Genomic DNA, 64352 nt, shown 5'->3' on the forward strand with positions numbered 1-64352 from the left:
TGATATTAAAATATGTGTCTAATTTCATAAGATTATTCATAACAAAATGTAGTACCTACTAGCAATTATCCCAATAGAAAAACTAGCCCATCTCAACACAGACAAAAATATATGTGTATATCATGAATCAAAGCCCAGAAACCATGTGAAAGTATCTCGCTGTATAAACCAATCCTAAAATTAAATTTCATTTCTTTGAGGTAGGGTCTCAATTTAGCTCAGGTTGACCTGAAACTCCATATGTAGTTTAGGCTAGCTTCAAACTCATGGAAATCCACCTGCCTCAGTCTTATGAGGGCTGTGATTATAGACATGAACTGCCACCTAAAATTAATCTTTTTATTTAAGTTTGCTTTGCAAAAACCAGGTTTAAAAAAGAGGCAGAGAGAGAGAGAGAGAGTGGTTGTTCCAGGACCTCTAGCCATTGCAAATAACCTGCAGACACATGCGCCACCTTGTGCATCTGGCTTACGAGAAGCCTACAGACCTAGTTTGATTCCCCCATTACTCTTGTAAGCCAGATGCACAAGGTGGTGCATGTGTCTGCAGGTCATCTCTCCAACCCTAAAAAGTTTTCAATATTTAAAACAAACACATTTTTCATGACTTAATCATCTTTCACATGTAAGACATTCTCTCTTTTTGGTGAGGTTGAATAACATAGCCCTTTTTCTTTCACACACAAAATAAGCTAGCATAGAGCCTCAAAGTTACAGGAGTAGAGAGAGACCTTACCTCGGGGGAAAAAAAAAAAAGTCACTGCTTCTCATTGTGAATAGGAAATTCAACTTAAAGATCTTCATAATAATTTTTTTTATTTATGAGAGAGGTAGAGAATTGGCATGCCAAGGCCTTAGCCACTACAAATGAATTCCAGACCTGTGTGGCACCTTGTATGTGTGACCCAACTGTGCACATGCATCTCTGTGCATCTGGCTCACATAGGTTCTGGGAATCAAACCTGGGTCCTTAGGCTTCACAGGCAAGCACCTTAACCACTAAGCCATCTCTCCAGCCCTGACATAAAGATCTTTGACAAACATACATATTCATCATTTCATAGGTTTCACAGTCTTAATAAAAACTCACATTTATTACTTCCATGCTAAGAATATTCCTGAAGACCAAACCTATAGCAAAAATCCAAGAATAAAGGTTTTATTGTTGTTTTTGGTTTTTCAAGGTAGAGTCTACCTTTAGCCTAGGCTGACCTGGAATTCACCATGTCGTCTCAGGCTGGCCTCGAACTCACAGCGATCCTCCTACCTCTGCCTCCCCAGTGCTGGGATTAAAGGCGTGCGCCACCACACCTAGCTGGAAAGAGAGTTTTAATGCATATTACTTAAGGGCATAATCATTCTAGATGGCATTTTACTTGTTTAAGAATTTTAGCTGTCTCTTGTAAATCCTATAAGTTTTTTCTTCAGCCTCAGTTTCCAGAATTAACATTTGAAAGCAGCAGACTGGAACATTCTACCAGCAAGAAGCTCGTAACTGACTCTGTAATAAGTTAACACTTTAGGTAAGCCTGCCTGATGTAAAGTCCAGTTTTCTTTTCAGTCTCACATTCAAATTCTATAAAGCTTTGCATTTTTACCGACTTCCTTTTCAAAGGAAGAGAAATAAAATGACACAGAAGCAATGGCTCTTACATTGATGTGGCAAAAAATGTATATATATGTCATTTCCCCCAAACATTCATCCTCATGCATATCATTTGTTTGTTTTGTTTGTTTGTTTGTTTTACTTAGAAAAAGAATGAGAATGGGCATGCCAGGGCCTCTAGCCACTGCAAATGAACTTCAGATGCATGTACCACCTTGTGCATCTGGCTATAAGTGGGTCCTTTGACTTTACAGGCAAGTGCCTTAACGATTAAACCATCTCTCCAGCCCTTCATGTACAACTTAAGCAAGACATGCAAAAATAGTTTTTATTGTACAATTACTTTAAAAATGTAAGCATGTTGGGCTGGAGAGATGGCTTAGCAGTTAAGCACTTGCCTGTGAAGCCTAAGGACCCCGGTTCGAGGCTCGGTTCCCCAGGTCCCACGTTAGCCACATGCACAAGGGGGCGCACACGTCTGGAGTTCGTTTGCAGAGGCTGGAAGCCCTGGCACGCCCATTCTCTCTCTCTCCCTCTATCTGTCTTTCTCTCTGTGTCTGTCTCTCTCAAATAAATAAATAAATAAATAAATGTAAGCATGCAATGGCCAGAGGTTTCAGAAGGTCTAGGAGCAGATTTGAGTATCCCCATACTGCCTTAGAAACCACCTTAAGTTTATGAAATACTGTTCTCCTATAATTCTTTTTTTTTAATTTTTAAATTTTTATTAATATTTTCCATGATTATAAAAAAAAAAATCCCATGGTAATTCCCTCTCTCCCCCTGGACAACTTTCCCCTTTGAAATTCCATTCTCCATCATATTACCTCTCCTATAATTCTTTTTTTTTTTAATTTTATTTATTTATTTATTTGAGAGCAACAGACACAGAGAGAGAGAGAGAGAGAGAATGGGCGTGCCAGTCTCCTACAATTCTTATTAGGAGGCATCAAGATAGTGATGACAGTGTTTTTTTTTATTATTATTATTATTTTGTTTTTTCAAGGTAGGGTGTCACTCTGGCTCAGGCTGACCTGGAATTCACTATGTAGTCTCAGGGTAGCCTTGAACTCACAGCGATCCTCCTACCTTTGCCTCCTGAGTGCTGGGATTAAAGGCATACACCACCACACCTGGAAAGACATTATCTTTTATGGTTACAACAGAGATCTTTTTAACAACCTTGTCTCTAGTGGCTTAATAGAAATATAAGGCTCAGAATAAAAGCCACAGATCTGTCATAGGGCAGAAATACAACGAGTTTAAGCCATTCATACCAATGGCATAATATCTCAAAATAGTTTAAAAGACCAGAAATACTGAAACACAAAGCCAGTTGGCAAATGGTAGTCACCAACAATGGCTCAGAAGGAACAGCAAACAGCTCAGAGTAGCCAAACAAACAGGAAGGAAAATCCGGGGCTCATGGTTGGGGAGAAACATGCAAAGGAACAAAGCCAAAAGACTCATTTTTTTGCTTAAAAAAATAAACTCCAGAGGCATCTGACTTTATGTGGGTAATGGGGAATCAAACTCAGTTGGTTAGGCTTTACAGGCACGCACCTTCACCATTGAGCCATCGCTCCACCCCTCTGATGAATTTTTATCGCAGAGATGCTCTCCCCTCTGCCCCCCAGACAGGGGCCTCACTCTGGCCCAGGCTGACCTGGAATACACTATGTAGTCTCAGGGTGGCCTCGAATTGATGGCGATCCTCCACCTCTGCTCCCGGGGGCCAGACTGCAGACAAGCATCAGACTGGCTGGCCCGGGAGCCTCAGACTTTCCCCTCTCTCTCCCATTACCTTGATGTGTGGGAGGTGCATGTGCCACGTTGCATCTGCTCTGTGTGGGTTCTGGGGAGTTGAACCCAGACTGGCTTATAAGCAAGTACCTTAACACATCGAGCCATCTCCCCAACCCGTCTACCAAAGTATCCTTAAAGTATTTTGATTTATGAGTTACCTTTTTCTCTTTCTATAAATACTTCATAAAACTTTTCAGGTTGGAACATGGTATTTAGGGTGACCTAAATCTGTGTTCCTAGGCCATGGTCACTCAGCAGGAACTGTCAGAATGAACTCTCTCTTACTCCCTTTGAGGTGAGAACTGGGCTTTCGTGTCCACCGAGACTTGCAGGAAGAGCGGAAACAAGTAAGTAGCTTGGCATTATCTCTGTTGCTTTGGTCAGTAACAGTCTAAGCATCCTTTCACAATTTCCAGCTCTGAAAGTTAGAAAACAGGTTCCGAGTAGATATTTGTTGAATGACTGTGATCCAAATTGCCCCAGACATAGTGGACTTTATACGTTACTTTAAGTCTACTGCATTCTCAAACTTATTCTTAGTATCTAATTCTCAATCAAAAATAATAAGGACTTTTGGGCTGGAAATGGCCTAGCAGTTAAGGTACTTGCCTGCCAAGCCAAAGGATCTGGGTTTGATTCCCTGGGACCCACGTAAACCAGTTGCACAAGGTGGCACATGCGTCTGGAGTTCATTTGTAGTGGCTCTCTTTTTCTCATCTGCCTGTTTCCCTCTCTCTAAAATAAATAAAAATATTTTTAATTGACTTTCACTTAAAATGTTCAAAGGATCTACACAAATGCAGTAACTGCTGATCTCTGAAAAGGAGTTCAGAGAATAATTTTGGCTATGAAAGTGCTTGCAGGCAAAGCCAAAACACCCAGGCTCACTTTGCCAGGACCCACGTAAACCAGATGCACAAGCGGGCACATGAGTCTGGAGTTTGTTTTCAGTAGCTAGAGGCCCTGGTGTGCCTATTCTTTCTCTCTCTCTCTCCCTTTCTTTTTTCTCTCTCTGCCTTTCTCTCAAATAAATAAATAAAATATTTTTAAAAGAGTAATTTAACATAGTACTTAAAGATAAGCATCTCAAGCCGGGTGTGGTGGCACATGCCTTTAATCTTAGCACTTGTGTTTCAAGGAAGGAACAAAATTAAGTTTTAAGAAAAATAAATGTTTACAGTCATATTTGACCCTAGAGTCACCCCAGGCTCCAAATGTTTCCACAGTCAAACTTAGTCAGAAGTATCACAGGAAGTTTCACTGGTTGCATATCTTCATACCAGAGTTATCCAAAAGGATGTTGTATTTTTGAACAGCTTGCCATTGTCATTTATTTATGTTTAACAGATAGTTGTTACAACAGAAACAGCCATTCTTGTTTTTAAGGTATTGTAAAACACCATTCTCCCCAAATATCCACTTTTATTCATGAATATACTGATTACTGTCAACTAGAAACCATGTTTGGTTTTATAGTATTGTAATGCAGAGGAACAAAATGCCAATGGAAAGCAAGGATCAAAAGCACTGATAATGTCACTTTGTAGTGCACAGGTGTCAGCAAAGATTTAGAGGGAACACAGCCTCCCCGCCTACATAAAGTGCATAGCCCAGGAATATTCTGTACCTTTTTGCCACCGAGGGTCATGTCACACAATTCCCTTGCCCGTGGCTACTTAGGGAGCCTGTAGAGTAGCTTGTCCTCCTTGCCAGAGCCCTTTCCTCTACCGAGAAGCAAGCAGGCATGCAAGGCCATCCCTGCTCCGTGGAGTGGCTGAAAACGGCTTTCATAGCACCTGAAACAGCAGGTGAAGTGGGTCATTCCCTTCAGGCCAGGCAGCGGTGACTTGTGTTAAGGATTCTAAATTCCATCTGAAACTCTTGTTTCCATAGAAACCATTCCAGAGTCCTGCAAACAATGACCTTCCCACACAAGCCTGCTTGAATTATAATGTAACTGAAACTCTTATGTTTTTGCTACTAAAGGTACAATAGTAGAAAAACAGTATACTTAAAAATGTGTATGAGCCAGGCGTAGTGGCTCATGCCTTTAATCCCAGCACTCGGGAGGCAGAGGTAGGAGGATCGCCATGAGTTCGAGGCCACCCTGAGACTACAAAGTGAATGCTGGGTCAGCCTGGGCTAGAGTGCTGGGATTAAAGGCATGCACCAGCACACCTGGCACAGAGAGACAGAATGCGCACCAGGGCCTCTAGCCACTACAGATGAACTCCAGATGCATGCACTGCTTTGTGCATCTGGCTGTATGTGGGTACTGGGGAATAGAACTTGGGTATTAGGCTTTATGGGCAAGTACCTTAATAGCTGAGCCATTTCTTCAGCCCCTAAATTATTTTTATATCAAACACTGGGTCAAAAATAATAAAAATTTTTCATAAGAGTTGGAGAGATGGCTTAGCCGTTAAGGCACTTGCCTGCAAAGCCTAAGGACCCAGGTTCATTTCTGCAGGTCCCATATAAGCCAGATGCACGAGGCGGTGCATGTGTCTGGAGTTTGTTTGCAGTGGCTAGAGGCCCTGGCACACCCATTCTGTCTGTATCTCTCTCTGTGTCCCTCTCTCTGTCTCTAATAAATAAAAATAAATCTTAAAAAAAAATTAATAAGCCAGGCATGGTGGCACACACCTTTAATCCCAGTACTCAGGAGGCAGAGGTAGGAGGATCGCCATGAGTTTGAGGCCCACCTGAGACTACATAGTGAATTCCAGGTTGGCCTGGGCCAGAGTGAGAACCTACCTCAAAAAACAAACAAAAAATTTCATAAAATTTAATTCTAAACTTCTAGCGTCCACATGTAATGTATGTCAGAGAACAAAATTACAGTATTCAAAAGCAGTTTGTTAACACTCCTTACATGATAAGGTTTATCCTCCACATGTTAATTATGTTTCCATACAAAGTTGTTACAGTTGGGTAATTGTGAACATAAGGAGAGCTTTTGAAAGCAAGAAGCAAAGGACAGAGCAGAGAAACAATGGAGCCAAACCTAAATCAGAACGACAAGTGACATCTGCGTTAACTAAGGAGAAAGAAGTGATAAGAAGGGCAAGAGATTCATAAAGGGCGTTCTTGCATTTAGGAGACAAGTTCAAGATCAGAGTCTGATTTAACATCAAGTGCTGCAGATGGTCCAATGGTGCAGTCAGAGATGCCCACAACACATAGGCAGTTTGTTTACATTTGCATATAGCCACTGAGATGCCCTAGATTGTCTTGAAGTTGTATCTTTTTTTTTTTTTTTTTCAAGCTCAGGCTGACCTGGAATTCACTCTGTATTCTCAGGGTGTCCTCGAACTCACGGCAATCCTCCTACCTCTGCCTCCCAAGTGCTGGGATTAAAGGTGTGTGCCACCATGCCCGGCTTGAAGTTGTATCTTTAAATTAGAAAACTCACTTGTTTGAGCTCTTAAAAAATAATCCCCTCAGCTTCTCTTTTCAGTTGGCGATGACCACTGGGATGACCCAAAAGTCAACATAGTGCTGAGAAGTAACAGAGGAGTGTCCAGTACTGAAACATCTCTCTGTCACACCCTTCAAGGTTCAGGGTCCCTTGCAGAAGAGATGGCAGGAAGAATGTAAGAGCCAAAGGAAGGATAGGACTCCTTACAATGCAACTGTCCAGTCAAAATTGGCCTCGATATCCACAACCTCCCACTGCCTAGCAAAACCTTCACGAGACTCTCATAATAGGAGGAAAAGACGATGACATCAAAATAGAAGAGAGACTGATGGAGAGGGGGAGGGGATACGGTGGAGAGTGGAGTTGTGAAGGGGAAAGTGGGGGAAGGGAGGGAATTATCATGGTTTATTCTCTAAGTATGGAAGCTGTCAGTAAAAATTATACATTAAAAATAATAAAGGGGGGCTGGAGAGATGGTTTAGCAGTTAAGTGCTTGCCTGTGAAACCTAAGGACCCTGGTTCGAGGCTTGATTGCTCAGGACCCACACAGGATTTCTTATTCCAATTGTCATTCTTTACTAGGGTTTCTTAGAGCTTCTGGGAAATCCTGTCTCTGCCTCCCATCGTCCCATCAGAGGCAGCATGAGGGGCTGTAGAAACTCACCATAGCTTCTGGCTCTCTGTGCGCGCTGGGGTTGAGCTAGGGTACCGCAGCCTCACTGGCAAGCACTGTATCCCCTGAGCCATCTCTCCAGCCCTTAACTCAGCTTTTTGTTTCTGTTTCTGTATTTTGAAGTAGAGTCTCACTCTGGCCCAGGCTGACCTGGAATTCACTCTGTAGTCTCAGGGTGGCCTCGAACTCACGGCGACCCTCCTACCACTGCCTCCCGAGTGCTGGGATTAAAGGCATGCGCCAGAACTGCAGTCCTGTGTATTAGTCAGACTTTGCATTGCTGTGATAAGTGCCTGAGAAAAACAACATAGAAGGAAGAATTGTTTGAGCTCGCAGTTTCAGAGGTTGGTTGACATCAGGGCAGTAGGAATCCATAGACATTCTTCACGTGGTGACAGACAGGAAGCAGAGCAAAAGGACGGGACCAGCTATAACCTTCAAAGGCACGCCCCCAGGGACGCATTTCCCCTATCCATGTGCCACCCCCTAAAGTTTCCAGAACCTCCTAAAACACCACCACCAGCTGGGCTCTAAGTGTTGAACACGCAAGCCGTTCATTTTCAAACCGTAGCATGCTGGACCCACCTTGTCCTTGTCTTGTCTTCACAGGAGTTTGTTTAGCGATGGGCATCTAGCTCGCATGTGCAGAATACAGTGCATGTGGTGGTGTGTGCCTGTAGTCCTAGCCCTGGGGAGCTGGACCAGGGGGATCAGGAAGTCTGATGCCAGCCTGGCATCTGTATCTTGCTACATGGGAGCTCTACTACTGAGCTATATTCCTAGCCCAACAGGTTTATTTTTTTTTTTCTTGTTTTGTTTTGTGTGTTCAGATGGGAGGGTCTGTCTTATCTCTAAGTAAAGCAACTGAGAGAAAATAAAATGCCTATTTTTGCTTAAAAGTCACTGCAACATTGTTGCTTGTGTGCTCTTGAATACACTGAAACAATTTGCTTCAGCAAAAGTAACATTATAACTAGCTAGACATCTTCCTTGGGCACTATTCTTAATTAGATGTGTATTATTTTTCCTCCGATGCTGCCAAAGTGTTAGATTCTTCAGAGGAAGCTAAGGCCCTGTTAGGGGGAGACCCTCACGTCATTTGGTGACTAGCACCCAAGCCCTAGCACCCCCCGCCCCAGTCCCTGTGCAGCTGGGGTAAATTGAAACTTTTGGCCTGGCTTGTTTGCAAAGGCCCTGGCCAGGGTCAGCACTGGGAGCCTCATCTGCAGCATAGGTGTTGGTGGACCTGCTCCAACAGCTGGTGCTGGCCAGCAGGAGGCCCTGCCCCTTCCATCGCTGCTGTACCAGCCTAGGAGGAAAAAGTGGAAGTAAAGAATCTGAGGAGGGCTGGAGAGATAGATGGCTTAGCGGTTAAGGCACTTGCCTGCAAAGCCTAAGAATGTTCGAATCTCCCGGTCATCTGGAGTTCATTTGCAGTGGCTGAAGGCCCTGGCATGCCCATTCTCTCTCTCTGCCTCTCTCAAAAAATAAAAATAGGGCTGGAGAGATGGCTCAGCGGTTAAGTGCTTGCCTGTGAAGGCTAAGGACCCTGGTTTGAAGCTCGATTACCCAGGACCCATGTTAGCCAGATGCACAAGGGGGTGCACGTGTCTGGAGTTTGTTTGCAGTGGCTGGAGGCCCTGGCCCACCTTGTGCATCTGACTTTACACAGGTACTGGGCAAGCAAGCAAGTGCCTTTAACCACGGAGCCCTCTCTCCGGTCCAGAAATTGCACTTTTGTATCCATATTCAGTAGAGAATTCCTTGTTTCTGACAAGCTCTTCTAGAACCTGGTGCCTAGGTGACACCTGTCTAAGCGTGTCGACTCTGTTCTCCACAGTGATAGACTCACACTTGGTGTGGAAGTCTCACTCCTGTCTCTGCCTGAAGCCTCGGTCTCAAAGCCTCTCTCAAGTGGGTCCATTCCTCTTTTTTAAAAATTTGGTCAAAGCCGGGCATGGTGTCACACACCTTTAATCCCAGCACAGAGGGTAGGAGGATCACCATGAGTTTGAGGCCACCCAGAGACTACATAGTGAGTTCCGGGTCAGCCTGGGCTAGAGTGAAACTCTACCTTGAAAAAAAAACAAAAACAAAAACAAACAAACAAAAAAATTGGTCAATAGTGATGGGTGAATCAGGCTCCATTAGCTTTTTCTATTTTATGTTCAGAGACACCACTATACAAATCATTAGTTGTCCAGCCTAAACAGAGATTCTCTTTTGGTATCCAGGCATGTGCAATTAACAAGGCCAGGTCTTTCCCAAGCATCCGCACTAGTAGCATTATAAACACAGCTTGCTAAGAAAAAGACTTTGAAAATAGAATGGAAACAGTGAAAATGCAAATAGTAAACAGGAGAGCCTCCAGTATATCACAGTCAAGTTCTCCCAGAAACTCACGCCGTAGCTGCACTCTCTCTGGCTCTCGGCCCCCTTGCATTCCTCTACACTGACCCGAAGCCCCAAGCTTTGGAAGCCCCAGCCTAATTTCCCTTCGCTATTGGGTACTTTCCTCATTGCTGTGGCAAAATACCTGAGCGAGAAAAACGACCTGGGGGAGGAAGAGTTTACTTTAGCTTCTGACGTGACAGTACAGTCCAACATGGCAGAGAGCGCTGGGCACTCGACGTCACATACACCGTCAGAAAACAACGTATGGATGAGTGCTTGTACCCTCTGGCCCTCTCCTTTTTCCATTTTGTGTCCCCTCTGCAATCTCAGTTCTTGAGACAATACCAGCCACAGTGAAGGGAGGCCCTTTGTACTCGTTGCAGTCTGGTTCACATTGCCGGCAGAAATCACCCAACCCAGAGCAGCTTGTAGGGAAAAAGAGGTTTATTTTGGCTTACAGGCTCGAGGGGAAGCTCCATGGTGGCAGGGGAAAACGATGGCATGAGCAGAGGGTGGACATCAGCTCCCGTCCAACATCAGGTGGACAATACCAACAGGAGAGTGTACCAAACACTGGCAAGGGGAAGCTGGCTATCACACCCATAAGCCCACTCCCAGCAATACACTCCCTCCAGGAGGCGTTAATTCCCAAATCTCCATCAGCTGGGAACCCAGCATTCAGAACACCTGAGTTTTGGGGGACACCTGAATCAAACCACCACAGTTCCCGTTTAAACCACTCTACCGACACGCCTTGGGCGTGTCTCCTTGGTGATTCCAGCTCAGTCAAGTTGATAATGAAGACGTGTCGCCTTCCGACCCACGCAGGCTCTGCACCCTAGTCGCACAACGCGCTGAAAATAGCAATTAGGGCGGATCTGCCCAAGGGCGAGGGGCGGGTTTTACTTGCACCACGCAGGCTATAGGAAGAGCTTTAAAACAACTGCACTTTGTACAACACCAGGGAAGCCCGTAGCTGTGCTTGAACAGGACCTTGTCTGTGGCGCGGCCGAGGTGGCCGAGGTGTGTCAAAGTACTGACCATCTGCCGTGGTGTGTTGGAATCTACGACGGCTGCAAAACTCTTACTGTTATTAATAAAGACATCTCTTACAGTTGAGAAGCGTAGAACTCTAAGGCACCTGTTTAAACATGTGTATAACTTCTTCCTTTTTTTTTCTGAGATAGGGTCTCATCCTAGCCCAGGTTGGCCTCGAACTCACAGCGCTCCTCCTACCTCTGTCTCCTGTGTGCTGGGATTAAAGGCATGGCTCATGAGTATATCTTATTTTAATTTTTTTTTTAATTTTATTTTAATTATTTATTTTGAGAGAGAGTTAAAGAAGCAGAGAGAGAGAAAGAATGGGCACACCAGGGCCTCTAGCCATTCAATTGAACTCCAGATGCTTATACCACCTTGTGCATCTGGTTTACTTGGGTCCTGGAGAATCAGACCTGGGTCCTTTGGCTTTGCAGGCAACACCTTAACTGCCAAGCCATCTCTCCATCCCTATGTTGATCTTTTCTAAATCAGGTGGCAGTACAAAGAATTCCTTTTATAACATGTATGGAATGTGTTATCATGTTCATATGTGTGTGGGTGCATGTGTATGTGGAGGCCAGAGATCAATGTTATATTGAATTTCCCACCTTGGGATTTTTCTTTGTTTGTTTGCTGCTTGCTTCTTGTTGTTTTTGTTGTTGTTATTTTTTTGTGAGAGTGACAGACAGATAAAGAGACAGAGAGAGAGAGAATGGGCACACCAGGGCCTCCAGTCATTGCTAATGAACTCCAGATGCATGCACCACCCTGTGCATCTGGCTTATGTGGGTCTGGGGAATTGAGCCTCGAACCGTGGTCCTTAGGCTTCACAGGCAAGCGCTTAACTGCTAAGCCATCTCTCCAGCCTCTCCACCTCTTTTTTTTAATTTATTTATTTATTTATTTATTTATTTATTTTGTGTGAGAGAGACAAGCTCTCTCACTGTACCCAGAGTACAGTGATTTAGTGAGACTAGCTGGCCTGGGGCCTGCCTCCACATCCCCAGTGCCAGGATTACAGGTTCACCCCACCACCCGGTGCCTCCCACAGGTGCTGGGCATCTGAACCCAGGTCCTCGTGCCTGCACAGCAAGCACTTTGCTGACTGAGCCATCTCCCCACACCTATTCATGTATGTGTGTGGTTTGTGTCTTCCTGTGTATATGTGTGCTCATATGTTTGTGGTTTGATCTCCAGTACCTCAGAGAAGAAACCCAACTAGTTAATATTTTATGTAACTGTTATAGCTATGTAAAGGCTTTGTTCTTCCAACTTTATACACACACACACACACACACACACACACACATATATTATTTATTTATTTGAGAGAAAGAGAACGGGTGCACCAGGGCCTTTAGCCACTGCAAACAAACTCCAGACTCATGCGCTCCTTCGTGCATCTGCCTTACGTTGGTCCTGGAGAATCAAACCAGGATTCTTTGGCCTTAATTGCTAACCCATCTCTCCAGCCCTCTTTTAACTTTTAAAGAACAAAACAATTTGGGCTCTGGCATGGTGGCACATGCCTTTAATCCCTTTAATGCACTCGGGAGGCAGAGGTAGGAGGATCACCGTGAATTCGCAGCCACCATGAGACTACATAGTGAATTGCAGGTCAGCCTGAACTAGAGTGAGACTCTATCTCAAAAAACCAAAAAACAAAACAAAACAAAACCCAAACAACAACAACAAAAACAAAATATTTTAGGTTGGAGAGATGGTTTAGCAGTTTTAAGGTGCTTGCCTGAAAAGTCAAAGAACTTCAGTTCAATTCCCCAGGACCCATGTAAGCCAAATGCACAAGATGGCACATGCATCTGGAGTTCGTTTGCTGTGGCTAGAAGCCCTGGTGCACCCTCTCTCTCTCTCTCTCTCTTTCTCAAATAAATAAATAATGTGAATTCTTTTTTAAAAAATAATTATTTACATATTTTTTCTTATTTATTTATTGATTCACAAGCAGAGTCAGGTAGAAAAGAGACCGACAGGGACTGGAGAGATAGTTTAGTGGCTAAGGCACTTGCTTGCAAAGCCTAAGGACCCAGATTCTGTTCCCCAATCCCCATGTAAGGCCAGATGCACAAGGTGATGCATATATCTGGAGTTTGTTTGCAGTGACTAGAGGCCCTGGCCCTCCTTCCCTCCCTCTCTCCCTCCCTCCCTCCCTCTCTCTCTCTCTCTCTCTCTCTCTCTCTCAAATAATAAAGAAAGAAATAAAATCTTTTTTATGTCTCCTTTTTAACTTACTGGCCTCTGCTACTAAGTAGAAATAAAATATTTTTTAAAAAAGAATAGAGATAGATAAGAGAGTGGGTGCACCAGGGCCTCCAGCAGCTGCAAAAGAACTCTAGATACATGTGCCACCGTGCTTTACATGGGCACTGGGGAATCAAACTCAGGTCATTAGGTATTGCAAACAAGTGCCTTAACCACTAAGCCATCGGCCCAGCCCTGATTAATTTCTAAGACCCCTTTTATCTCTAAAGTTCTATATGATTCAGGATCAAGATAGGCTTTTGTTTGCTATAATTCTGGTTTTTGCCTTTCTTCTCCTTCTTTTTCTTTTTTTTTCCCTTGTTTTTTAAAAAAAATTTTAAATTTTTTTTTAAATTTTTATTTATTTATTTGAGAGCGACAGACACAGAGAGAAAGACAGATAGAGGGAGAGAGAGAGAGAGAATGGGCGCGCCAGGGCCTCCAGCCTCTGCAAACGAACTCCAGACGCATGCGCCCCCTTGTGCATCTGGCTAACGTGGGACCTGGGGAACCGAGCCTCGAACCGGGGTCCTTAGGCTTCACGGGCAAGCGCTTAACCGCTAAGCCATCTCTCCAACCCAAAAATTTTTTAATTTTTATTAACATTTTCCATGATTATAAAAAAATTCCCATGGTAATTCCCTCCGTCCACCCCCTGACACTTTCCCCTTTGAAATTCCATTCTCCATCATATTACCTCCCCATCTCAATCATTGTACTTACATATATACAATATCAACCTATTAAGTACCCTCCTCCCTTCCTTTCCATATTTATTTTAACTGCATTAAATTATTATACAATAATTATCTTTCTCAAGATCCTATTATCAACACAACATGACAATGAATGTGTGACCTAAAAACCTCATTATAAATTATACTTCATGTACCCTATCAAAAATAAATCAAATAGGGCTGGAGAGATGGCTTAGCGGTTAAGTGCTTGCCTGTGAAGCCTAAGGACCCCGGTTCGAGGCTTGGTTCCCCAGGTCCCACGTTAGCCAGATGCACAAGGGGGCGCACGCGTCTGGAGTTCGTTTGCAGAGGCTGGAAGCCCTGGCGCGCCCATTCTCTCTCTCTACTCTATCTGTCTTTCTCTCTGTGTCTGTCGCTCTCAAATAAATAAATAAATAATTTAAAAAAAAATAAATCAAATACACAACTTCATCAACCAGTCTGGACTCTGTGTCTTAATTGTGGGTAACTTATTAGATCTAATCATCTGTATAGGAAGCTTTCTAGTTCTGTCAGCAGTCAGCAGCAACTCCAGCCTTCCAGCCAAACGCAGCACAGGAATGAACAGGGATGGCATAATTCGCCCAGCTTTTGCCTAGTGCTCCGTCCTCCTGCTCTGCACCCAGGTGCCTTCTGCATGCAGAGCTCTTTAAAGCCAGGGAGCGTCTCATGTGTCGCAAAGCATATGCTTAGGAGTCCACAGGATGCTGGAAAGTACTAGGCTCCTAAAGTCTCTTCATGGGGGGCTCAGCCAACAATGAATCCCTCAATCCTGTAATGCCATGGTTTGTTTTCACATTGAGTTCCCTTGGGTTTTTAAAGATCTACTTCAATTAAAAAAAAAAAAAAGGAACAAAATAAAGGAAAGAAGGCAGGAGGTGGGGGGAAGAACAAGTCAATTATGCAGCTCTCAGCCTCCACAGGGGAACAGCTGTACAAGCCCACAGATCCAGAACTGTCAAGCAGCAGAGCTGTTTGTTTACAAGCGGTTAAATTATGTAACTAGCTAGGTCTCAAGGGAATTCAGGGAGTGCCAAACCTATGGTTTGAATGATCCCAAATGCCTCTGAGACAGTTTTATCCAAATTGCCTTTTCATTTTCAAGGGGTTTATGAATTTAGGCTTTTGTTTCTTTCAGTTTTGTTTGTTTGTCTGTCTGTCTGTCTGTTTTTCGAGGTAGGGTCTCACTCTAGCCCAGGCTGACCTGGAATTCACTATGGAGTCTCAGGCTGGCCCCAAACTCTCGGCGATCCTCCTCCCTCTGCCTCCCAAGTGCTGGGATGAAAGGCTGCTTTCAGTGTGTTGAAGGCTAGGTGTGTCCACGTGTGTGTCCGTGTGTGTGGGCGCAGGCGAACGTGTCAGAGGAGAACTTTCCACCTCCTGCCGGGCGGCTGTCATGTTGCTCAGCACTGTTTTCACCGGGCTAGCTGGTCCCCAGCTTCCATGCGGTTCTTCATCTCTCTCTGCATCTCTCTGGCCCAGAGGCAAGGCTGGCATCCTTACCCACGCCTGCCACAGGGCCTGGGTGCTTACGTGGGTGCTGGGACTCAACTGAGTACTCGCATGCACTGCAACCGCATTGTCCGCTGAGCCGTGTCCTCAGCCTAGGTGGGTTTTATTGCTGCTGTGGTTTGTTTTCTTGCACCAAAAACTCATGTTTGCGTGTTGGCAATGACCCCCTGTTCTTTATTACTAGACACTTTTTTTTGCTTTCTTATCTCAAAAGTTACTAAAGCACTTACATGGAACACCTTTTTAATTTTGTTTTTATTTGTATGCATGTGTGTGTGTGTGTGTGTGTGTGTGTGTGTGTGTGTGTGTGTGTGTGTGATCTGTGTGGTGTATACACTTGATATGGGCCCATGCAGTGTTCCATGTATGTTCCTTTGGTGGCTGGAGGAGAACATCGAGTGTCCCCCTCCAATACTTGCCTGTCTGATTTCTTGAAATGGAGTCTCTTTACTGATTCTCAGAGCTTTGGCATTTTTGTTATTGTTGTTGTTTTGTTCAACACAGGGTCTCTTTACAGCCCCAGGCCGGCCCCGATCTCAGCGCGAACCTCCTACCTCAGTCTCCCAAGTGCTGAGATCGAAGGGTTTGCCACTGTACCTGGCTGGCTCCGGCATTTTGGCAAGGCCCAGCAGTTCTCCAGTCTCTGCTTACCATAGGACTGGGGTGGCCACTATGTGTGACCATGCCCAGCTATTTATGTGGGCACATGGGATTTGAACTCAAGTGGTCTCAGGGTTCCTCCGGTCCTCATGCTTGGGCAGGAAGTGTGCTTATCCACTGAGCCATCTCTCCAGCCTGCCCTGTAAATTTTATTTAAAACTTTTTTATTGACAGTTTCCATAAATATAAACAATGTAGCATGATTATACTCTCCTCCCACCACCTCCCTTTCCCCCTTCTTCCCAACTAGTGTCTCTTCTATCTTGATGTCATTCTTTCCCATATCTTCTTAAAAATTTGTTTGCAAGCAGAGAGAGAGATAACAAATATGTGCAATAGGGCTTCTTGCTACTGCAAACGAACTCCAGATGCATGCACTAGTTTGTGCATCTGGCTTTACATTGGGCACTGGGGAATCAAACCTGGGCCATTAGTCTTTGCAAGTAATTGCCTTAAACTGCCACTCTGTTGCATGCCCCCATAACTTTGTTTTTCTTTTTTAAAAATATTTTCATTTATTTACTTACTTTTGAGAGAGACAGAGACAGAATAGGTATACCAGGTCCTCTAGCCACTGCGAATGAACTCCAAACATATGGGCCACCTTATTTATCTTAGCTTACGTGGGTGGGTACTGGGGAATCAAACCTGGGTCCTTAGGTTTCATGGACAAGCGCCTTAACTGCTAAGCTGTCTTTCCATCCCCACCCCATAAAGTTTTTAAAAATATGTTTATTTATTTATTTGAAAAAGACAGACAAAGAGTCAGAGAGTTGTGGGCACTCCAGGGCCTCTTGCTGCTGCAGACAAACTCCAGATGCATGTGCTACTTTGCGCATCTGGCTTTACAAGGGTCTCAAACCCAGGCTGGTAGGTTTTGTGAACAAGTTCCTTTACTGCTGAGCCATCTGCCCAGCACCCTCACCGTGTTTTATTGGTTGGCTGTTTAACTTTTTAAAGTTTTGGAAATGTATAATATTTATAAAATGAAGAACTTTAAAAATATTTCTATATAAATAAAATCTTTCTAAAACCTGAAAAAGTGTGAAAAATTTAACTCTAAAGAAAGAAGGCTGGAAAAATCAGATAACTCATTATTTGGGCTATCATAAAGTTATAAATAGTTACTCCTAGCAAACCTCATAGGATTTTTATTTTTATTTTTATTTTTTAACACCTACACATATTTAATACTGTCTAAAATGTATTTTACTAAAATTTAAATGGGAATAAGCTGGGTACTGTGGTGCATTTTTTAACCTCAGTACTCAGGAGGCGGAGTAGGAGGATCATTGTGAGTTTGATGCCAGCCTGGGACTACAGAGTGAATTCCAGGTCAGCCTGGGCTAGAGTGAGACCCTATCTTGAAAAGACAACAACAATAACAAAATAGAAATGAATTTGAAGGGTTATAATTAATACTAACTCATTTTCTTTCCTTTTTAGTACTAGATATTGGACCTAGAGCCTCATTCATGCTGAGCAAGGGTTTTAGCACTGTACCATATCTTAACCTATTGTCTTCTAAAAGCAGGGTCTCACACCAACCCACACTAACCAGGAACTCACTCTGCAGCCCAGGCAGGCCCGGAACTCACACTGATCCTCCTTAACCCATTGTTCCTTTCTTTCTTCCTTTCTTCTTTCCTTCCTTCTTTCTTTCTTCTTTCTTTTACATTTTATTTTGAGACTTGTCTCATTAAATTAATTAATTAATACAGTAGGCCTGACTGAATCAATCAACTTCTGATAGCCAACTAAATCCAGAATGAGGCTGCTGAGTGAGTAACTTTATGGAACTTTTTTTTTTCTTTGTTGTCTTGTTAACTTGTTTTTTCAATTGGGTCAGTTTAGTGCTCTATGTTCTTCCCCAGGGGGCAGTCCTAAGGGAATTGCTGGAGAATTAATATGTTTTGCACAAGGCAGACAAAAGTACTGAATCTATTCCCTTAGGGTGTTGTCTGCTTATGGTCCCGGAGCACTGTGTCCGGGAGTGAGCTTTCGGCTGAGACGTAGCGCCCACGTGTCTGCTCGGCTCTTGCACCTGCCATGCTGTGTAATAAGCCTAACGTATAGGGGTAAATTCAAGTTAATCTTGCAAGGCATGCAAGGATTGTCTTTTAATCAGAGCCTTGGCAAAAGGAAGGAATTTAGTGGCCTATGCCCTTTACCAAGTCAAAGAATGGGTTGAGCTGACTCAATGTCTACAGACAAGAGTGTTGCAACCAACTGCAGGAAAAGGTCTGTGTTCAGGGAGGCATTTCAATAAATTGTGTGTCCCCGGGACTTCCAGGGCTCAGGGTCCATCGCGGAAGAGGTGGTGGAAAGAATGTAAGGGCCAATGGAAGGGTGGGACTCCTTACAACGCAACTGTCCAGTCAGAAATTGGCCTCCATGTCCACGACCTTGCTGTGCCTAGCAAACCCTTCACAAGACCCTCATAATAGGATGGAAAGACGATGACATCCAAGTAGAAGAGAGGCTAATGGAGAGAGGGAGGGGATATGATGGAGAATGGAGCTGTGAAGGGGAAAGTGGGGTAAGAGAAGGGAATTATCATGGTTTATTGTCTATAAGTAGAGATGTTGTCAATAAAAATATATATACATTAAAAATAAGTGAATTGTATGTTCCTTGTCTAATGTTGTACGTCTGTGTTTAGGGGTGATATTTACTAGTGGAGGGGTCATGTAGACTGCTAACCAGAGGAATATGAGCGTGATGTTTGTATGGCTTGTTAACCTGACGTGACCTAGAATCACCAGGAGGGGCTTTCTTGATAGGTTAATTGAAGTATGAAGACCCACTGTGACTGGTGGCTGGGTCCTGGACTAGATAAAAAGAAGAGAGCTGTGCTAGAGAGATGGCTTAGTGGTTAAGGCGTTTGCCTGCAAAGCCAAAGGACCCAGGTTCAATTCCCCAGGACCCACGTTAGCCAGTTGCACAAGGAGGAATCTGGAGTTCGTCTGCAGTGGCTGGGGCCCCTGGCTTGCCCATTCTCACTCTCTCTCTCTCTTTCTCTCCTTCCCTCCCTCTTTCTCTTCCAAATAAATAAGTAAATAAAAATGAATAAAATGTTTTAAAAAGCAGGGGTTCGGCAGGGGTACTCAGTTCTTTCTGCTTCCTCACCATGGGTTGAGTGTGCGTGGCTCTGCTTCAGCCTCCTGCCTCCATGTGTCCCTGGTATGATGGAGCAGAACCCGCAACCACGGGCGGGCGTGGTGGCACATGCCTTTAATCCGCACAGGTAGGAGGATTGCCGTGAGTTCGAGGTCACCCTGAGAAAAATGAAATTATGAAATTCACAGGAAAATGGATGGACCTTGAAAACATTGTCTTAAGTGAGGTAACCCAGGCTGTGTGTTCTCTCATAGGCAGACCCTCCCTTTGAATTCTTAGATTTGTATGCAAGTTAGAATAAGAGACGGTAGAGGCAAGGAAGCTAGAAAGAGCTTTGAGGAGGGTGGGAGAGGGCTTAAGGGAAAGGGAAGAAGGTAGAGTAGAAGTGTAAATAATCACACCCAGGCATGGTGGCGCACGCTTTTAATCCCAGCACTTAGGAGGATCGCCGTGAGTTCGAGGCCACCCTGAGCATACATAGTGAATTCCAGGTCAGCCTGGGCTACAGTGAGACCCTACCTTGAAAAACAAAAACAGGAAAAAAGAAAAAAAAAAGAAATATAAATACTGGAAGTGAAAAGGTTTAAATGGGTTAGTGGAAGGAAATGGAGGCAAGGGCAGTTCTTGGAGAGCCTCTGGCCCTTGCTAGAAGGCCAAAGACGACAGATTCCGAAGTCAGAGGAAGATGGCAGCAGTCGGGCGGATGCACACGGCGCGGAGTAAGAGCAGGCCGGGAGCTGGGCTGTCCGCAGGAGGAAGAAGGAGCTATGCCGGCTGCTGGGGGAGAAAACTCCTCAGCGGGCTTAGCCTGTGGCAGACCTGCCATGAACTCAAGCAGCCAGAAGGACGTGCCCTGTTAGGTGTTGGCCACCTGCTCTCTGGACTTGAGGCTGCTCCATGGGAGGGAGTTCTGGCCAAGAGCCTGTTGCTGGGGAAATCGCAGGTCCTAGAAGGGAAGCCTCTACTGTTGTTTGGCTAAATGGATATGTTGTGCCTATCAAGTTACCTATATATTAGTTATATTAGTGCTGTTTTCACCTTTGTTCAGAGAAGTTTCTTTTCTTTTTTCTTTCTTTCTTTTTTTTTTTTTTTTTGGTTTTCCAAGGTAGGGTCTCACTCTAGCTCAGGCTGACCCTGGAATTCACGATGGAGTCTCAGGGTGGCCTCGAAACTTTTACCTCTGCCTTCTTTTTTTTTCAGCAGGTAGTGGCTATGGGGGAGACCCAAAACTCATCAAAGTGCTGAGAAAAGGTGACTGTTGAATGTTCAACACTAAATGGGACATCTGCATGGTTCAGGGCATGTTGCACAAGAAGAGGTAGAAAGAATGCAGGAGCCAGAGGATGGGGTGGAGTGCTGTCTTCTATCATGACCATTGCCCTCATGAGCTCACAGTCGCTCCCAACACTTGCAGAACATTTGGCCCATCCATACTCCATCGCAGATGGTGGAGAAGTTTGTGAGGACCCATTCTTCCTCGAGGAGCTATTGGCAATTAATGATTATTAGAGGAAGGGAGAGATTTTCCTTGGTGCAGCCACTGGCAAGCTGTCCACGCTCCGGTAAATACACTCCTCCCATACTCCTGCAAGCAACCCAACTAGACTCAGAACAAAAGCAAAACAACACAGCATTCAAGTCAAAGGGCGACAAGGTGCTAAGCAGAAGGACCAGCAGGATGGGTGGCAGGCAAGAGAAGGTACTGGGAAGCAAAATCAAAATTCTTGTACAAAAATGGTCAATGAATAAATTTAAAACAGAGAAAAAATTTTAAGCCTTATGTAAGCAGAAAAGAAAAGAGGAAAAAATGAAGGTCAAAGAGGCATACTTCTTTTCTATATGTATATAGTAGAAAGTTTAAAAAGCTCTGGAAACAGAGAATGCATATCAATTTGGTTTAAAAGTCACTAGATCAGGTTTCAGATGTAAAGTGTTTATCTAGGATATGCAAGAATATATGTTCAGGGCTGGAGAGATGGCTTAGCAGTTAAGACACTTGCCTGTGAAGCCTAAGGACTCATGTTCGACTCTCCAGGTCTCATGTAACCCAGATGCACAAAGGTGAGCCAAATGCAAGGTTGCACATGCCCACTAGGTGGCACAAGCATCTGCGGTTTGATTGTAGTGGCTAAGGCTCTGGTGCTCCATTCTCCCTCTCTCTTTCTGTCTGTCTCTGTTGCTCACTAGCTCTCTCTAAAATAAAATAAAATAAAATTTTTAAAAAAGAATATGGATTCAAACCCTAGCACCAAAAGTATTGCCTTTCCAAAACATCACTAAAATGGAGTGAATGAAGTTAATCCTTAATAAAAAAAAAATGTGGTAATTTTCCAATAAAATATAGAGAAGTGTCTTTATTATTATTTTTTTTTTATGTACTTATTTGAGAGACAGAGAGAATGTGTACACCATGGCCTCCAGCTGCTGCAGACTCCAGACACATACACCATCTTGTGCCATCTAGCTCATGTGGGTCCTGGGGAAATTGAACCTGGGTCCTTTGGCTTTGCAGGCAGGCACCTTAGTCACTAAGCCATCCCTCCAGCCCCAGAAGTGTCTTTTGAAAGCAGTTTTATATATCTGCCCTTAGAAATGCTGATGATGTGAACATGCTCCTGAAACTTCCAGGGATATAACTGAAGTTGTATTTGAGCACCCTGCTTTAATTCCTAAGATCAGAAAGAGAATAGAGACAAAGAAGAAATTCTTAAAAAAATAAATGCCAGTAGTGGTGGCGCACACCTTTAATCCCAGCACTCAGGAGGCAGAGGTAGGGGGATCCTAGTGAGTGGAGGCTAACGTGGGACTACATAGTGAATTGCAGGTCAGCCTGGGCTAGAGCAAGACCTTACCTCCAAAAACAAACAAAATTATAATTTATATAATTTATATATTTGTAGAGAGAGAGAGAGAGAGAGCATGAGATGGGTGCACCATGGCCTAGCGCCACTGCAAACAAACTCCAGATACATTCACCACTTTGTGCGTCAGGCTTTATGCGGGTATGTGGCAGAATCTAACCCAGGTTGTGCCAGTTTGCAAGCAAGTGCCTTTAAGCACTGAGCTATTTCTCTATCCCTGAGAAGAAATTTGTAACTGGATGGGGAACTTTGGTGACTTCTCAGAAGTGTCTGAGGTGATGGAAGAGAATAAAAGGGATATGAGTTAGTTTCCCTGCTATTTCTCAGACCACTGCAAATGAACTCCAGACATGTGGGCCACCTTGTCCATCTGGCTTATGTGGGTACTGGGGAATTGAACCGGGGTCTTTTAGCTTTACGGGCAAATGCTTTACCTGCTAATCCATCTCTCCAGCCCTATGAATACATTTTAAATATTTATTTATTTAAGAGAGAGAGAGGGGACAGACAGAAAGAGGCAGACAGAGAATGGGCACACCAGGGCCTCCTGCTACTGCACATGAACTCTAGTCACAGGCGCAGCTTCGTACATCTGGCTTTATGTGGGTACTGGGGAATCAAACTTGGGCCATTAGGCATTGCAAACAAGTACTTTAGCTGCTGGGCCATCCCTCCAGTCTCCCTAGGCAAATACTGATCAGCAATTAGCACAGAATAGTGGAACTTGAGTACCATATATATAAGCAACGTAACTCATTCAAGTCTGTGTTAAGGCCGTACACTTACGCACTTGACCACATGCTTTGTGATTTTGCGAGGTCCAGAGATGGACGGAAAGGAGCTGTGTTGCCCTTGCCTTGGTTCTGGCAAGAGCATGACTACTGGCGGTTCTGTTCTCACAAGGCCAAGTGCTTTGCAGCGGGGCTGGGAAGCGTGGTTGGGCATGCGGAAAGGTTACTTCAAGAGCCAGCGTAATATGCAGAGACCAAGTTTTATTCTCCAAAACACTGCTCTTTTTTAAAGTTAGGAATCAATGGTGTGGGTTGTTTATGTTCTTAAAAATAATTTAAGAAGAAATGAAAGGAAACTTCATCTTACTACTAATCCCCCTATTTTCTAATTCCTTTTCTTTCTGGGGAAGATTTTAGAAATGTTAGTAAAGCCCTCCTGTGGCTTTTTAATATTAATATTATATATGTATATAATATTTATTATTTATTTAGATTCTCACTCTGGCCCAGACTGAACGGGAATTTACTATATAGTCCCAGCCTGGTCTCAAACTCATGACAATCCTTCTACCTCTGCCTCCCAAGTGCTGGAATTAAAGGCATGTGCCGCTATGCCTGGCTATTTTTATCTTTACTAGTGCTGGTGATTGATCCCAGGGACTTGGACATTTTTTTTTTAATTTTTTTATTCATTTTATTTATTTATTTATTTGAGAGCGACAGACATAGAGAGAAAGACACATGGAGAGAGAGAGAAGGGGCGCACCAGGGCTTCCAGCCCCTGCAAATGAACTCCAGACGCGTGCACCCCCTTGTGCATCTGGCTAATGTGGGTCCTGGGGAATCGAGCCTCAAACTGGGGTCCTTAGGCTTCACAGGCAAGCGCTTAACTGCTAAGCCATCTCTCCAGCCCGACTTGGACATTCTAAGCACATCTTATACAGTGAGCTGTAGCCTAAGTCCCAGTAAGGTCCTCCTCATGCAGACAGAGACATCTCAAGAATCGGCAGATGAGTGTTCTTACAATCACATTTTAGAGACCTCTCTAAATCACAAGTACATGCAATGAAGAACCTAATTAAAGATTGGGCAAGTTTATTTTATTGAGCTATCCCTTTCCCCTTTGGGGCCTATTAAGTCCTCTCCAAACAAGACTACCTCTTACCCTGGCAATTTGGCGTTGGTACACAGTTCTTGGGAAAGTGCACCCAGCCAGCCAGGATTGGCGTCTCGTCTAAGACAGCTTGTTTTTCCTGCTTCAGACCTCTTTTCTTCACACTGTTTTTATTCCATGACATCATCAGAGGAACTCAGGAATGAAATAGGCTGAGGGTAGGCTAGGATGCAAGCTAAGACACCAGTGCTCCGTCTACCTGCAAGCTTTTCAAACCAGCGCAGTATGAGCAGGACACGTCACTGACGCAGACTGTATGCTATCGGGACAGAACATAACACATATATGTATGTGCATATGGTGAGGGAGGCAAAGATCTCTCTCTCTCTCTCACACACACACACACAGTGGCTTCCTGGGCCCAGTATTGAATATAGAAGAAAGAGACCCACTTTTAAATTATTTTTATTTTTATTTATCTGGGTGGGGGGGAGAGAGTGGCCATGGTAGGGCCTCTGGCCACTGCAAATGAACTCCAGACGCATGCGCCACCTTGTGCATCTGGCTTACATGTGTCCTGGGGAATCGAACCTGGGTCCTTTGGCTTTGCAGGCAAGCACCTTACCTGCTAAGCCATCCCTCCAACCCGAGGCCCACTTTTAAAAGCCAGCTATTTTAGATGACATGTGCAGAAGAAACATGTGTTGACATTTCATTGATTTTTTTTTCCTCGTACCAACATTTATCGAAATATGGGAAAGGATGGTGCCACAGAACAAAAGCATGCTCACTTTGGCTTTATGAATTTTATGCTTGGGCAAATGTCAGGAGCAAAGAGTCTTCTGCATGTTCATGCATAATACCCATTACTGTTAAGAGAAGCCAACCACATATGTAGAAAAGAAAACATGCTCTTTCAAACTGAACTTGTACCTTTGGGATGAAAGTAACTCCCTCACCTCTAGCTGATGGGAATTATACACTCTTAAATTTGCTCCCTGATGGCCTGACATCATTGAATTTGGATAAGCAGAGCCAGGTTCATACAGAGGTAGTAGAGAAAATAATGTTTTTTTTTAAAAGGTGATTATAAATTGAGCTTTTAAATTGCCACAGAAGTCTCTGCCTAATTATATCATGAAAAAAAAAAAAAAATCCCGGCTTAAAGTTCTTAGCAAAGAGCAGTTTGTGATAAAATGTTTACTCCTTTTACTACTTTCAACCAACCACTGTTGATTAGATTTTATGAGGCTTGATTCCCCAATACCCACATAAGCCAGATGCACAAGGTAGCGCATGCATCTGGAGTTCGTTTGCAGTGGCTGGAGGCCATGGCATGCCCATTCTCTCTCTCTTTCTCTCTCTCTCTCTCTGCCTCTTTCTCTCTCTGTCTGTTGCTCTCAAATAAATAAATAAAAATAAACACACAAACAAAGGGAGATACAAAGTAACTAGCTAGCCCAGCATGGTGGCCCACGCCTATAATCCCAGCAATCAGAAGGTTGATGTAAGATAATTGTCATGAGTTCAAGGCCAACCTGGGCTACAGTGAGACTCTGCCTCAAAATCACTAACAATAACAACAAAATTAGCTAGATTATTGTTGTAGACAGTTCCATAATGCTGGGACAAACATCCAACCAAACACAATTTATAGGAGGAAAGAAATTATTTCAATGGGGCTGGTGAGATGGCTTAGTGCTTAATGCACTTGCCTGCAAAGCCAAAGCACCTAGGTTTGACTCCCCAGGACCCACGTAAGCCAGATGCACAAGGTGGCGCATGTATCTGGAGTTCATTTGCAGTGGCTGGAGGCCCTGGTGTGCCCATTCCTCCTGCCTATTTCTGTATCTCTGAAATAAATAAATAATAATAAATTATTTCAAGCTTACAGACCCAGGGAGAGTTCTATCTATTGTGGAAGAAGCTGCCTGTCATTCATAAATCCAAGCAGAGAGAAAAGCACCACTATTAGCCAACCACAAAAAGCAACAAGCAGCGGAGGCCCCGCCGGAGCTCAAAATTTCTCTGCATACCTTTTGGCTGGAATTCAGATTCACCCTTAAACACACCTCTGGGCTGGATCCCAAGATCTGCCACCAGTGACACTTCCTCCAACCAGGCAGTTGGAGACCCAAGTTACAAGCTTTAATAAAACACCTGAGTCTATGGGGGACATACATTCAAACTACCACAATTACCAAACTTGAATGTCAGTAGAAAGTATATGGAAAAATCAACATTCACTTTATTTATTTATTTATTTTTGCCTTGACCTTGTCTCTCCCCTTTGAAAAGGATAGTGAAGAAAGGAGAAGAAAACTTAATGTGAAGGTGAGTGTGGTGGTGCGTCCCTTTAATCCCAGCACTCGGGAGGCAGAGGTAGGAGGATCGCAGTGAGTTGGAGGCCACCCTGAGACTACAAAGTGAATTCCAGGTCAGCCTGGGCTAGAGTGAGACCCTACCTTGAAAAACCAAAAAAAGAAAAAAAAAAAAGAAGAAAGCTGTTAATGTCCCCTGTAGTCTATTAAGTGCTGTATGAAAGGCTTTGTGTATATAATTTGTTGGTGTGTGCATGTGTGTGTTTGTGGGCACACCGGGGCTTCTTGCCACTGCAAATGGAGTGCCAGGGGCGTGCTCCATGTTTTGCATCTGGCTTTGTGTAGGTGGCTAGAGGCCTGAACTGGGGCTGGCAGTCTGCAGACAAGTTCTGTGACTCAGAGCCATCACCTCAGCCCACTGAAAAGATCTTTATTTTATTGGTTTTTCGACATAGAGTCTGGCTCTAGGCCAGGCTGACCTGGAATTCACTATGTAGTGTCAGGGTGGCCTCAAATTCATGGCGATCCTCCTACCTCTGCTTCCTGAGCGCTGAGATTAAAGGTGTGCGCCAACACTCCCGGCTTGAAAAGATCTTTAAACATTCGGAGCCCTTTAACTATTTTCAGAATTAAGAAGACAATCTGAAAATAGATACATCTGAGGTGGCAGCTTTAACCTTTCCAGCTCTCTGCTGTGTCTGTAAAATAGGAACAGTGATTCTACCTTACAGAATGGTTGGGGGAAAATCAATTTAAAGCCCTTGGCACAGGGCTTGACACAGGGCAAGAATTTGAGTAAGAAGTCGTCTTCATTACTAGTACTTGAGGACGGTAGTGGATATCTGTTTTAAATCTTGTATTCGTAGAATGTGATGCTCCTGTCTTTGGCTCATTGGTGGTTCGATTGGCTATACAGGTGTATCAATCTCATTGGTCCATCTCTTTTTCACCTAAAAAATTATTTTTTATTGACAAACTTCCATACTTACAGACAATAAACATGATATTTCACTCCTCTCCCCCACTTTCCCCTACATAATTCTGCTCGCCATCATATCCCCTTCCTCTCTCCATTAGTCTGTTATTTTGATGTCATCGTCTTTTTCTCCTATCATGATGGTCTTGTGTAGGAGTGTCAGGCACGGTGAGGTCATGGATATCCAGGCAATTTTGTGTCTGGAGGAGCACGTTGTAAGGAGTCCTACCCTTCCTTTGGCTCTTACATTCTTCCCGCCACCTCTTCCGCAATGGACCCTGAGCCTTGGAAGGTGTGATAGAGATATTGCCGTGCTGAGCATTCCTCTGTCCTTCTCACCACCATGATGCCTTCTGAGTCATCCCAAGGTCCCCGCCATGTGAAAAGAGAAGCTTCTTTAACCAAAACTGAGAGTAGCGTTAATATACGGGTATGAGCATTAAGTGTAGTGCTTCCAGGGCTGTTTGGTGAGCACAATGTAAGTAACTGACAGCAAACAGCCTCTGCAGGAGCCGTATGTAGTGGGAGGGAGGGAGAAGAAGGATGGGTGACCAGCACGGATTACAACTGGAGCATGCCTTCGAGAAGTCAGAGCCACGACAGGCGCCTCTTACTGTTGCATTCTCTGGGAACAGGGAGCTCTGTGGGTGCCTGGCTGGCCTCACAGGCAGCATGTGAATGTTCTCACTGTATCTGAGCTAAGTGAAGCTAACTCCAGGACTGGGGCACTGAGGCTCTTGGCTGTGGAATGAAGTTTTGTTGTGGAGCCAGGGACAACACACCAGGTAGTTTGCTCTGCCTTCGCTGAAAGGAGGAGACAAGTCCTGCTCACAGGGGACGAGCTCTCAGAAGTGACGTGACAGGTGCACCCCACCCTAGATGCGTGGAAAGAGGAAAAGGTGGAACAGGTCACCTCTCCTGCTCACATGGGTTAAGGTGATGGAAGACTTGTCAGTGTGGACCGTGAGGGCAATTGATCAGGAAGTCGGGTGATGGGTGCCATCACAGAGAGGAGTCCAATCATGCTCATTTGTGTGATTTAGATTTGCTTTGGGAATCTTCATCGTAAGGTAGGTAGTTCGAGATTCACGTGGACGTATCTGGACCATGCAGAATCTGCGTAGATGAGGCAGAAAGCAGAGGAAGAAAAGGGAAGTCCTTGGACCCCTGCCCTCTCGCCTCCGAAGACACACGTGGAGACCCTTGGCAAAGGCATTTGTTTCGCTTTGCGATGCAGGATTCTGAAGCCACCAAGCGTCAGCGCCGGAGCTGGAAGGCCACCTCCGCTGTCCCGCCACTACTGCCACCTAGTGGTGGTCAAGAAGGGAACATTGTCTTCAGCCTTAAAACGTGGCTCGGAGGCTAAAGATGCTTGCTTGCCAGCCAGGAGTTCGACTCCCCAGCACCCTCGTAAAGCTGGACCCGAGGTGGCCCCAACGTCTGTCACGGGCTTCAGAAGGCGGAGCCCGGACACCACATGCTGTCCTCTGACTGTAGGTGTGCTGGGGCACGCGCGCATTAAAAGTTACAAAAACAAACCGGGCGTGGTGGCACACGCCTTTAATCCCAGCATGGGAGGCAGACATAGGAGGATCGCCATGAGTTCGAGGCCACCCTGAAACTCCAATGTGAATTCCAGGTCAGCCTGGGCTAGAGCGAGACCCTACCTCGAGAAACAAAACAAAACTTATAAAAAGAGCACATCTTGAAAACTAATTGCTAAAAGCAGTTGAAAAATGCTCAAGAATTCAGAATTCATTGTCAAAGAACATTCATTCCTATGGTCTCTCCCAATCTTGTCTTTCTTCCTCATTAACAGAAACCCTGCATATCCTCTGCAGTCCCTTAAGTCTCAAAGTCTCTCTTTTCTCCTTCCCACCTTCTTGCCCTCCCTTCCTCCTTTTCTCTCTCTCTTGCACACACATACACACAGGTGGAAATATGGTACATATTGCGGGGCCAGGCACTAGGATTTCCCTACAAGCTCAAGATTTGGGTCTGTTTTCAAATCCTAAACTAAAAACGTCACACGGGGATATTGAAGAGTCCTTCCCCAATGAAGCTCTTTATATTTTGAGGCAGGATCTCATTCTGGTCCAGGCTGATCTGGAGCTCACTGTGTAGTCCAGGCTGGCCTTGAATTAATGGCAATCCCTCTACCTCAGTGTCCTGAGTGCAGGATTCCTCCTACCTCAGCCTCCCGAGTGCTGGGATTAAAGGCATGTGCTGTCACTCACAGCTAGCCCTGACCACTTCTGCAGAAACTTTCCTGATCCTGATTCCACTGTCTTTTTATCTCGTGGCCTAAGCTAGCCATCTACGATAAGCCTCCACGTGCCCTCCTGACCCGTATCTGTCGTCCAGCTCCACTCTGTCCTAGGTAGCATGTGGCATTCAGGTCCCACTGGGATTCCCAGGCTCTTGAGTCTCTAAACCAAGATGTACACAGGGCTGGAGGGGTGACTTATGGGTTAAGGAGCTTGCCTACAAAACCAAAGGACCTAGGTTCGATTCCCCAGAACCCTCATTATCCAGATGCACAAGGGGGTGCATGCGTCTGGAGTTTGTTTGCGGTGGCTGGAAGCTCTGGTGAGGCCATTCTCATTCTCTCTCTCTCTGACTCTAATAAATAGATTTTAAAAAATTAAAAAGATGTGGACAAAGACGAATGTCTAGCAACAGATGAGATGGTTTGTTAAGGGAGAGAGACACTCCCAAGGGTGGAAGTGGGCCAGAGCTGGAGGAAGGTCAAAGACTCCACAGTGCTGGGCCACCAGAAGCTGTAACTCTCTAGGAGCCATTGCGTGGCACCACCCTTTGCTACATTTCCCTGGGCTGACCTTGCACAGGCTCTCGCCCTTGGCCAGGGGTTGTGGTCGTTTGCCCCATCGTTGGCTTCTTTCATATACTACTCTTTTTTATTAAATATTTTATTTATTTATTTGAAAGAGAGGCATAAAGGTAGAGAGGGAGAGAGAATAGGCATGCCAGGGCCTCCAGCCACTGCAGAGGAACTCCAGACACATGAGTCATTATGTGGATCTGGCTTACGTGGGCCCTAGGGAACTACCCTGGGTCCTTAGGCCTCACAGGCAAGTGCCTTAACCACTAAGCTATCTCTCCAGCCCTCATGTGTTAATCTTGATGCCTCTGTGTGCCCTGGTCTCCTGCCACAACCTCACAGACTGTTGTGCCTAACTGCCACGGCCTCCATGTAACCTCCTCACCCCCTTGGTGACTCCGGAAGCCTCTCTGCTGGTTTCCCTGCCTCTAAACCACCAGCAGGAGGATTTCTCCACAACATAAATATCACTCTCTCATTTTATCCTTAAAATCGCTCTTCTTGTCACTTTCTGTAGCCCTAAGCCTAAACTGTTTAGCAAGCATGCAATGCTCTGTGTCATCAAACCCCAATACAGGCCTCTTTCCATCATTGCTCGGGCTACAGCCATGCAGAAAACCTTCCTTCAGTGTGGAGAGATGGCTCAGTGGTTAAGGCACAAGCTTCTGGAGTTCGACTTCAGTGGCTGAGGCCTTGGCGCATTGATTCTTTCTCTCTAAAAATTAAAATAAAATAAAAATAAAAACAAAATCTTCCTTCAGAGTATATCCATGGCTCCCATCTCCTGGAACCATCACCCCAGCCTCAAGGATTTACTGTTTAACAAGAATCCCAGATAATTCTGACGGCTCAGGAGAAATCCTCCCTTAGAACACAAAGCAAGTAACTTGAAAAGCAAAACATAGGACGTTTGTTCCTGGAGACAGCGCTCACGGGAGGATGTGTTCCTGTTCTTAAGAGACCCCTGGAGGCGGCTCTCCCCAGTGCTGAGAATGAATCCCTGGCAGGCTGAATGAAGACGAAGTCTGAGCAAGGCCCAGGGACATGAGCAGCTGGCTCCCAGGACAAGGGCTGGACGGTTTCTTTTCCAACGTAATTGTCATCAACTCCCACGACTTCTTTGGTTCGAATAGTCACTACTATTTATATTATATTATATTATATTATATTATATTATATTATATTATATTATATTATATTATATTATATTATATTATATTATATTATATTATATTATACACACACACACCCCACGGTCTCCGAGCATCCCGGCTCCCGCAGGCCTGTCGGAGCGCGCGCGCCAGCTCACCTCGCAGGGGAGGCTTTGCTCACCGCAGCTCCGGGGGCCCCGGCGAGCCGAGGGGGCGAGTGGGATGGTCCCCGCCCCCGAGCTCCGCCTCATTTCCCCGCCCACCCTGCCAAATGCTGCTATTGATTTCAGCAGGTGGCTGCCACCCCTGCCTTCAAGTCTGCTCAGACAATTTCCCTTCCAGGAGAGAAAAGCCCTAAAAAGATCCCCAGGTTCTCCCCAATGCAAAGCTGGGGAGGAGGGGGATACAGGGCAAAGCAAAGCCTCAGAGGTCTTGCTGTGGTAGAAGCCATGGGAGACAGAAGGTTCCAGTTTGGAAGGCAGAAACTTGGGGCAGCAGAAGTCCAGCAGACGCAGAGGCCCAGTTTTCCCAGAGGCCCGGGGTCTTCAGTAGGAACCCTTTGGATCCGCCCTGGCTGAGCGTAGCTCCTGGTTGCCATGGTTCACCCTCTTGTGCACCCTAGTCCATATGTCCTGTGACCCCCACAGACTGATTTAGTACATCTGTGCTCAGATTCAGTGAGATTAACCCAGTTGAGTTAACCAGATCTCCGGTCTAGAGGTTCTCGGACCCGCACGTTACAGGTCCCCTGTCTCTGACCGTGGTCACGACGGCACCCCCGAGTTTTAGCTCCGTGACTCCAGACTTTGTGCCTCCAGAGAACCAAAGCAAGAGCGTTTCAAAGCAAACTATCTGAGGGGAAGAGGAAGGGACCAAACTGGCAGCCACAAGCTGGGAAATCGGCCCGGTGGTCTCCCCTCTGGCGAGTTACTGACACTTTGCACAGAGTCTGATCTGACCGCTTGATTTCTTGCTTGATGCGTCGCTTTGCACACACCTTCTTGTTCGTTTGTTCAAACAAACATACAGTGGCATTTGCTGCACATGCAGGCGCCTTTGTACAGCAGAAAGGCTTGTTTTCATCCGTGTGTGTGTGTGTGTGTGTGTGTGTGCACACTTGTTTATGCTGCCTGTAAGTACAGTTGCAATTGCGTGCACAGGCCAAAGGACGACTTTCTGACCGGTCCTGGCCTTTCCACGTCCTGTGAGGCGGCTTCTCTCTCCGGATCTCATGCTGCTATTCTTCTTTTATTTGTTGATTTATTTGACAGAGAAAGAGGGACAGAGAGAGAATGGGCCTCCAGCCCCTGCAAACAAACTCCGGACACATGCGCCTGGGTCCTCTGGCTTTGCAGGCAAGCACCTAACCGCTAAACCATCTCCCCAGCCCTGAGACCAATTTTTATAATCCCAAAGGCTTACATAGGTGTTAGACTGTTTTTCCAGATGAGTTTGGGAAAACCTTTCCCTTCTATCCTGAAGAAAGCTGCATTGTTCAGGAAGATGATAAACATTCCTTGTCTGACTGAAAACCTAATCACAAAAGTTATATCCATCATACCCATTCTTTTAGATGTAAATACTATGAAAATAGCAATCACTAGCTGTAATGATGAAGTTTCTAAAAATAGGCTTTTCGAGTGGTCATATTAAGTTTCAATGTGTAGTCATCCAGAGTGCTGGAGGAACTAAGTGGCACACCCTCATACGTGGACGCACTGCTCCCTCTCTCTCCCTCCCTCCCTCCTTTCCTCTCTTTCTTCCTCTCTCTCTCTTTCACACATGCACACAAGTAACTCCACATTAAGACACAAACTTAAAGAATAAGCTATGGGAGACGGGCCTGGTGGCACACTCCTTTAATCCCAGCACTCGGGAGGCAGAGGTAGGAGGATCGCCAAGAGTTCAAGGCCACCCTGAGACAACATAGTGAATTCCAGGTCAGCCTGGGCCAGAGTGAGACCCTACCTCAAAAACAAAACAAAAAAAAAAACAAACACTAAACCGTGGGGCTTGAGAGATGGCTTAGTGGTTAAGGCATTTGCTGCAAAGCCAAAGGAACCCAATTCAATTCCCCAGGACCCACATAAACCAGATGCACAAGGGGGCGCATGCGCCTGGAGTTCGTTTGCAGTGGCTGCAGGCTCTGGCAAGCCTATTTTTTTTTTCTCTCTCTCTCCAATAAACACATAAAAATAAAGTTAAAAAACAATAAACTGTGAAAAGACAAAGATTCTAGATTTTAGCTCAGTTTTGAGCTGGAAAGTTAAAATATTAGTGTTTTAAGCCAGGTATTTAAACACAGACCTGTAGACCCAGTAGCACTTGGAAGCTGAGAAGGAAGGTTACAACTTGGAGGTTAACCTGGGCTATATGGTGAGTTCCAGGCCGGTTTGGGTGATCTGAAGACACTAACGAGACAGGACATATAACATCCAGCCATGCTCTGTGTGCTAATTTTGTTTTTTCTTTCTCAGTTTATCTTCCTTATTGCATATAGAATCACATCCAAACTACCACAGTCAGAGGTTATCTGCCTTGAGAGAGAAAAGATGACTAATCATTCTCTTACTCCATCCACTGACATTCGATGATCTAGGATCTTGTTATATATCCCAGGCTGGCCTCTGACTTGAGGTCGTCTTTCTTCAGTCTCCCAAGTGCTGAGATTATAGGCGCAGATGGCCACTCCTGGCTCATCCTGTGACGTTTATTGTTCCCTGTCAAGAAATTATTGCTTAGAACTGTCTTAAAAACCTACGTTTTTTTTTGTTTTTGGAGTAATTTTACTTCAGAATCCTTAGTAGAAAAAGGAGAATGGCTGGTCTAAATTTATCAGACATTGCAGATCAAGAGAGGCAAGGCTATGTGCTGATAATGACCACACCCACAGATATTAGTGATGGTTTAAAAAGAGGAAGAAGCTGGGCGTGGTGGTGCACGCCTTTAATCCCAGCACTCAGGAGGCAGAGGTAGGAGGATGGCCATGAGTTCCAGGCCACTCTACTACATAGTGAATTCCAGGTCAACCTGGGCTAGAGTGAGACCCTATCTCAAAAAACCAAAATAAGAAAAAAAAAAAAAGCAAAAAAGAAAAGGGAGATAGAGTGAGAAAAAGAGGGAGATGAATGAAAGAAAAAAGGAAAGGAAGGATGTAACAGAGTGACAGAGAAATGATAAAGTTATTTGGAAAGTCCATGTGATGGCTAAGCGGATGCCTTGTGCAGTTATTCCATTCTTCTATATATTTTAACATTTTTCACAATAAACATGTATATATAAATAAAAATAAAAATATATTTTTAAAAAAGGCTCCTTGAAATGGAGCAGGAGAGCTAGTCTACTGATGGCTAATATAGTTCCAAACTCTTATGTTTCAGGAAGTCAGTCAGCCAGCTGGCCAGTCAGCCAGTTGGCCAGTCAGCTAGTTCTTTCTAGAATCTCCACACCTTTTTTTTGAGTCAGCTCATTTTCACTGAGTCAGTAAGAAGATGTGGAAACTATCCAGAGAGCTTAAGAAAAGCAGAAGTTAGGTGGAGGTGGAGGTCGGGCGGCGGGGGGGCGGGGGGGTTTGCTGGTAAAACTTTTAAGAAATGAAGTAGGCAAATATTTAAATAAAACACATTTTGAAATTTTCTGGACTTAGTCTTTGACAAGAATCAGGAAAGACTTCATAGTGGAGGTGACATTTAAGTAGGAAGGAAAATGGGACAGGGAATTCCAAGCAGAGGGGACAGTTTGTGCAGTGGTGGGGGAAACTGTTTGGGCTTGGCATATACGAAGGAAAATCAGTTTGCTGGGGTCAGGGGTTTCTGTGCCCATGAAGACTCTTAAGATACTAGTACCAGTCCAAAAACATTGGTTTTCACTTGTTGGCAAGGAGCAGATGGAGTACCTACTGGAAGAAAACAGGTATTTTACTACCTGTTGCTCTAATAATATAATAATAATATAATATAATAATATAATAATAACATGACTGAAAAGCATTTCAGTTTTTGCTTTCCATACGTTAACTTATCCATGGCTGATAGCAGTCCTAAATGATTAAATGAAAAAATTCCAGAAATGAAGAATTCACAAATTTTAAATGGCAATCAATTCTAAGCAGTGTTAAGAAATTTCTTATATTAGAACATACTGAGCTGCTCTACTCTACTTTATTGTTAATCTCTTATTGCACCTAACTTATAAATTAAAAGTATCATAGATAGGGTTGGAGAAATGGCTTAGCAGTTAAGGCACTTGCCTGCAAAGCCAAAGGACCTAAGTTCGATTCCCCAGGACCCACATAAACCAGATGCACAAGGGGGCGCATATGCCTGGAGTTTGTTTGCAGTGGCTGGAGGCCCTGGTGCACCTATTTTCTCTCTATCTGCCTCTCTCTCTTCCTCTCTTTCAAATAAATAAATAATTTTTTTAAAAGTACCATGGATAAAAACAATGTATATGGAATTTTGTGTATCCAAATTTTCAGGCATCTATTGAGTCTTAGAACAGATCCCCTCTGCATTAGGGGCTCACTGTATTTATTCACTCCTCAAACTGCTCTATTACATGAATACTATCTCCATTATCCAAATAAGAAAATCAAGAAAGACAGAGATCTTAAGTGACTTAGTCTGTGCCAAGATTTGAACTGAAGGCTGCTGGTTCCAGAATCTACACTCTCAAGTCTTGAACAAAGAGTGTGCACCACCATCCTCAACTCAGAGCCATAATTGCGCATGGCTGTTTTTACCTGGTATGTGCAGAAGCCTCTGCAATTTGATATAGGGTTGTATTCCTACATAATATGGGCAGTCTTGCTGTTTTGACTTGCTGTTACTTTTTTATGTTTTGTTTTGTTTTGCTTTGTTTTTCTGTGAAAAGCTTATTTCCCATATACTTACCTCTACTTGCCTTTGTTCCACAATTGTTCTATTTTCATTTTTTAATTTATTGTGAGAGAGAGAGAGAGAGAGAAGTAGTGGGTGCACCAGGGCCTTCAGCTCCTGGGAATGAACTCCAGGCGTGTGAGTCTGCTGTTGTGTTGTGCGTGTGCGACATTGCGTGGTTGCGTCACTGTGTGTCTGGCTGTGTGGAGCTTGGAGATTCGAACATGAGTTCTTAGGCTTCACAGGCAAGCGTCTTAACTGCTAAGCCATCTGAGCCCATTTGTTCTATTTTCAGTTTCCTAAGATTCAGAAATGGATCACTCCACATGTGAAAATTGAATCTCATTCAGGAGTTTCAGGGTCTTGAGACAAGACCCAAGCTTATACTGAGTGAACTTGGTGATATCTGTGACAAGGATCTTTATTTATTTATTTATTTATTTATTTATTTTTGGCATGTTTTCTGTTCTCAGTTGTGATCCACATACTTTAGATGGCTGGACAAGTGACTTCTTAATAAACAAGGTGTCATAAAATATAAATTCAAGATATTTCTGCCCTTACACCTGTTTGAAAGTGTTTTTTTTTTTTTTTAAATCACCATCCTAATTAAAAGGATGGCCTAGTTGCTCAAGCTTCTGGCGAGCCAGGCATGTGACACTTAGAAGTCGAGAGAGTATAAAATTAGCCCCTTCCAGATGGCCGAGGGGCAAAGTTACAACTCAGCAGCTTGATATAGAGCTGAGCACTTACATTTTGGAGTAGGAGGAGGCTGGACAGAAGTAGCCAGGGCGCCCGGGCTGTAGTCCGCCCTAAGTAGAGCAGCCCACGTCAGGGGCACTTTACATGGCAGGTTAGCCATGAGGATTGCCTATTACCTCATTGGCACCCCACCTCCTTTGGCGCTGCAGACACACACACACACACACACACACACACACACACACACACACACACGAACTACAGACCACAAATCGTAAAGGGTTCTAGAAGTTGTCTTGGTTTCTAGACAGGAACCAAGGAAGCTGAGGTGAAGGCAGGAAGGCTCAGGAAGGGCACTGGTGGGGCCCCCGCCCTGGCTTCTCATTCAGGGTTCATCATCTTGAAACTGGGGGGTCACAGGTGCCGTTAGGGCAAGCTCTCATTTCCTCCCTCCCTGTCTTGCCTTATTTCAGACTTGGAATGAAGCTTTTCTGCTTAATACTGCAAGAGTCATGATATTGTTTCTACCCTTCAAAACAAATACTGGAGCTTTGACATGACTGACTGGCTTTAAACCAGTTCCACAAATACAAGCATTCATTAATCAAATGTTTAATATTTTAAATTTTTTTTAATTAAAAATTTTTTGGGGGTTTCTTGAGGTAGAGTCTCACTGTAGTCCAGGCTGAGCTGGAATTCACTATGTAGCCTCAGGGTGGCCTTGAACTCACAGGGACCCTCCTACCTCTGCCTCCCCAGTGCTGGGATTAAAGGCGTGCACCACCACGCTGGGCCATGTTTTAACTTTTTTTTGTTTTTTGGTTTTTCAAGGTAGGGTCTCACTCTGGCTCAGGCTGACCTGGAATTCACTATGTAGTCTCAGGGTGGCCTCGAACTCTCGGAGATCCTCCTACCTCTGCCTCCCGAGTGCTGGGATTAAAGGCTGCGCCACCACGCCCGGCTGTTTTAACTTTTAATTGTCCCATGTTTCTACTGGATATTTGGGAAGGAAGCATAAGCCTGTGTAAGTATGTCCACGTCCCAAAATAGCTCCATGCCAGTTCAAATAAGTAAAGCCAGACTTTTTTTTTAAATTTATTTTTATTTTTATTTATTCATTGAGAGCGACGGAGAAAGGGGGAGAGAGAGAAAATGAGCACACCAGGGCCTCCAGCCTCTGCAAACGAACTCCAGACGCGTGTGTCCCCTTGTGCATCTGGCTAACATGGGTCCTGGGGAATTGAGCCTCGAACTGGGGTCCTTAGGCTCCACAGGCAAGTGCTTAACTGCTAAGCCATCTCTCCAGCCCCTGAAGCCAGACTTTTAAAGATACGGAGTTAAGAACAGATTTATACTTCGATTTGGCCATTGTAGTGGGCACTATTACTTTTCAACAAGTTAATTGAGAAATGTACTGCTCTTTGAACATTTATTAGCCCAAAGCTAAGGCATTGCTGTTCCCTGGTGGTAACTCAGCTTCATTACAGCTTAGAGGTGGGAAGCTTGTGAGTGACTGCCTTTCAAATCTAGTTTATGAAAGTAACTCTATAAGACACTTCCATTAATCTTGCATATAATTTTTTTCAAGACAAAGTCTGAGTATATAGTTCAGGCTGGCCTTGAATTCTCCATCACCTGGCCTCAGCCTCCAAAGCCTGGGAATTATACCATTATACCACTATCTTGCCAATTTTTTCTTTCTTTCTTTCTTTCTTTCTTTCTTTCTTTCTTTCTTTCTTTCTTTCTTCCTTTTCTTTCTTCTTCCTTTCTTTCTTTTTTTCTTTCTCTCTCTCTTTCTTTCTTTTTTGCTTCGTTTTTCGAGGTAGGGTCTCACTCTGGCCAAGGCTGACCTGGAACTCATTATGTAATCTCAGGGTGGCCTCAAACTCACAGTAATCCTGCTACCTCTGCCTCCCGAGTGCTGGGATTAAAGGCATGTGCCACCATGCTTGGCATATCTTGCCAATTCTTATACAAAAGATGTACAGGGGGCTGGAAGGATGGCTTAACAGTTAAGGCACTTACCTGCAAAGCCAAAGGACCCAGGTTCGATTCCCCAGGACCCATGTAAACCAGATGCACCAGGGGGCATATGCAATGGCTGGAGGCCGTGGTATGCCCATTCCTTCCCTCTGTCTCCCTTTCTCGCGGTCAAATAAATAAATAATAATAATAACAAAAGGTTTACAGGTAGTGCAAAACAAGTTCTCAGCCAAATTTCCCCCAACATAATAAGATTTTTTTTTTCTACTCAGGTGAATTTAGCAGCATCACTGGAAAGCGGTGTGCTACTTTTCGTAAGGGAATTCCTTTCCCTGTGGTGGAGCCGTGCAGAACGAAGGCTTTGTACTAGGTGCCTTCCAGTGTCTGCAATTGGGCAACACAATGCCAGCTCTAGCACAGCGCCGTGCCCTCCTGCGGCTCAGTTAAGCAGCTGGATCCTGGAGAGGTGGTCACCACAAGGAAGAACGGAGTGCAGAGAGTGACAAGAATGTTCTCACTGCCCTGAAGTGCTTGGGCCCCTGTTAGCCTGTGAGGGCTGGCTGGAGAACCCCTGTTAAGCAAGGGCATGAGCTCAGCCCAGGTACACCGCCCTTGCGCTGCAGCGCAGAGATCTGCGCAGACTCGCCTAAGGCCGAGATTCACACGCTCAACAGCGCCTGTCCAAACTAAGAACTCAAATTCGGGCATGATTTTCAATATCTTTATTAAGAAATATCAAAACTTGATTACGATTCCATACACAGTTGTACAAAGTTCCAGTGAAAGGGCTCATAGGAATGCTGTCAGGATGCCTGTTTGAACACCATGGTGGCTTGCCAAAGGGGTGGCCCCAGCCCCTGCTCTACAGCAATGCCCTTCCCTGTCTCCACTAGGCCACCATACAATACCTTGCTACTTGAAAGGGCATTAACGCATTATAAATGCTTCTTTACATACTCATCTTTTAATTTTGTCACCATCCATCTCTTAAAAAGCTGAGCTGTTGATATAGGCAACACAGCATTTGATTCCCATTCACTGCTGACTATGTTACGTTTTCACAAACCCGTTTTGGGAGCTGGCAAACACTGTATGTCACATGTTACAACATCACGCACGGGAGAGCCCAAGCACACTGTCACTTCTTTAAGTCTGACAAGGAACATAGAAGGGAGGAACTATTTATCTTGGAAACAAAACAGCATGGTCATTCTGCGGAACCCCCCACTATAGGGCAAGCTTGCTAGTCTTGCTGAGTTCCAGTCACAATGGCCAGTAGCACAACTGAGCATGGACGGCTGCAAGAGCCCCAGCATAGAACAGTGCACGGAGGCCTCTCAGGGCTGGGTCATCAGGGGAAATCACACTTTCACAAGGATCAGGGCTAGGACGTCCTCGGTACTAGGCGGGAAAACATCCACGGAGTGCTGTGCCTTGGCTAAGACTTGTGCTGGTTTATCTAAAAGTAGACTTTTGGAGACTGTCCAGCAACGTCCGAAGGAGCCGTCTTCAGAGGAAGGACTCCTTGTTCACCCACATGAGGCTGCGCGTCTCATTGGGCTTGCATTCGTACTCAATGACGGAGAAGGGGCTTCCCCACTGGCAGTGGTCCCGCTTGTGGTAATTGTAGAACTTGACTTGCCACACTGTTTCGAAGGTTCCAATGTCTGTGAACTGAGAGAAGAGAGAGAGAGAGGGAGGGAGAATGAGGTGCCCAATGAAAACCTCATTCTGCATGAGCAACCAAGGCAGCTAAAGCAAGTGACAGGACATTTAGCAATGGCGTATCCATCCAAGTCTCCCTTGTTCTCCACAGCTCAAACATTTCCTTTCATGAATTATCTTTTTTTTTTCCCCCCTGGGAAAGAACTCTGACATGTGAGCCCCCTTGTGGGCACGCCTGGCATTGCATGCTTGCGTCACTATGCGTCTGGCTACGTGGGACCTGCAGATTCGAACAGGAGTTCTTTGGCTTGGCAGGCAAGTCCCTTAACCTGGAAGCCATCTCTCCAGCCCATGAAATCTCTTTATTATTTGGAGATATTTTCCTGAAAAAAGCTCTGAGTTTGCTATCATATTATTTTTAACTTTTCTGAAAAACAAATCTTAGATTATGCCTGGGAAGAGAAAAATAAGAATCATGGTCACTCGCTGTCCTTTGGTTTCTACTTCATAAGATGTAGTGTAACATGGCATCTGTATGATGTATCTAAACATAAGATAAAATTATCCTTCTACCATCATTGCAATTTCAGGGAAAGGTATTTGACATAAGGTGGTTTGAGGATTTTATACAAAGTATTGGATTATTAAAGACCTACTGTAACTACCAAACACTGAGTGTGCATAACTCAGGAGTCTATGCCCATGTCTCAGGCTCAGATAATACACTATCTAAACCATATGTGTCTATTATGTACCTTTACATAGAAAGATTTGCATAAAGTATGGTTTTTGCTTTCTTATGAGAGAGAAAGAATTGGTATGCCAGGGCTTCCAGCCTCTGCAGTCAAACTCCAGATGCATGCACCACCTTGTGTGCATGTGCGACCTTGCTCTTGCATCACCTTGTGCACCAGTCTTATGTGGGACCTGGGGGGTTGAACCTGGGTTTTTAGGCTTCACGGGCAAGTGCCTTAACCACTAAGCCATATCTCTGACCCATTTTTGCTTTTAAGACATGTGTATTTCAGCCAAGTGTGCTGGCTCATTCTAGAAATTTCAGTACTTGGGAAGCTGAAACAGGAAGATTGTCATAAAGCTAAGGCCAGCCTGGGTTACATAGTGAGTTCCTGGCCAGCACTGGCTATAGCATGAGACACTCAAAATACAAAGAATCCCTCAGACACAAAATGGGCTATATATCCATGACCTCACAGTGCCTGACACTGCCTACAAAAGACCATCATAACAGGAGGAAAAGATCATAATATCAAAATAAAAGAGAGACTGATTGAGAGGAGGAGGGGATATGAGATGAATGGAGTTTCAAAGGGGAAAGTGGGGGGGGGGCATTACCATGGGATTTTTTTTATAATCATGGAAGATGTTAATAAAAATTTTTTTTGAAGAAAAAAAAATACAAAGCAAACAAAAGAAGGAAGCAAAGAAACAGTTTGCACTCTACTTCCAGAAGGTTGGACCAGCAGATCACTGCAGAGAGTTCACAGCCATAAGGATGCATTTCACTTATGGCCATGAAGAGAACACAGGAACACCCTCGAGGCTGCTGGACAGATGCCTGTGAGGTTGCCTGATCCCATCACTGCCTTCTGAAGCTATTTAGGGGATCTGGCATTAAACAACGTTATTTCGGTCGTTATTTTCTGCGATGATCTTCCCCGGATAGGAAAGAGTAGTCAGGGAACGACTTGGCAGGATGCTTAGGGTTTGCCTGTGCCAGGAGACATGGAGAGAAGGGCAGTGAGCTGTTATGTTTTGCAGCTGATAGGGGAGGAGGGTGATAAGTTGCTTCCCCAGGCAGCATTTCAAGTTGCTCAGAAATCTTATCCTGCACCATGGCCTCATCCTGCTAACTTCGTCCCAAAAAACAAGATCTGGGCTGGACTTTGGAAAATATGGGTGATATGAAACAGTAGATGATATTCTTAAAGCCGACACATTTCCTGGGCATGAAAATGAAGTATCTTTTTAAAAACAGTCATAGCCTAGAGGCTTATAAGCATATGACAGTTTATTCACAATAGTCCTAGGCAGGAGTTAAGCCAAAGGTCTAATGATTCACCTGATAATAGGCAAGTTTTGGCATATTTATAAAATGAAATGATACTGAAAGGGGCCTGTAGATCTAGAAGACATGTGGCATGACAACATCTACATCCCAGAGAAGATTCCCTGTGTAATTTCCATTATATTAAAACTACAGGAATGCTAAAATGTAAACTATACTAACAAGAAACATCTGTGATTATGTAGGGTCTGAGAGAGGAGACTGATGCACTGTGCAAGAAAGAACTTTTAAAGGGCAGAGATAGAAATGTTCTAGTTAGTTAGTTAGTTAGTTAGTTATTTTGAGAGAAGCCCAACTGACTGTCCTCTTTTATGATAGAGAGAGTATTGGCATGCCAGAGTCTCTAGCCACTATAATCAAACTCCAGACGCTTGCACCACCTTGTGCACATGTAAGACCTTGCACTTGCCTCACTTCTGTGAGTCTGGCTTATGTGGGATCTGGAGAGTAGAACATGGGTCCTTAGGCTTTTCAGGCAAGTGCCTTAACCACTAAGCAATCTCTCCACCCTTCCATTTATTTTTATTATTATTATTTTCAAGGCAGGGTCTCACTCTAGCCCAGGCTGACCTAGAACTCACTCCATAGCTCCAGGTTGGCCTTGAACTTACAACAATCCTCCTGCCTCAGCCTCCTGAGTGCTTGGAATAAAGGCATGTGCCATTATACCTGGCAGAAGTATTCTATATCTTGATTGATGTGGAGGTCAAAACTCATTACATTGGATTTGTTCATTACTTGCAAATGATGCCACACAGTTAATTATAAAAATGAAATATCCAGAGATGGCTTAGCTCCCCAGGTCCCATGTAAGCCAGACACACAATGTGATGCAAGTGTGCAAGGTCACACATGTGTACAAGGTGGCACACATATGGAGTTCAACTGTGGTGGCTGGAGGCTCTGGCATGTCAATTCACTCTCTCTGATAAAAACAAAATTTGTTAAAGAATGAAATTTCCACTTTCAGTAAGCTACAAGATGCTGTTGAGAATTGATTCAGTTTTTTTTTTTTTTGAAAGATCAGGTGAAAGGTATGAATATATGTGGGTCCAGAAATTCCACTTCTTATAATTTATCTTAAGAACATCATCAAGGTTAGAGTAGTGAAAAATTTAAGACTAGAAGTCCATTTTTAAGGCATTAATTATGATATATATATGTGACAGAATACTACATGGCAATTTTTTTTTTTTTTTTGAGACAGGGTTTCACTCTAGTACAAGCTGACCTGGAACTCATTCAGTAGACTGAGGCTAGCCTCAAATTTATGATGACCCACTATCTTCAGCATTACAGTCTAGGACTAAAAGCATGTCCCACCATGGCAATTTTAGATGTAGAATACTTTTTTTGTTTATTGCTACATGAACTAAGCAGGGCACTATCAAGAACATGTGTTTGGCAGCTCAGTGCTAGAGCACCTGCTTAGTAAGTACAATGCCCCAGGTTCAATCCCTAGTAAAAGCAAAAAAAAAAAAAAAAAAAAGAGTACAATATTATTCTGAATTCCAATTTAAAATCATATTTACTAATGTTGGAAGATGATACAATACACTTTATTTTTCCTATGAGCTTATCTTTTAAAACGTACTGATTAACTTACCTAATCAGAAGAAAAATATTAAACTAAAACTAAATATTTGCAGATTTTACCAAATAGTTAATACCCTTAATATAAAATAATATACAAATTAGTTGGTAAGAATTATTAAGAATCTTTAGATAAAAGAGCTAAATCATAATTCATTAAAAAGGAAAATATAGCATACATTTGAATTGTACCAATGTTAGCAATTAAATATATACTTTTATAGAGATGCTATTTCTTTACCAAGTTGGTAAAAATTTATAAACACCAGAAAACACACGCATTCTACACTAAGAAAATGTTATGAAAATGGTGGTATTCTGATATGATATACTTACATAGTCATTATAGAAGAATTTGGGATTACTGATATGATGCAAGCAAATGCTTAGAACAACATTAGCACGAAAGAGAATTATATATATATATATATGTATACATATATATATGTGTGTACATATATATATGAATTATATATATATGTATATGTATACATATATATATGTATATGTATACATATATATACACACACACACACACACACACACACTCAGAAGTGTAAAATCAAAAGTATGTAAAAACAGTGTTAATTTATAAGAAATTGAATTTTTCACCCAGCCCAAATAGCACAGTTTGGAAAACATTAGGCTGGATAAATTCAGTTTTCTATCTTTTCATTCAGAATTTTCCGCAGTAAATGCTATTTTTACAATCAGACTTTCAAGTTTATGAAACTAATTATCAGCCTTCAAAAACTAATATATAGTATCTAAGAATGAGATTTCATAAATCCCATTAAGGATATGTGCATCTTGAGGGCCGGGGAGGTTGCCTGGTGAATAAGGTGCTTGTGGTACAAAGTGTGGGTACCTACTTCGACCCCAGACTTCATGTTAAAGCTGGCAGCTGTGGTGTGCTCTGCCAGCACGTTGCCAGTGAGATGTGAGGGGAAGTATGGAGAATTTCCAAGAAGCTGATGGACCAGCTAACCTGGTACATGCAGAGCAAACAACCTGACTGAGGGTCTCTGCTCAAATGAGGTGGAAGGCAAGGACCAACACCCACAACTTGTCCTCTGACCTCTATGTGACTGCAGTGGTCCATACATTCATACCCATGAATACACATACACACACCATAAAGAATTATAATAGACAAGTAAAAGTCCATAAAACACCCTGATGAAAATATCAGATTTGTTCACAATAGGATAGTGTTGTCATAAGTAAACTGCAATCTCATCTTGTGATTCACTTTTAAAATTTTAGTATCATTGTTTTAACCAGCAGAAGACATTGCAAGTGTTAAGTCCAATTAAATTTTAAAATTTAATTGAGGGCTGGAGAAATGGCTTAGCAGTTAAGGTGTTTGCCTGCAAAACCAACAGACCCAGGTTTGATTCCCCAGGACCCACGTAAGCCAGATACACAGGGGCACATGCATCTGGAGTTTGTTTGCAGTGGCTGGAGACCCTGGCATGCTCATTCTCTCTGTCTGTCTGTCTCTCTCTCTGCTTGCAAATAAATAAATAAAATTAAACAATAAAATTTGAGCCGGGCGTGGTGGCGCACGCCTTTAATCCCAGCACTCGGGAGGCAGAGGTAGGAGTATCACTGTGAGTTCGAGGCCACCCTGAGACTACACAGTGAATTCCAGGTCAGCCTGAGCTAGAGTGAGACCCTACCTCAAAAAAAACAAAACAAAACAACCAAAAAATAAAAATAAATAAAATTTAATTGAAATGTGAATTTTAAATTATAAAGTTTTTTTGAGACAGGGTCTCACTATGTAGCCCAGGTTGGCCTTGTATTTACAGAGATCTACCTGCTTCCGCCTTCTAATGGGTGGGATTATAATCAAGAGTCACAACATCCCACTAATAAAGGTATTTTTTAAAGTACATTTTTTGCACGTGTATGATGTGTGTGTGTGTGTTTGCATGTGCTTGCATGTATATGGGTGCACGTGTGTGCATGCACGTGTGGAGGCCAGAGGTTGGCACTGAATGTTCTCCTCATTTGTTCCGTACCGCATGCCGTGAGACTGGGCGTCTCTCTGAACCTAGATCACCAGCGCAGCTAGACAAGCCAGCCAGCATGCCTGAGGGCCCACCTGTCTCCACCTCCCTCCCCAGCACTGGGAAAACGGGCATGCCACCACATCTGGCATTTTGCATAGGTGCTGGAGATCAAACTCAGATCCTCATGCTTGTGCCACATGCCCTTTACCCCCTGAGCCAGTTCCCAGCCCTAAAGTGTACACACACACACACACACACACACACACACACACACACACAGTTTGTTTGTTTTAATATTTTTGTTTATTTATTTATTTGAAAGTGGAAGAGGAAGAGAGAGAGAATGGGTGCGCCAGGGCCTCCAGCCACTGCAAACGAACTCCAGACCTGTGCGCCCCCTTGTGCATCTGGGTAACGTGGGTCCTGGGGATTTGAACCAGGGTCTTTTGGTTTTGCAGGCAAATGCCTTACTAAGCAATCCCTCCAGCCCCTGGTTTTATTTTTTTGAGGTTCTAGTCCAGGCTGACCTGAAATTCACTCTGTATTCTCAGGGTGGCCTCAAACTCATGGTGATTCTCCTACCTCTGCCTCCCAAGTGCTGAGATTAGAGGCATGCACCACCACACCCAGCTTTATATTTTTTCAATTTGAGAAAGAGAGAGGGAGAGAGAGAATGGGTCTGCCAGGGCCTCTAGCCACTGCAAACAAACTCCAGATGCATGTGTCCCTTGTGCATCTGGCTTTCCATGGGTCTTGGGGAATCAAACCTGAGTCCTTTGACTTTGTGGGCAAGTGCCTTAACCACTAAGCAATCTCTCCATCCCTAAAGTACATATTTTAGTAATAAAACATTTTATTATATAAGCATTTTTCAAACACAAGATAATCTTTAGAGAGAAGCAGCATGCCAGGTAAGTGAGAAAAACAACACCAAGATCTTTTTTTTTTAAAATAAGTGAGACTTAGATGTGAAAAATAAAAGAATAATAGGACCACAGGCAGGAAAGAAAAAGCATTACACTTATGTCTGGAAATAATTTAAACTAGGAAAGTCTCAGTCTAAGAATTCTCAGTCACACAAGAGACCAAAATAGAAATATGCTGACAGCAACAGTCACAGCTAAAAAAAAAAATGTGGGACATTTAGGGGCTTATGTTTCAGCTTTGGTTTCTCTGTTAATATCGGGTTTAAAGTTATGTCGAAGTGCACTGTTACTGTCTCTGAATGTCCCTCTCGCTGAGGCCGTGTTCCAGACTTATTATTTTTATTTTTTTAATGTATTTATTTATTTGAGAGAGAAAGAAAGAGGCAGAGAGAGAGTGAGAGGGAGAGAATGGGCACGGCAGCGCCTCCAGCCACTGCACACGAACTCTAGACGCATGCGCCACCTTGTGCATCTGGCTTTACATGCGTCCTGGGGAAGTGCAGCCAAGTGCCTTATCTACTGAGCCATCTCTCTAGCCCCACCAGCCTTACTTTTTATATAAAAACTTTCTCGAGTTTTTTTTTTTTTTGAGGTAGGGTCTCACTCTGGCCCAGTTTGACCTAGAATTCACTATGTAGTCCCAGGTTGGCTTTGAACTCACAGCTTCCTGGGCTTTTTAGTACCTAGCATAGGCTTTCTTCTCATCTAGCTAAGAGGAGATCTGAAATAGAAGTTTTTCAATTGCATTAAGGGGCTTACACAAAAAAGGTTTGTAGCAAGCCTCCCTTGTGAGCTCAGAAAGAAGGCAAGGGCACGGTCTCCTACTTATTCTGCTCACCATAGGCACTGGCCCTGAACTGACATGGATTCTAGGGGACCCCAGACAGCATTACAGCTCTCCAGGGAAAGAAGGGCTGTTGGAGGTCAGGAAATCAATGGGATTTTACCCAAAGTCTGTTTCACAGTGAGTCCCCAAGCTCATTTTGTAGTAATTTCCCCAGTCCCTGGATGCATAATTGGGAAAGATGTACTTAGAAATGGCAGGGTCACCACATTGGTTCCCCGACCCGTGGAGTGAGGGTTATTAAGGTTGGAAGGGCCATGGGGAAGCCTAGAGCTGCCTCTACCAGAAAAGATAGTGAGCTAAAATCAGTATCGCATCCCTGGGAGGATCAGAGATTGTGCTACCCATCAAGGGCTTGCATGTCGCTCGGTAGAGGTTTCCATAACATTTCCCTTAAATTCTCATATCTATCCTGAGTAGAAAACGGATAGATCACAGAGAATAACAACTGATCACCAAAAACTTAATCAAGCAGTGACTCCAACAGCTGCTGTTGTTACAGATTAAGATCTCTCCCAGTGCCTGGTATGTAGCTACTGATCTTGTAAAAATGCTTTCTTTGGCTGGAGGGATGGCTTAGCATTTAAGGTGTTTGCCTGCAAAGCCAAAGGACCCATGTTATCCAGATGCACAAGGTGGCGCATGCGTCTGGAGTTTGTCTGCAGTGGCTGGAGGTCCTGGCACGCCCATTGTCTCTCTCCCTCTTCCTCTGTCAAATAAATAGATAAAAATATGCTTTCTTCTCCATAAGGACCATGTGTTTTCAGTTAGCATGGCCAGAAGCACACCTTTACTATTTAACCTCAAGGTTACCATTATTAATTATTCAGCCCTGTGTTATAACTTGGTTCACAAGGATCTTGATCGCAATTCCCTTCCACAAGGTGTCACCCTGCAAGGACATTATGCTGACTAGACCAAGTGAGCAGGAGGGAGCAACCGTTCCACACTCGGTTTATTCACATCATCAAATGGGAACTAAATCCAATCAAAATCCAAGAGTCGCTGGGTGTGGTGGTGCATACCTTTAATCCCAGCACTTGGAGGCAGAGGTAGGAGGATCTCCATAAATTCGAGGCCACCCTGAGAGTACATAGTGAATTCCAGGTCAGCCGGGGCTAGAGTGAAACCCTACCTAAAAAAAAAAAAAAAAATCCAAGAGTCCTCTACCTCAGTAACACCTTTAGGAGAACAGTGGCGGGGGCCATGCAGAAATACTGTTCTAAGGTGAAGAAAAGTTATTGCAGCTGGCCCCTTCCTCCCACTAAGACAAAGGCACAATGCTTAGTGGGCCAATTCGGATTCAGCAGGCAGCAAGCACATTCCTCACTTGGGTGTGTTACTCTGGTCCATGGACCAAGTGACTCATCTGCCTCCTGTTCTGCCTCTGTGCCCCCACAGCCACCGCCATCCCCCATCTCCTCTCCTCCTCTTTCCCCTCCTGCCCAATGTCCTTGTTCTTGCAAGGACAGAATGGACCCTTTACATGAGGTCACAGGCGCTGAAAGAATTGTTCACATTCATTGTTCACGTTCATGTTCCTTTTTCCATGTCTGACTTATCCCAGATTGAAAAACGTCTAGGGTCTTTCTCCACTGATCCAACACACTACGCTAAAAGATGTCGCTACCTCACCCAGGCCTATGACCTAACCTGAGGCTCGCTTAACTGATAACACTTTCCCCTTGGGGATGCTTGCTGTCCCCAGAGAGGACCCTGACCGAATATACCATACTCCCACTGACTCCCCAGGATGGATGGCCTGTGATGGTTCTTTGCCTCCTGGCTGGCCTCCAAAAGATATCCCATAAGTTCTGACAGACTCCAGACACTTACCCAGAGGCCTAATGAAAATCCAGCTGAGTTTATGGGACGCCTAACTGAGGAACTCACCCAAAAAATACACTCGCCTCCACCCCAATTCTCAGGAGGGCATGATAGTTCTCAATACCCATTTCCTGTCCCAATCTGTCCTCACATTAAAAAAACAAACAAACAATTTAAATTCCTAGAAAAGGGCCCTCAAACCCCTCAGGGAGATCTGCTTATCCTGGCACTTAAAGTTTTTAATAGCAGAGAAGACCAGAGTAGGCTAACCCCTTCCCTTCATCACCCACAAGAGCCAATCACTGATCAGGGCCTGGCGGCTGAGGACGGTGCCCTGGGACCTCGGCCGCCACCAACACTCGCCATGTTAAATTTAAAAAAGCTTTTATTTTTGCCTCAAAGTGGTTTGCATGGTCTTGGTCACTCCCAAACCTTACACTGACCAGGTGTGGACATTTTCTATCTCTTGTTTCCTACTTTAGCCTCCTACTCTCTGAATGTACTTTTTTTTTTTTTTTTTTTTGAGGTAGGGTCTCACTCTGGTCCAGGCTGACCTGGAATTCACTATGTAGTTTCAGGGTAGCCTTGAACTCATGGTGATCCTCCTACCTCTGCCTCCTGAGTGCTGGAAATAAAGGCGTGCGCCACCACACCCGGCTTTTTCTTTTTGTTGTTGCTGTTTTTTGTTTTCTGAGGTAGGGTCTCACTCTGGCCCAGGCTGACCTGGAATTAACTATGTAGTCTCAGGGTGGCCTTGAACTCACAGTGATCCACCTACCTCTGCCTCTGGAGTGCTGGGATTAAAGGTGTGTGCCACCACACCCGCGCCTGGCTCTGAATGCACGTTTTATTGCTGTTTCTATCATTCTTTTTCCCTCTGTCTCTTTCATTTTCTCTCTCCCTCTCTTTCTCTCCTCTCTCTCCCATATCTGGTCCCATCCCCCTTCCATCTGGTGTTCTTCCCTCCCAGTGTGTTCTGCCAGCCAGTGGGCACTTCTCCTCCCCCGTTTTTCTCATCTTGTCCCCTCTCCCCAAGCTACATCACTCTGAGCCAACTCCCTGGCACTGTTCAAGCTGCTGCTGGCATCTTTATGCCAGCAGCAAACACCTCAGCATATGCACAACTGGGCCCCTTTCTTTTCCCTCCAGCTCCTAAGCCATGCCACTCAGAGGCAACAGTAAAGTATTCTTTTTATTAACCCACATACTGTTTTCAGAGCGTCTATCATCAATCCCCCACTCCTGACACTACGGTTCCTGTGTGCTACAGTGCCAAGATGCCAGGCAGGATGTGCCTGCTGGTATGATAGGGAAGGAGAAACAGGAGAAAGCTAGCTTCTCCTAGGCAGTTTTTATCGATGTGTTTATTCATTTGTTTATTTACTTTGGTTTTTACCGAGGTAGAACCTCACTTTAGCCTAGGCTGACCCGGAACTCCCTCTGTAATCCCAGTGCTGGGATTAAAGGCCCTCACCACCATGCCTGGCTTGTGGCAGTTTTAGTCACAGGCAAAAGCCCTAAAATGGAGCAGGAAGAAGCCATTCTGTCAGTTCTGGCAAAACTGAACTTTGCTTGCATCTGATCCTGTCTTACCCAAGATGGCTGCCAGGGACACTACCAGCAAGATCCTCCTGCTCAGCCTCTCTGGGACAGCCCCCCCCCCCCAGTCCAGAACCAATCAGATCCTGGACCACCCCACAACCAATCAGGTCTTACATACCTGAATCTGACTCCTCAAAAATCCATTTAAAATATTTTTTAATTATTAATTTTTTTAAATTTATTTGAGAAAGAGAAAACAAGACGGAGAAAGAGAGAAAAAAATGGGCATGCCAAGGCTTCTAACTACTGCAAATGGGTTACAGACACTTTAAAAGGACTGTCAAGACTTATCTATGCTATTCTCTGGCCTCTCTGTCTGGACACATGTAAGTCTGGCTTTCCCCTATTCAGCCAGGCTCCTGACATCAATACAAGATAAAGATACAGTAAAAATAAAAAAATTGCACCGCGTGGTGGCGCACACCTTTAATGCCAGCACTACGAAGGCAGAAGTAGGAGGATTGCCGTGAGTTCGAGACCACCCTGAGACTCCATAGTGAATTCCAGGTCATCCTGGGCTAGAGTGAGACCCTACCTTGAAAAAAAAAAAAAACAAAAACACCCAAAAAGAAAAAAAAAATTATAGGCCAATCTCCCTGATGATTATGGATGTACAAATTCTCAGTAAAATTACTACACTCCCAATTTAAGAGTACAAAGATCATTTACAACATGAATTCATACACACCTTTAAACAATATCTCTAAATATTCCTTCAATTTCCCAATAAAAAACACAGACTAGCCAGGGGTGGTGGAGCACACCTTCAATCCCAGCACTCGGGAGGCAGAAGTAGAAGGATCACTGTGAGTTTGAGGCCACCCTGAGATGACATAGTGAATTTCAGGTCAGCCTGAGCTAGAGTGAGACCCTACTCAAAAGAGAGAGAGAGAAACTCTGGTTCAAAGAATGAGTGGAATGGAATGGGACACCCAATGATCTACTCCAGCCACTGCAGGTGAGCACGTGGGGGCCACAGTGGCACACATATGTGCATACACCACACACACATACACCTTACCACCCACAAGCACACGCACCCAAGCCAGAAGCTCAACTAAAGGCACAGTGCATCAAGAAGACATAACAATTCTGAACACGTATGGCATTGAACACAGGTGCAAGCAATTTCATGAAGCAAATACTAGACATAAAGACCCAAATAAAACCCAACATAGTCTTAGTAGGTGACTTGAATACCCTATTCTCAGGCTGGTAGGATGGCTTTGCGGTTAAGACATTTGCCTGAAAGGCCAAAGGACCCAGGTTCGATTCCTCGGTGTCCACGTAAGCCAGATGCACAAGGTGGCACATACGTCTGGAGTTCATTTGCAGTGACTGGAGGCCCTGGTGCGCCCATTCTCTCTCTCTCTCTCTCTCAGTTTCTGTGTCAAATAAATAAATAAATAAATATAAAATATGAATACCCTATTCTCACCAATACACAGGTCATCCAGACCAAAAGAACAGAAAGACATTGGAGTTGAAGGACATCATAGATCAAATGGACTTAACAGACATGTACAGAACATTTTACCCAAACACAACAAAGCACACATCAGCCATCAGTAAGTTCTCAGGGGATGATGAGAACCTCATGCTCCATCGTGAACTAAGATAAGACTCTTGGCACAGCCTCCAAGGGCACTACACTTTTTTATAATAGCAAGTACTTGCATACTTAATCTAGGAGGAAGGAAGGCTTCCCAAGCTGGATCAATTCTAGGTACAAAAACCATAAGGGAAAAGGCCAATATGTTGAACTACATGAAAATTTACAATTTACATTATAAACAAAGTTAACACAAACGATAAATTATGCACACATTCAATATAGAATAAAAATGGTTTTTAAAATGTTTGTTATTATTATTAACTAGATGTTTCATTTTGGATGTATCATGTGTTGGTACCCTCTTTTCCCTTCTCCCTGCCCCCCTTCCACTGGGGATGCGCCTCGGTGGAGTTGCAGGTATTCCCCATGGGGTTGAAAATGGCTATTTTTAATTTATAAAAATTTCTTAGGCTGGAGAGATGTGTTAGTGGTTTAGTGACTTGCCTGAAAAGCTAAAGGACCCAGATTTGATTCCCCAGGACCCACATAAGCCAGATACACAAGGGGGTGCACGTGTCTGGAGTTCGTTTGCAGTGGCTGGAGGCCCTGGTGTGCTCTCTCTCTCTCTCTCTCTCTCTCTCTCTCTCTCTCTCTCTGTCTGCCTCTTTCTCTCACATGTGTTCTCAATAAATGAATAAAATGTATTTTAAAAAAGTATATGTAAAGAATGATACCCAATACATACATATATCCAAAGACACAGCAGAAACAATTTTCCATGGATATTTATTAAATGTTAGCAGCAGTCATTGGTTAGAGAAATTAGCATTTCTCCCATTTTATATTTTTTATCTGTTAAAGAATCTTTGATGGTCAATAGAATTCTTTCCAAAAATTGTTCAAATGTAGACTCCAAAGGGATAAGGAGCTCAAGAGTTCCTTTCTGCTGTGGTTGTTCTAAGCATACTGGGCACCATGGAGCCTTATGGTTTGAAAGGACTGCATGCATTAGGTCTTAAATCAGTGTTTCTCATAGTGCATTTTACAGACCTAGGGTTGGTCCTCTGAACCAGTGTTCAGTTTTTTTGTTTTGTTTTGTTTTGTTTGAGGTAGGGTCTCACTCTAGCCCAGGCTGACCTGGAATTCACTATGTAGTCTCAGGGTGGCCTTGAACTCATGGCGATCCTCCTACCTCTGCCTCCCAAGTGCTGGGATTAAAGGCGTGTGCCACCACGCCCGGCCAGTGTTCCGTTTTTCTGGGCCTAACTTCGTTTTTTTCTGAACTAAAAAATGACTGAATGGGGGACCTAGAATTGAAATTTTAAGTAATTTTCAAAGAAACCTCTTTCTTTCTTTCCTTCTTTCCTTCTTTCTTTCTTTCTTTCTTTCTTTCTTTCTTTCTTTCTTTATTTCTTTCTTTCCTTCCTTCCTTCCTTCTTCCCTTCCTTCTTTCCCTCCCTCCTTCCCTTTCTTCCCCTCCCCTCCCCCTTTCTCTCTTTCTTTCTTTCTTCCGTTCTTTCTTTCCTAGAGGCAAGGTCTTACTCTAGCCCAGGCTGACCTGGAACTCACTCTGTAGTTCTAGGCTGTCCTAGAAGGCAATCCTCCTACCTCTGCTTCTGGAGTGTGGGATTAAAGGTGTGTGCCACCACGCCCGGCTAGGAGTCTCTTTGTACACTGCTGTTTGCGAAACTGTGATCTCACCTATCAAGCTAGAAGGCAGACAATTCAAAATTGCTCTTGCAGAGAGCAAAGACTGCTCGGATTTAAAGCTGCAATTTACGTGAACTTTGCATTTTAGCCAGCTTCTTTTATCACCCATTGTGTTTGCACATATGAATAACTATCTGTCACCTGTTTGTTCCAATTTGTAAATTTTTGATAGACTTATCAATATTCTTTGGTTATATTGTATTAAAAATATACATGCCTTCTATGTGGGTCCTGGGTGAAAACAGAATAAAATTGCCTGTACTGAACATATATAGACTTTTTCTTGTCCTTCGTTTATTCCTTAAGTAACACAATATAACAACTGCTTGCATGGCATCTACACTGTAATAAAAGCTGAGATGATTGAAGGCATGTGAAAGGACATGTGTAGGCTACATGCAAATACTGTGACATTTTATATAAAGGATTAGCACATGTGTAGATTTTGGTATCTGCAGGAGGTCCCAGGAACCAATCCCATATGGATGTTGATGGAAAACTGCATTATATGTGATATGACTAGATACTAAAAAGCTTATTGTAGCCAGGTGTGGTGGCGCATGCCTTTAATCCCAGCACTAGACAGGCAGAGGTAGGAGGATTGCCATGAGTTCGAGGTCATTCTGAGACTACATAATGAATTCCAGATCAGCCTGAGCTACAGCGAGACCCTACCTCGAAAAACTGAAAAAACAAAACAAAACAAAAAAAGCTTATTGTGTTCCATGGCAATCATTTTTTCAAGTTCTTCCAGTTAAGAGTATATTCAAATAGCAAAATGAGTTTTTTCAAAACAAAAAGATGGTGGGCTAGTTAGAATTAGACATTTTTCAAATTAATTATCTAAACAAGTCCCCATACAGAAATATAACAGAGAAAATGTCATCATAGCTACTATTCCTCCCAAAACCATCTGCCTGGTGCTTGGTGTGTTTTGACATTTAAAACATCAGTTTGTCAAGGAAAAGAAAATTGTTACATAGTTTTCCTCCCAACAGATCCATGAGGGAATCTTAACTCAATTTCCAATTAACTCCAGTATAGCTTTTCTTTTTCTTTTAGAGAGAGAGAGAGACATAAAGAGAGTCGGAGAGAGGATGAGATATTTCTCCCTTATAGTTTCCATTTGCTTTCAATCTCTTCCCCCAACACCCGTAGCTGGGACTTACCGGCATGGTGATCTGGATGGGCTGCCGTTCCCCACTTTTGGTCGGGGCCACGCCTTCTGTATCATATGTGCCTATATAAACAACTCTGTCCCCATCAGGCTCTTTGGACTTCAGCTCCAGTGGGACAAGCACACCACCGATAGAAATATTCCTGCAAAAGATGGGAGGTGAGCATATATGGTAGGAATTAGCTTAGGTACTCTCTTCTGGGCTGGATCAAAGCTGTATGTGGAAGGGAGACCTCGCGGGATGGTACAAAGTTCTAAAAGGTCTGGAAGTCCACAGTTCTCCAGGCAAGTTGTCACAGGACCACGGGCCAACCGCTTCTCCTCTGGAGTGATGTCACTAATCTCATCTAGAAGGCTATCAGCGGTTCTTCTCCGTACAGAGAAAAACCATCTAGGGAGTTATCAAATTTCTCCTTATACCTAGCCCCACTCCAAACCCCCGAGATTAGGATTCTGTTGATCTGGGATACAATTTGGCACAGATAAATTTAAGGTCATCTAGGTAATTCATATATGCAGGTAGAGGCAAGAATCTGTGAACTAACTCTCTAAAGATTTTTTTTTTTGTGTGTTCTGCTCCAAAAATCAAAGACTCCATGATGTAAAGTATTCCTCCTCAGCCTGGCCACATGACGAGAAATTCTCACCTTTATAAAAGAAAAGCTGTTTTCATTTTCAGTTACTTATTTTTGAGAAAAAGAGAAAAAATGTGAATGAATTGGTGCACTAGGGCCTCTAACCACTGCAAATGAACTCCAAATGCATACGCCATTTGTGCATCTGGTTTTTCACTGGTACTGGGGAATCAAACCTGGACCATCAGGCTTTGCAAGTATATGCCTTTAACCACGGAGCCATCTCTCCAGGTCTTGAATAACTGATTCCAATGCACAGTCACTGAGCATCAGCTAGGAACCCGTGAGAACACAAACATTTGCTACCCTTGATAGCAAAGTAGAAACACTGGTGAGAGGTCAGGCTTGATGATGTACCCCTTTAATCCCAGCACTCGGGAGGCAGAGGTAGGAGGATTGCCATGCGTTCGAGGCCAACCTGAAACTACATAGTGTATTCCAGGTCAGCCTGGGCTAGAGCGAGACCCCACTTCCAAAAACAATAAAAATAAATAGAAACACTGGTGATCCCCAGCCATCTATTTCAATAAGCTCTTAGATAATTTTTAAAAATTATTTATTTATTTGAGAGAGATAAAGAGGCAGAGAGAGGGAGAGAAAATGGGTATGCCAGGGCCTCCAACCACTGCAAACAAATTCCAGATGCGTTTACCCCCTGTGTATCTGGCTTACATGGATCCTGGGAGAATCAAGCCAGGGTATTTTGGCTCTGCAGGCAAATGCCTTAACTGCTAAGTCCTCTCTCCAGACCCTCTTAGATGATTTTTTAATGTACATTCAGATCTGAGAGCCACCAGAGGAGGACACTTGAGGAATCCTTAATAAAATTGAAGTGTAACACGAGAAAAAGTTTTGATATTATCAAATTTGTTTTTAGGTTAGCTTGAAATGTAGAGACTCATCACAAAGACAACAGAGCATAGCCTGGCTAAATTGATAGTGAAGGTTGTTAGGAAAGCGGGGAAGGGAAAGCCAGGGTTCTTCTCAGGGGCAGGGAACAATGGGCAATGTGAGGGCAGCGGGCACAGGGAGGTGCTGAGGGTGCCCACACATATAAGGATCAGAAGCAGCAAAAAACATCCGGGTGAGGCTCGGCTAAGACAAATTTACCTAATTAAGAGCAACTATAGGGCTGGAGAGATGGCTGAGCGGTTAAGGCGTTTGCCTGTAAGCCTAAGGACCCAGGTTAGATTCCCCAGGACCCACATTAGCCCGATGCACAAGGGGGCGCACACCTCTGGAGTTCATTTGCAGTGGCTGGAGACCCTGGTGCTCCCATCCTATTTGCCCCTCTCTCAAAATAAATAAATAAAATATTAAAAGCAACTATAAAAGTGCCTGACGAGGGGCTGAAGAGAGTTGACTCAGTGGTTAAAGGCACTTGCTTAGAAAGCCTGATGGCCTGGGTTTGACTCCCCAGGACCCACTTGAAGCCAGATGCACAAAGTGGCTCATGTGTCTGGAGTTCATATGCACTGGCAGGGGTTCCTGGCGTGCCCATTCTCTCTATGTGCCTTTCTCTCTTTCCATATAAATAAATTTTTTCAAAGCGACAAAAGACACCCCTCTCTTCCAGCATATGTGTAAATGTTGATTTAATCCGTTACATAGTTCTGAGGTGGAAACGGGGAGGTAAAGGGAGTACCCATAGTTCTTTCTTTTTCTTCTTGTTTTTAGGAAGGGATAGGGTCTCACTTTAGCTCAGGCTGACCTGGAATTCACTATGTAGTCTTAGGGTGGCCTGGAACTCACAGCGATCCTCCTGCCTCTGCCTCTGCTTCCCGAGTGCTGGGACTAAAGGCGTGCTCCTTCTACAGGCCACTGTAGTGTTCCACAATGCCTACTGGGTCTACTGGGTGCATCACCCCTCAGAAGCTGGGCAACGCTCATCCGTGGCACGAATCAACCAAAATCAACACAAAACAACATCCTTTTAGGAGGACGCGGTTAATCCTCAGCAACATCAATCAGTCTTTCAGGAGGAAAGGAAAATTAAAGGGCACGGGGAAGCCAGGAAAATAGGCCTAAGCAGAGGCGGCGCCCTCTAATCGCGCCTGCGGCTCCAGCTACCGGGTCCCCCCCCAACCCCTTCCCCCCGCCACCAAACCGCGAGAGAGGAAGAGTGGGGAGAAACCCTTGGGGATCCAACGACCACCCCTCCCTCCTCGCCCAGCCTTCCTCCCTCTTCAGCCCGAAGCCGAGGGTTCCCCCAGGACCAAGCACGGTGGGGCTGAGATTGCATCTGCGCCCGGGGCGACCTTCCGCCACCTGCCCCACCCTAGCTGTGCGGTTCCGCGCGGAGAGCCGCACGAAAAGGAAATTTGCAGCCTCCCCCGCCCCCCCCCCACCCCCCAAAAAAATAAACAAAGAATCAAAAAATCAACAACTATGTTCTTCTCGCTGACTTGATGGGACTCTGCGACAGGGGAGGGCAGCGGGAGTGGGGGCCTGGGCGGAAGGATGGAGGGGCCAGGCTGCCCGCAGGCCACCCGGCGTGGACTCACTGGACCTGCAGGGTGACGGGCTTGCACTTCACCTCCACCTTGTACGAGGAGCCCGTGAGCAGCTTGATGGTGCGGTTCTGCCCGAAGCGCTGCCCGTCCACCTTGTAGAAGACCGGGCCGTCGTTGGGCTGGATGCGCAGCGCGATGGAGAGGCGCACGAGGCCCGGCAGGTCGCCCATGGCTCGGGAGCGGCCCGGGGTCCGGGCGGCGGCGGCGGCGGGCCGGGCTGCGTCCCCGGGCGCTCGGGCTGCGGGCTGCGGGCTGCAGGCGCCGCCCCGGCCGCCCGCCCGCCCGCCCCACGCGCGCCGCTCCCCGCGCACGCGAGCGCTCGCCGCCCCCCGCCGGGCCCGGGCGAGTTAATCCCGCCGACGCCCCGCCGTCGCCCGGGGCGGGGGCCCGGAGCAGCGGGTCAGGCCTCCTCGGGCAGCCGCAGAGGCCAGGAGAGGACCCGAGGCCCAGCGCTTCTCCTTCTAGACCCTAAGGATGTAGCTGGACTGGGCGGGGGCGGGGGAGGGATGTAGGGAGAAGATGCAGGATGGGGGAGGAGGCGACGGGAAGCGAGGCAGGAAATCGCTGGGAAGTGATTAAAGTGCCAGGAAATCGGTTTGTTCCAAAATTTGGGTTAAATGGCCGAGGAAAGTCTGGAAGCCACACTGGATCAGGAATGCAGCAAGAGAAAGAATGAAAAAAAAAAACTATTTGAGGAGTTACATTTTTGTGTGTGTGTGTTATTTTTGTTTATTTATTTATTTAGGTTTTTCGAGGGAGGGTGTCACTCTAGCCCAGGTTGCCCTGGAATTCACTCTGTAGTCTCAGGGTGGCCTCGAACTCATGGCGATTCTCCTACCTCTGCTTTCTGAGTGCTGAGATTAAATGCTTGTGCCACCATGCATGGCAGATACTGATTGTTGTTGTTGTTTGCTTGTTTGTTTTTCGAGGTAGGGTCTTCCTCTAGCCCCAGGCTGACGTGGAATAAAGTATGTGGTCTCAGGGTGGCCTCGAACTCACGGCGGTCCTCCCACCTCTGCCTCCCGAGTGTTTGGCACAGTGTCATCACTCATGCACATCTACGCAGGTCTTGAAGGGTTAGCTAATTACCCCTGTAAGAGGTAACTGCACGCCTTTAATCCCAGCACCAGGGAAAAGGAGGCCGGAGGACCGCCGTGAGTTCGAGGCCACCCTGAGACCACATACTGAATTCCACGTCAGCCTGAGCTAGAGTGAGACCCTGCCTCCGAAAAAGCAACGAGGTAACCTATAGCTGCCTGGGGCAGGGCCCATGACCCGAGTGGGTTAAAGGGCGAGTTGGCAAGGCAGTCCGTAGGACACCAGCGTTGAGACTGGCATGTTGGGCGCGATTTGAAAGGATCTGTGGTCGAGGCTGGTTGACAGCAGGCGACTTCAAGGAGAAGTGGAGCAGGTCTGGGAACGCGTAGGGATGGAGAGCTTTCCTGCTTCAGCACCACACAGGTGGATGGTGCGCAGCCTCTGCGCAAATCAAGCTCCAACTGGAGAGCTTCATTGTGAAAGATGGGTTTGCAACGGCTTATTTAGTCACGTTACAGTACTTTTCTTTGGAAATAATACTCGGGACTGAAGATGTAGCTCATGTGGTTAGAGTACACAGGAAGCCTTCCCTGGGACGGGGTGGTGCATGCCTTTAACCCCAGCCCTTGGAAGGTGGAAGTAGGAGGATTAAAAACAGCAGCTCGCCAGGCGTGGTGGCTCGCGCCTTTAATCCCAGCAGAGGGAGGAGGATCACTGAGTTTGAGGACACCCTGAGACGACATGGTGAATTCCAGGACAGCCTGAGCCAGAGTGAGACCCTACCTCGGAAAAAAAGACAAAAGGGTTGGATACATTCTCAATATTGGAAGGGTGGAACATATATTGCATTGGTGAGCAAATATGCTAAGCTTACAAAACGGGGTGGGCAGCAAACTCTAACTATACAGGTAGGTTTTTGTCTGTTTTATGCATCGTGGAGTCCCCAGCATGTACAAAACGGTATCTGGTAATAGGTGCTTCCAAAAATGTTGAAGGACTTGAATTACTGCTCTTCTTTTAACGTTGTCATATATAAACTCTTATTTATTTATTTATTTATTTATGAGAGAGACATACAGTGAGTGTGGGTGCCCCAAGGCCTCCAGCCATTGCAAATGAACTCCAGACACTTGTGCCACTTCATGCATCTGGCTTTACCTGCGTACTGGGGGATCAAACCTGGGTCATCAGGCTTTGCAAGAAAGTTCCTTTAACCACTGAGCCACCTGTCCAGCCCAACTCTTCCATATTTTATTTTATTTTTGTTTTGGATTTTCGAGGCAGGGTCTCACTTTAGTTCAGGCTGACCTGGAATTCACTATGGAGTCTCAGGGTGGCCTCAAACTCACAGCGATCCTTGTACCTCTGCCTCCCAAGTGCTGGGACTAAAGGCGTGAACCACCACACCTGGCTTCTTCCACATTTTAAAGGTAATTAGATTTTATGATTCACCTGAAAAGAGGATAAAGAGAAACAAATCTCATTGCAATTATGTCTAGTATTTTTAAACACTGAAAAGTTTAAATTAATATAAAATCTAAACATTTTTATTGAAGTTTTCAAAATAATGATAGGGCACACAATAAACAGTGCTGGTACTTCAATGATTAGGTAATGAATAGAAAGCGGATATCCTTTTGGGTCATAATTATTATTATTATTATTTTTTTTCGAGGTAGGGTTTCACTGTACCCCAGGCTGACCTGGAATTTAGTATGTCGTCTCAGGGTGGCCTCTAACTCATGGTGATCCTCCTACCTCTGCCTCCTGAGTGCTGGGATTGAAGGTGTGTGCCACCACACCCAGCTCTGTTTTTTGGGGGAGGCTATTTTTTATTTAAGTAGCTGTTTTATGTTTGAAAAAAGTATTTATTCGCACGTATGTGTATGTGCACGCACACCAGGGTCTCTTGCTACTACAATTGAACACCCATCTGGCTTCACATGGATGGGCTGGGGAATCGCAGGCTTTGCAACCAGCTTTAACCATTAAGCCATTTCCCAAGCTCCAAGTCTCTCTCTCTCTCTCCTGCCGCCTGTCAGGAACTTGGGGTCCCCACCTCTCCCGACCTGCACACACACCCTGTTCCAGACAATGAGCTAACGCTCTTCTCCCCTGAGCTGCCAATATTCCTGATTAGCAACTATTCAAATGTGTTCTTACGTCCTCACAGGAGCAGCAGGTATTTTTGTATTTTTATTATTAGATATGGACATGTTTTATATGTAAACAGCACATGTTGGTACCATCCTTTCTCTCCTCCCTGCCCCTTTCCTGAAGAGGCCTTCCTCACTGGGGATGCAGGTCAACCTCACGGGTATTGTGGGTCATGCATTGTGGGGGGGTGGGGAGAGGCAATGTCTCTGTATAAAATGTCCCAACTTGTGGCTCTAACAATCTTTCTGCCCTCTCTTCCACAAAATTCCCTCAGCCATGCTGGGAGCATTTTAAGTCTCCTTCAGTGATGGACACTTGGCAGCATCTGGATCTCTGGTTTGGTAAGTGTTGAGTGACCTCAGTATCTATCTCCTTCACCCTTGTGCTGATATCAGATTCACTAAGAAAGCAGCACTCTTGTCCAGTTCCTCTGTGGTTTTGGCTGGGGCCGGGGTGGAGGGCACTGGGTCGTTTATCTCCTCAGGTTCAGTTCCCATCTGAAAAAGAGAAGCAGATTCTCCAACAGAGAGTGAAGTCAGTGCCAGTTAAATGGGATAGCAATTATTAATTTAGACAGAATTAAAAGGGGTTAGACATTCTTATAGTCTCAGGTTAGTGGGAGCTTGACAATGGAAAGCAGAATAATTATCTGGATATTATTCTGACTTGTTTCCCAGTTCCACATATGGTTTCCTTTCCACAGAGTGGATCTGTTAGACAATCCAAGAGCAGTTGGTTACCCACCAACTGTCTGACACTATTGCACTTGTGTGAGCATCACGTCAGGTTGTTTGCTTCTGAGTCACTTAGACTTTGAGTTGCTTGGACAGATGTTGGCCGCTGTCCTCCGGTAGCTCATGTAGTGTCTTCCAGCACTAGATGGGTTAATTGTCTGGGGACTGGCTCTGATTCCAACCAAGTGTCTCCGTGGTCCATGCTGACAGCATATGGTGTCTTCAGCAGTAGGGTCTTACCATTAACCTCTGGTGGGTAATCAAGTGCTTTGACATAAGTCTGTCTTTTTTTGTTTTGGGGAGATCTAGTAGGTCTTTCTGATCAACAGCTTATTGTGGATGTAGACCACATTCTGATACAGGGAAATTACAGGCCAGCACCAAGGGAAAAGAGAAAAGAAAAAGAGAAGAAAGAGAAACAGGAGAAATTTGAGGTTAGGTTTCATCTCACCCTCTCTAGAGTCCTTCGATTCAGGTACTCCACCCTAAGGACCTCTTGAGGGTTCCATCTTTTAGTCGGTCTTCCAAGATATGGGATTCTATGGTACCAGTTCAATTTGGGTTCAGTTTTGTGTCCCCCCCACCCTTTCCCCAAGCCCTACGTTCCCTATTTTCCAAGCCTCAAGATGTTGTTCAGGTGTGTCAGCCACTTGGGCTGATCCAGGTTAGGAAGTGCAGATGAGTGAGACCATGCAACAAGCTGTCTTTGTGTGATTGTGTGAGGTCAGTTAGAATGATCTGTTCCAAGTTCGACCATATTTCTATAAATTTCAATGTGTCTTTTTTTTTTTTTTTTTTTTACTGCTGAGTAGAATTCCATCATGTAGATAATACCACATCTTGGTTATCCATTCATCCAATGATGGGCACCTGGGTTGATTCTAGTTCTTAGCTGTTATGAATTATGCAGCTGTAAACATGGTTGAGCAAATATCTCTGAACTGAGATGTGAAGCTTTTAGGGTAAATGCCCAGCAAGGGAAGAACAGGGTCTGTTGATAACTCTATATTCATGCTTTTCAGGAGTCTCTATATTATTTCCACAGTGGTTGTACCAGCTTACATTCCCACCAACAGTTAATGAGTGTTCCTATTTCTTCACATCCTTGCCAACATATCTTTTCATTTGATTTTTTAATGTTTCTATCCTTACTGGGGGAAGGTAGACTCTCATAGTTGTTTTAATTTGTATTTCCCTAATGCTTAGGGATGTTGAACATTTTCTTTCTTTTTTTAAATAAGTATTTTTATTTATTTATTTATTTATTTATTTGAGAGAGAAAGGCAGAGAGAGAGAGAATATGGCATGCCAGGGCCTCCAGCCAATGGAAACGAACTCCAGACATGTGTGCCCCCTTGTGCATCTGGCTGACTTGGGTCCTAGGGAATCGAGCCTCGAACCGGGGTCCTTAGGCTTCACAGGTAAGCGCTTAACCACTAAGCCATCTCTCCAGCCCTGAAAATTTTCTTAAGTGTGTATTAACCAC

General features: G+C 44.6%; 1 protein-coding gene across 1 annotated transcript; it reads right to left on the reverse strand.

Moving 5' to 3' along the window:
* Nucleotides 1–39493: 39493 nt before the first annotated feature.
* Cnrip1 (cannabinoid receptor interacting protein 1) lies at nucleotides 39494–59137 on the reverse strand. Its single transcript, XM_004660067.2, has 3 exons — nucleotides 58929–59137; nucleotides 55782–55932; nucleotides 39494–40460 (listed from the first exon to the last, which is right to left on the reverse strand). The coding sequence occupies exons 1-3, from the start codon at nucleotides 59105–59107 to the stop codon at nucleotides 40296–40298; spliced, it is 495 nt and encodes a 164-aa protein (XP_004660124.1). The 5' UTR covers nucleotides 59108–59137; the 3' UTR covers nucleotides 39494–40295.
* Between the last annotated feature and the right edge of the window lie 5215 nt (nucleotides 59138–64352).

This window comes from Jaculus jaculus, chromosome 18 (genome assembly GCF_020740685.1).
Source record: "Jaculus jaculus isolate mJacJac1 chromosome 18, mJacJac1.mat.Y.cur, whole genome shotgun sequence".
Lineage (NCBI taxonomy): Eukaryota > Metazoa > Chordata > Mammalia > Rodentia > Dipodidae > Jaculus > Jaculus jaculus.

Excerpts from the sequence above, each read along its gene's own strand:
- Cnrip1 (XM_004660067.2), bottom strand. The coding sequence starts at position 59,107 with ATGGGCGACCTGCCGGGCCTCGTGCGCCTCTCCATCGCGCTGCGCATC. Across the intron at positions 55,933-58,928 it reads CCCGTCACCCTGCAGGTCCA|GAATATTTCTATCGGTGGTG; the intron begins GTGAGTCCACGC and ends CATCTTTTGCAG. Across the intron at positions 40,461-55,781 it reads CCATCCAGATCACCATGCCG|TTCACAGACATTGGAACCTT; the intron begins GTAAGTCCCAGC and ends CTCTTCTCTCAG.